The 61,259-nt window shown below is 40.0% G+C and overlaps 1 protein-coding gene across 3 annotated transcripts; it reads right to left on the bottom strand.

Annotated features, from left to right (window-relative positions):
* Positions 1-13,434: 13,434 nt before the first annotated feature.
* On the bottom strand, positions 13,435-44,713 carry fn1b (fibronectin 1b). 3 transcript variants are annotated; one of them, XM_042493028.2, is made up of 46 exons: positions 44,405-44,713; positions 43,985-44,110; positions 43,541-43,678; positions 42,559-42,690; positions 41,984-42,121; positions 41,759-41,905; positions 41,471-41,659; positions 40,862-41,044; positions 39,929-40,105; positions 38,051-38,206; positions 37,827-37,955; positions 37,564-37,707; positions 34,841-34,962; positions 33,084-33,252; positions 32,824-33,000; positions 31,653-31,781; positions 31,469-31,558; positions 31,183-31,377; positions 29,758-30,036; positions 29,396-29,659; positions 29,213-29,307; positions 28,281-28,449; positions 28,034-28,120; positions 27,141-27,332; positions 25,897-26,175; positions 25,482-25,673; positions 25,298-25,387; positions 23,084-23,350; positions 22,837-22,953; positions 21,703-21,864; positions 21,455-21,610; positions 21,238-21,354; positions 20,225-20,494; positions 19,353-19,540; positions 19,181-19,268; positions 18,905-19,084; positions 18,715-18,804; positions 17,742-17,930; positions 17,441-17,530; positions 16,564-17,012; positions 16,328-16,466; positions 15,939-16,100; positions 15,717-15,842; positions 15,521-15,627; positions 15,174-15,260; positions 13,435-14,909 (listed from the first exon to the last, which is right to left on the bottom strand). In XM_042493028.2, exons 1-46 carry the CDS (start codon positions 44,544-44,546, stop codon positions 14,832-14,834), a joined length of 7,392 nt encoding a protein of 2,463 aa, XP_042348962.2. In that variant the 5' UTR covers positions 44,547-44,713; the 3' UTR covers positions 13,435-14,831. The 3 variants fall into 3 exon arrangements, with proteins under 3 accessions (XP_042348962.2, XP_042348969.2, XP_042348978.2); XM_042493035.2 differs by lacking the exon at positions 43,985-44,110; XM_042493044.2 differs by lacking the exon at positions 25,897-26,175 and having other exon boundaries at positions 44,405-44,712.
* Positions 44,714-61,259: the final 16,546 nt, after the last annotated feature.

Genomic DNA, 61,259 nt, shown 5'->3' with positions numbered 1-61,259 from the left:
TTTCGACATGTCAAATGATGCTGTTTTTGGCTTTTTTTGCATCATTCTATTCTATGGCTTGTCTCGGCAGGCTCTTTAGTGTTGTTTTGAGCAGTTTTCAGCTGATTTTGGGATATGTCCTTTTTTGACATTTTTGCCATACTATAGCCTTGCTTTTTTTGGTCATTTTTTCGACATGTCAAATGATGCTGTTTTTGGCTTTTTTTGCACCATTCTATGCTATGGCCTGACTCAGCACGCTCTTTTATGTAGTTTTTAGTAGTTTTCAGCTGATTTTGGGATATGTCATTTTTTGACATTTTTGCCATACTATAGCCTTGCTTTTTTTGGTCATTTTTTCGACATGCCATATTAAGCTGTTTTTGGCTGTCTTTGCATCATTCTTTGCTATGGCTTGTCTAAACATACTCTTTTATGAAGTTTTTATCAGTTTTCAGCTGTTTTGGGGAAATGTCATTTTTTGACATTTTTGCCATACTATAGCCTTGCTTTTTTGGTCATTTTTTCGACATGCCATATTAAGCTGTTTTTGGCTGTTTTTGCATCATTCTATGCTATGGCATGTGCTTGGCACGCCGTTTGTTGTTGTCTTTAGCAGTTTTCAGCTAATTTTGAGAAATGTAAATTTTTGCCATACTATAGCCTTGCTTTTTTGGTCATTTTTTGTCATGCCATATTAAGCTGTTTTTGGCTATTGGTTTATAATTCTATGCTGTCACAAACGGAAGGAAAAAGGAAAAGGGAAGTTACACACACACAATCGTTGGAGGGAATTGTTAATTAAGGTGTATTTATTAAAAAAAAGGACGTGGATATTAAGTGCAAAACAGATAAGGTGCTGTCAAAACAATGAAATAAATCTAACATAAAGAGGACTCCTTAAAGCAAAACTGGAACTGACTAAAGATTACAGTGACAAATAACGCAAATATCTCTAAAACAAAACCTAACTAACTACTCTATTGACTCAGTGAAAAACAGAAAGACAAACGACCAGCACCCCTGAACCTAGTGAAACTAAACAGTGACAACACCTATGGTGAGTGCAGTACAAAATCAGTATTTCATTGTTACACTGGCCCAAATCTGGGACACGCACAGGAATCGAGTTTTCTTACACTTTACACAATTCACAAGCAAAAACTTAGCGACATGGAGATACAGGTGCTGTCTGCCGCCATCAGTAGAGCACACGGACTTAACGACATAACCGCCATCCCTCCTGGACTGGTGGAACCCCGCACCGACCAGCTGCAACAATCACAAGCCACAAGGAAGGACACGCCTTCTGGGGACAGCTGTAACTCAATTGGATAGTTAGACACACACACATACATGCATCCACATGCCACGAGAGTAGAGGGTTTAGAGCTCACGGATCAGGGCCATAACATATGCTATGGCGTGTCTCGGCACGCTATTTCATATAGTTTTTAATAGTTTTAAGCTATTTTTGGGAAACGTCAATTTTTGACATTTGTCATTTTTGTCATTTTTTCAATATGCGATATTAAGCTGTTTTTGGCTCTTTTTGCATCAGTCTATGCTATGGCCTGACTCGGCACGCTCTTTGTTGTTGTTTTTAGCAGTTTTCACCTGTTTTGGGGAAATGTCATTTTTTGACATTTTTGCCATACTATAGCCTTGCTTTTTTGGTCATTTTTTCGACATGCCATATTATGCTGTTTTTGGCTTTTTTTGCATGATTGTATGCTATGGCCTGATTCGACACGCTCTTTTATGTAGTTTTTAGTAGTTTTCAGCAGATTTTGGGAAATGTCATTTTTTGACATTTTTGCCATACTATAGCCTTGCTTTTTTGGTCATTTTTTCGACATGCCATATTAAGCTGTTTTTGGCTTTTTTTTCATCATTCTATGCTATGGCTTGTCTCAGCAGGCTCTTTCGTGTTGTTTTTAGCAGTTTTCAGCAATTTTTTGGAAATGTCATTTTTTGACATTTTTGCCATACTATAGCCTTGCTTTTTATGTCATTTTTTCTACATTGCCAAATTATGCTGTTTTTGGCTTTTTTTGCATCATTCTATGCTATGGCCTGACTCGGCACGCTCTTTTATGTAGTTTTTAGTAGTTTTCAGCAGATTTTGGGGGAATGTCGCCTTGCCTCAGGTCTCAGTGCCTAGCCATGTCTCTCTAGCCATGTCTCTTTAGTAACAATTGGTGTGTGTTGGTGTATGTGTGCGTGTGTGTGGGTGGTAAGGGGGTGTTGGTGCCTTTGCTTGAATATGTGTGGGAATATCTACATGAATGTGTGTGTTTTTGTTGCATTTATATGTGGGGGTGGGAGGGTCAGGCTGTCTGTATTTTTCTTGATTTTCTTTGATGTTTTTCATTTCTGTTATTTTTTTTAATCTCTGTTAGGCACTTTGTGTTACTCTTTGTATGAAAAGTGCCATACAAATAAAGATTTGATTGATTTGATTTGAATGTCATTTTTTGACATTTTTGCCATACTATAGCCTTGCTTTTTTGGTCATTTTTTCGACATTGCCAAATTATCCTGTTTTTGTCTTTTTTTTTCATCATTCTATGCTATGGCCTGACTCGGCACGCTCTTTTATGTAGTTTTTAGTAGTTTTCAGCAGATTTTGTGATATGTCCTTTTTTGACATTTTTGCCATACTATAGCCTTGCTTTTTTGGTCATTTTTTCAACATGCCATATTAAACTGTTTTTGGCTTTTTTTTTCATCATTCTATGCTATGGCCTGACTCGGCACGCTCTTTGTTGTTGTTTTAGTAGTTTTCAGCAGATTTTGTGATATGTCCTTTTTTGACATTTTTGCCATACTATAGCCTTGCTTTTTTGGTCATTTTTTCGACATGCCATATTAAGCTGTTTTTGGCTTTTTTTTGCATCATTCTTTGCTATGGCTTGTCTAAACATGCTCTTTTATGAAGTTTTTATCAGTTTTCAGCTGTTTTTAGGAAATGTCATTTTTTGACATTTTTGCCATACTATAGCCTTGCTTTTTTGGTCATTTTTTCGACATTGCCAAATTATGCTGTTTTTGGCTTTTTTTGCATGATTGTATGCTATGGCCTGACTCGACACGCTCTTTTATGTAGTTTTTAGTAGTTTTCAGCAGATTTTGGGAAATGTCATTTTTTGACATTTTTGCCATACTATAGCCTTGCTTTTTTGGTCATTTTTTCGACATGCCATATTAAGCTGTTTTTGGCTGTTTTTTTCATCATTCTATTCTATGGCTTGTCTCAGCAGGCTCTTTGTTGTTGTTTTTAGCAGTTTTCAGCAATTTTTTGGAAATGTCATTTTTTGACATTTTTGCCATACTATAGCCTTGCTTTTTTGGTCATTTTTTCGACATTGCCAAATTATGCTGTTTTTGGCTTTTTTTGCATCATTCTATGCTATGGCTTGTCTCGGCAGGCTCTTTGTTGTTGTTTTTAGCAGTTTTCAGCAATTTTTTGGAAATGTCATTTTTTGACATTTTTGCCATACTATAGCCTTGCTTTTTTGGTCATTTTTTCAACATGCCATATTAAGCTGTTTTTGGCTTTTTTTTGCATCATTCTTTGCTATGGCTTGTCTAAACATGCTCTTTTATGAAGTTTTTATCAATTTTCAGCTGTTTTTAGGAAATGTCATTTTTTGACATTTTTGCCATACTATAGCCTTGCTTTTTTGGTCATTTTTTCGACATTGCCAAATTATGCTGTTTTTGGCTTTTTTTGCATGATTGTATGCTATGGCCTGACTCGACACGCTCTTTTATGTAGTTTTTAGTAGTTTTCAGCAGATTTTGGGAAATGTCATTTTTTGACATTTTTGCCATACTATAGCCTTGCTTTTTTTGGTCATTTTTTCGACATTGCCAAATTATGCTTTTTTTGTCTTTTTTTGCATCATTCTATGCTATGGCCTGACTCAGCATGCTCTTTTATATAGTTTTTAGTAGTTTTCAGCAGATTTTGTGATATGTCCTTTTTTGACATTTTTGCCATACTATAGCCTTGCTTTTTTGGTCATTTTTTCAACATGCCATATTAAACTGTTTTTGGCTTTTTTTTGCATCATTCTATGCTATGGCCTGACTCGGCACACTCTTTTATGTAGTTTTTAGTAGTTTTCAGCAGATTTTGGGATATGTCCTTTTTTGACATTTTTGCCATACTATAGCCTTGCTTTTTTGGTCATTTTTTCAATATGCGACATTACGCTGTTTTTTACTTTTTTTTCATCATTCTATGCTATGGCCTGACTCGGCACGCTCTTTGTTGTTGTTTTTAGCAGTTTTCACCTGTTTTGGGGAAATGTCATTTTTTGACATTTTTGCCATACTATAGCCTTGCTTTTTTGGTCATTTTTTCGACATGCCATATTAAGCTGTTTTTGGCTTTTTTTTGCATCATTCTTTGCTATGGCTTGTCTAAACATGCTCTTTTATGAAGTTTTTATCAGTTTTCAGCTGTTTTTAGGAAATGTCATTTTTTGACATTTTTGCCATACTATAGCCTTGCTTTTTTGGTCATTTTTTCGACATGTCAAATTATGTTGTTTTTGGCTTTTTTTGCATTATTGTATGCGATGGCCTGACTCTGCACGCTCTTTTATATAGTTTTTAGCAGTTTTCAGCAGATTTTGGGACAAGTACTTTTTTGACATTTTTGCCATACTATAGCCTTGCTTTTGGGGCATTTTTTCGACATGCCATATTAAGCTGTTTTTGGCTGTTTTTTTCATCATTCTATTCTATGGCTTGTCTCAGCAGGCTCTTTGTTGTTGTTTTTAGCAGTTTTCAGCAATTTTTTGGAAATGTCATTTTTTGACATTTTTGCCATACTATAGCCTTGCTTTTTTGGTCATTTTTTCGACATTGCCAAATTATCCTGTTTTTGGCTTTTTTTGCATCATTCTCTGCTATGGCTTGTCTCGGCACGCTCTTTTCTGTGGTTTTTAGTAGTTTTCAGCAGATTTTGGGGGAATGTCGCCTCGCCTCAGGTCTCAGTGCCTAGCCATGTCTCTCTAGCCATGTCTCTTTAGTAACAATTGGTGTGTGTTGGTGTATGTGTGCGTGTGTGTGGGTGGTAAGGGGGGGTGTTCGGGTGCCTTTGCGAATATGTGTGGGAATATCTACATGAATGTGTGTGTTTTGTTGCGTACGTATATGTGGGGGTGGGAGGGTCAGGCTGTCTGTATTTTTCTTGATTTTCTTTGATGTTTTTCATTTCTGTTATTTTTTTTAATCTCTGTTAGGCACTTTGTGTTACTCTTTGTATGAAAAGTGCCATACAAATAAAGATTTGATTGATTTGATTTGAATGTCATTTTTTGACATTTTTGCCATACTATAGCCTTGCTTTTTCGGTCTTTTTTTCGACATTGCCAAATTATCCTGTTTTTGGCTTTTTTTTGCATCATTCTCTGCTATGGCTTGTCTCGGCACGCCCTTTGTTGTTGTTTTTAGCAGTTTTCAGCAATTTTTGGGAAATGTCATTTTTTGACATTTTTGCCATACTATAGCCTTGCTTTTTTGGTCATTTTTTCGACATTTCAAATTATGCTTTTTTTGTCTTTTTTTGCATCATTCTATGCTATGGCCTGACTCAGCACGCTCTTTTATATAGTTTTTAGTAGTTTTCAGCAGATTTTGGGACATGTCCTTTTTTGACATTTTTGCCATACTATAGCCTTGCTTTTTTGGTCATTTTTCAATGTCACGATATTAAGCTGTTTTTGGCTCTTTTTCCATCATTCTATGCTATGGCTTGTCTCGGCAGGCTCTTTAGTGTTGTTTTTAGCAGTTTTCAGCAATTTTTGGGAAATGCCATTTTTTGACATTTTTGCCATACTATAGCCTTGCGTTTTTGGTCATTTTTTCGACATGCCATATTAAGCTGTTTTTGGCTGTTTTTTTCGTCATTCTATGCTATGGCTTGTCTCAGCAGGCTCTTTAGTGTTGTTTTTAGCAGTTTTCAGCAATTTTTGGGAAATGCCATTTTTTGACATTTTTGCCATACTATAGCCTTGCTTCTTTGGTCATTTTTTTCAATATGCGATATTAAGCTGTTTTTGGCTCTTTTTCCATCATTCTATGCTATGGCTTGTCTCGGCAGGCTCTTTAGTGTTGTTTTTAGCAGTTTTCAGCAATTTTTGGGAAATGTCCTTTTTGACATTTTTGCCATACTATAGCCTTGCTTCTTTGGTCATTTTTTTCAATATGCGATATTAAGCTGTTTTTGGCTCTTTTTCCATCATTCTATGCTATGGCTTGTCTCGGCAGGCTCTTTAGTGTTGTTTTTAGCAGTTTTCAGCAATTTTTGGGAAATGCCATTTTTTGACATTTTTGCCATACTATAGCCTTGCGTTTTTGGTCAGTTTTTCGACATGCCATATTAAGCTGTTTTTGGCTGTTTTTTTCGTCATTCTATGCTATGGCTTGTCTCAGCAGGCTCTTTAGTGTTGTTTTTAGCAGTTTTCAGCAATTTTTGGGAAATGTCCTTTTTGACATTTTTGCCATACTATAGCCTTGCTTCTTTGGTCATTTTTTTCAATATGCGATATTAAGCTGTTTTTGGCTCTTTTTCCATCATTCTATGCTATGGCTTGTCTCGGCAGGCTCTTTAGTGTTGTTTTTAGCAGTTTTCAGCAATTTTTGGGAAATGCCATTTTTTGACATTTTTGCCATACTATAGCCTTGCGTTTTTGGTCAGTTTTTCGACATGCCATATTAAGCTGTTTTTGGCTGTTTTTTTCGTCATTCTATGCTATGGCTTGTCTCAGCAGGCTCTTTAGTGTTGTTTTTAGCAGTTTTCAGCAATTTTTGGGAAATGTCCTTTTTGACATTTTTGCCATACTATAGCCTTGCTTTTTTGGTCATTTTTTCAACATGCCATATTAAACTGTTTTTGGCTTTTTTTTTGCATCATTCTATGCTATGGCCTGACTCGGCATGCTCTTTTATATAGTTTTTAGTAGTTTTCAGCAGATTTTGGGATATGTCCTTTTTTGACATTTTTGCCATACTATAGCCTTGCGTTTTTGGTCATTTTTTTCGACATTGCCAAATTATCCTGTTTTTGGCTTTTTTTGCATCATTCTATGCTATGGCCTGACTCGGCATGCTCTTTTATATAGTTTTTAGTAGTTTTCAGCAGATTTTGGGATATGTCCTTTTTTGACATTTTTGCCATACTATAGCCTTGCTTTTTTGGTCATTTTTTCGACATTGCCAAATGATCCTGTTTTTGGCTTTTTTTCGCATCATTCTCTGCTATGGCTTGTCTCGGCACTCCCTTTGTTGTTGTTTTTAGCAGTTTTCAGCAATTTTTGGGAAATGTCATTTTTTGACATTTTTGCCATACTATAGCCTTGCGTTTTTGGTCATTTTTTCGACATGTCAAATGATGCTGTTTTTGGCTTTTTTTGCATCATTCTATGCTATGGCCTGACTCGGCACACTCTTTTATATAGTTTTTAGTAGTTTTCAGCAGATTTTGGGATATGTCCTTTTTTGACATTTTTGCCATACTATAGCCTTGCTTTTGGGGCATTTTTTTCGACATGCCATATTGAGCTTTTTTTGGCTTTTTTTGCATCATTCTATGCTATGGCATGTCTCGGCACTCTCTTTAATGAAGTTTTTAGTAGTTTTCAGCCGATTTTGAGATATGTCATTTTTTGACATTTTTGCCATACTATAGCCTTGCTTTTTTGGTCATTTTTTTCAATATGCAATATTAAGCTGTTTTTGGCTCTTTTTCCATCATTCTATGCTATGGCTTGTCTCGGCAGGCTCTTTAGTGTTGTTTTGAGCAGTTTTCAGCAATTTTTGGTAAATGTCATTTTTTGACATTTTTGCTATACTATAGCCTTGATTTTTTGGTCATTTTTTCGACATGTCAAATTATGCTGTTTTTGTCTTTTTTTGCATCATTCTATGCTATGGCCTGACTCGGCACGCTCTTTTCAGTGGTTTTTAGTAGTTTTCAGCTGATTTTGGGATATGTCATTTTTTGTCATTTTTGCCATGCTATAGCCTTGCTTTTTGGTCTTTTTTTCGACATGTGAAATTATGCTGTTTTTGGCTTTTTTCGCATTATTGTATGCTATGGCCTGACTCGGCACGCTCTTTTATATAGTTTTTAGTAGTTTTCAGCAGATTTTGGGATATGTCCTTTTTTGACATTTTTGCCATACTATAGCCTTGCTTTTTTGGTCATTTTTTCAACATGTCAAATTATGCTGTTTTTGTCTTTTTTTTCATCATTCTATGCTATGGCCTGACTCGGCACGCTCTTTTCTGTGGTTTTTAGTAGTTTTCAGCAGATTTTGGGATATGTCCTTTTTTGACATTTTTGCCATACTATAGCCTTGCTTTTTTGGTCATTTTTTTGACATTGCCAAATTATCCTGTTTTTGGCTTTTTTTTCCTCATCATTCTATGCTATGGCCTGACTCGGCACGCTCTTTTATGTAGTTTTTAGTAGTTTTCAGCAGATTTTGGGGAAATGTCCTTTTTTGACATTTTTGCCATACTATAGCCTTGCTTTTTTGGTCATTTTTTCAATATGCGATATTAAGCTGTTTTTGGCTCTTTTTCCATCATTCTATGCTATGGCTTGTTTCGGCAGGCTCTTTAGTGTTGTTTTTAGCAGTTTTCAGCAATTTCTGGGAAATGTCATTTTTTAACATTTTTGCCATACTATAGCCTTGCATTTTTGGTCATTTTTTCTACATGCCACATTAAGTTGTTTTTGGCTTTTTTTGCATCATTCTATGCTATGGCTTGTCTCGGCAGGCTCTTTCATGAAGTTTTTATGAGTTTTCACCTGTTTTGTGGAAATGTCATTTTTTGACATTTTTGCCATACTATAGCCTTGCATTTTTGGTCATTTTTTCGACATGTCAAATTATGCTGTTTTTGGCTCTTTTTTTGCGTCATTCTATGCTATGGCTTGTCTAAACATGCTCTTTTCTGAAGTTTTTATCAGTTTTCACCTGTTTTGGGGAAATGATATTTTTTGACATTTTTGCTATTCTATAGCCTTGCTTTTTATGTCATTTTTTCTACATGTCAAAGCTGTTTTTCACTGCTTCTGCAATATTCTATTCTATGTCTTGTCTCAGCACTATTTTCTGACGTTTTTAGCAGTTTTCAGCTGTTTTTGGGAAATGTCACTTTTTGACATTTTTGCCTACTATAGCCTTGCTTTTTGGGTCAATTTTTCAATATGCCATATTAATCTGTTTTTGGCTCTTTTTGCATCTTTCTATGCTATGGCTTGTCTCAACACGCTCTTTTATGACGTTTTTAGTAGTTTTCAGCTGTTTTTGAGAAATGTCATTTTTTGACATTTTTGCCATACTATACCCTTCTATGTTTGGTTTTTTTTTTTGGACATGCCAAATTAGTGTGTTTTGCATAATTTTTTTCCCCCAAAAAACAGCTGAAAACTACGAAAAACTACATAAAAGAGTGTGCTGAGACAAGCCAAAGCATAGAATGATGCAAAAACAGTGAAAACAGCTTAATATGGCATGTCAAAAAATGACCAAAAAAGCAAGGCTATGGTAATGCGAAAAAAGTCAAAAACTGACGTTTCCCAAAAACAGCTGAAAACTAACAAAAACTACATAAAAGAGTGTGCCAAGACACGCCATAGCATACAGTGATTCAAAAATAGCTTAATATAGCGTGTTGAAAAACTGACCAAAAAAGCAAGGCTATAGTATGGAAAAAATGTGACTAAACGACATTTCCCTAAAACAGCTGAATCTACTAAAAACTACATTAAAGAGCGTGTCGAGACACACCATAGCATAGAATGATGCAAAAACAGTCTAAAATAGCTTAATATAGCGTGTTGAAAAACTGACCAAAAAAGCAAGGCTATAGTATGGAAAAAATGTGACTAAACGACATTTCCCTAAAACAGCTGAATCTACTAAAAACTACATTAAAGAGCGTGTCGAGACACACCATAGCATAGAATGATGCAAAAACAGTCTAAAACAGTTTAATATCGTATGACAAAAAAATGTAGAGTGTAGAGGCCTGTTATAGTATACAGTGTTGAAAAAACACATAAAAACGACCCCAAAACCCATAAAATTGCACATTTAAAAAATGACCAAAACAGCAAGGCGAGGCATCCTAAAAACGTCTGAAAACCCCTCAGTATAGAATGTAGAAGCATGTTATGGTATACAATTTTGAAAAGACATCCACAAATGTCCCGAAAACCAGTAAAATAGCATGTTGATGAAATGACCAAAAAAGCAAGGTGGCAAAAATGTCAAAATTTGACATGTCCAAAAAAGAGCTGAAAACGACTTAGGATAGCATGTAGAGGCATGCTATAGTTTACAGTATTGAAAAAAACCCTTAAAACGGTCCAAAAACCCATAAATTATCATGTTGAAAAAATGACGAAAAAAGCAAGGCTATAGCATGGCAATGTCAAAATTTGTCATGTCCGAAAAACAGCTGAAACCCGATTAGTTTAGCATGTAGAGTCTTGTTTTAGTATACAGTGTTGACAAAACATCCCCAAACAGTCCAAAACCCAATAAAATAGTATGTTAAAAAGATCATCAAAAAAGCAAGGCTTTAGTATTGCGAAAATGTCAAAATAGGACATGTTCCAAAAACAGCTGAAAAGACCACAAAAAAGCCTCAAACAGCGTACCAAGCCACACCATAGCATAGTATGTTGCAATAAACACGAAAAACACCATGATATAGCATGTTGAAAAAATGACCGAAAAGGCAAGGCTATAGTATGGCATCCATCCATCCATCCATTTTCTACTGCTTATCTGGGGTCAGGTCATGGGGGCAGCAGCCTAAGCAGGGAAGCCCAGACTTCCCTCTCCCTGTACACTTCTTCCAGCTTCTTCTGGGGGATCCCAAGGCGTTCCCAGGCCAGCTTAGAGACATAGTCTCTCTAGCGTGTCCTGGGTCTTCCTCGGGGTCTCCTTACGGTGGGACGTGCCCTGAACACCTCACCAGAGAGGCATCAGGGAGAAATACTAACTTTGCCTTTCGGCTCAGCTCCCTCTTCACCACAACAAATCAGTGCAGAATCCCCATTACTGCAGACGCTACACCGATCTGCCTGACCCCGAGGTACTTAAACTCTTCCATTTGGGGCAGGTTCTCTGCCCCGATCTGGAGAGGGCACTCCACCCTTTTCCGGCTGAGAACCATGGCCTTGGATTTGGAGGTGCTGATTCTCATTCCAGCCGCTTCACACTCGGCTGCAAACTGATCCAGTGAGAGCTGAAGGTCACAGTCTGATGAAGCCAACAGCACCACATCATCTGCAAAATCAGCGACCCAATCCTGAGGTCACCAAACCAGACCCCCTCAAGGCCCTGGCTGCGCCTAGAAATTCTGTCCATAAAAGTTATGAACAGAATCGGTGACAAAGGGCAGCCCTGGAAGGACTCCCTGAGGGACACGGGCAAATGGCTTTGCCAAGTCCACAATGAACATGTGGACTGTTTGGGCAAACTCCCATGCACCCCAAAGGATCCTGCCAAGGGTCCAGAGCTGGTCCACAGTTCCAAGACGAGGACGAAAACTGCATTGCTCCTCCTGAATCCGAGGTTCGACTATCAGGCAGACCCTCCTCTCCAGTACCCCGAATAGACCTTACCAGGGAGGCTGAGGAGTGTGACCTATAGTTGGAACACACCCTCCGGCCCCTGGTCTGCCAGTCCAGAGGCAACATCCAGGGCCTTAAGGAACTCTGGGTGGATCTCATCCACCCCTGGGGCCCTGCCACCGAGGAGCTTTTTGACCACCTCAGCAACCTCAGCCCCAGAGATGGGAGAGCCTACTCCCGAGTCCCCAGGCCCTGCTTCCTCACTGGAAGGCGTGTCGGTGGGATTGAGGAGGTCTTCGAAGTATTTCTTCCAACGATCCACAACGTCCCAAGTCGAGGTCAGCAGTGCATCGTCCCCACCATACACAGTGTTGACAGAGCATTGCTTCCCCCTCCTGAGACACCGGATGGTGTTCCAGAACCTCTTTGAAGCCGTCCGGAAGTCGCTCTCCATGGCCTCACCAAACTCCTCCTACGCCCGGATTTTTGCCTCGGCGACCTCCGTAGCTGCACTCCGCTTGGCCTGCCGGTATCGGTCTGCTGCCTCCAGAGTCCCACAAGCCAAGAAGGTCCGATAGGACTCCCTGTTCAGCTTGATGGCATCCCTCACCGCTGGTGTCCATCAACGGGTTGGGGTGTTGCTGCCACGACCACTCACCACCAGATGGTGATCAGTTGACAGTTCCGCCCCTCTCTTCACCCGAGTGTCCAAGACATGCAGCCGCAAAACCAACGACACGACTACAAAGTCAATCATCGAACTGCGGCTAGGGTTACCTGATGCCAAGTGCGCATATGGACACCCTTATGTCTGAACATGGTGTTCGCTATGGGCAATCTATGGCAAGCACAGAAGTCCAATAACAGAACACCACTCGGGTTCAGATCGGGGGGGGGGCATTCCTCCCGATCACGCCCCTCCAGGTCTCACCTTTGTTGCCAACTTGAGCATTGAGTCCCCCAGCAGAGCGAGGGAATCCCCAGAAGAAGCTTAGAATCGGACCGCTTAAGTCCCCGCCTTTGGCTTCCGCCCAACTTGCATTGCACCCGACCCCTTTGGCCCCTCCTATGGGTGGTGAGCCCACAGGAAGGAGGTCCCACATTACCTCTTTCGGCCAGGCCCCATGGGTAAAGGCCCAGCCACCAGACGCTCGCCATCGTGGGGTGGTGGGGGGGTGGTGTAGGGGGTGATCTGCAGGAAACGTTGAACCATTTATGTAACTCATCACAAGGGGGCTGGTGCGCTACACTTTGTCTGGTCCCTCCCCTAGGATCTTTAGTATGAAAAACCAAACAAACCAACATGCCAAGACACGACATAGCATAATATGTTGCAAAAACGTCCAAAAACACCATGATATAGCTTGCTGAAAAATGACAGAAAACCAAGGCTTTAGTATGGCAAAAAAATGGCAAAATATAACATGTCCCAAAAATAGCTGAAAACATCTTGTGCCAAGATTTGCCATAGAATAGAATGACGGAAAATGCAATACTTGAATATTACATTTTCTTTTTTTTTCTTTGTCATTTTTCGACATGCCATATTATGGTATTTTTGGCCGTTTTTGCAACATTCTACGCTATGGCGTATCTCAGCATGCAATTTTATGCTGTTTTGAGGTGTTTTTTGGACATGTTATATTTCGACATTTTTGCCCATACTACAGTATTGCGTTTTTTCAACTCACTATATTATGATCTTGTTGGGCGTTATAATGTATTATTTTACTAACAAGTTATAGTATATTTTGAAGACCAGTCATGATTAAATGCATAGTTAAAAAAATCAAATAGTAAAAAGTCATAGTAAAGCATGTCGTCTAAAAGAGCAATACATATTTCTTTTTCTGTTCGGTTTCAGGATCTCTCCAGCTTTATTAAAATAAGGGACTTCTTTTTGTCAAAAGGTAGAAACAACTTTGGAATGGATAACAAAGTACAAAAATAGAACAGTTCAAATTCTCACATCCCAGTTCACACATTCACACTTTGATTGAAAGGGATAAATTAGTAACAAGACATTAGAAATCCGATTGTGTCAATCACACACAGTGCGACCCCTCAGTAATAGAAGAAGGGCTACAGAAAAGAAACACATTTTCATGGAAAATTCCAACATTGTTAATAGAGCCCGACCAATATATCAGTTTGCCAATATAATCAGCCAATATTAGCCTTTCAGGGAAATATCGGAGCATATCGGTAGGGACGTATATTTTTACCGATAAGCAGCGATAAGAAAACCTTGGGTGGTTTAGAAATGGTTTCATTATACAGTTAGTTAATAGTTATATAGGCTCCATTGTTTACACTTTTCTTGGCACTCTGAAGGTTGAGAAGCAGATAGTTTTCACAGAAAGCCACATTAAAATATAACTGTTAAGTTAATTAACAATGGCCCCGTCATTTTGCAAATGAATAAAATTATCTATGGTCCCAGGGTGACGAAAGGAGAGGACTACTAACGTGCTGACTTTATCGCTATTTAGTGGCTTTTTGTACCCTCTCTGTGGTGTTATATTTAGAGAACAGTTTTATTTTCATTTATTCTTTTTTTTTTTGTTTGTATGTAATGTTCAATGTGTAAATTGTTAAACAAAAGTTGTTTATTCAAGAAAGCAGCCTTCTTAGTACTCTTGCATATCGGTGCACAATGAGTGCACAGTTGACATAAAAATGATCTATTTTCATTCCAGCTTAAAAATTCACTATATCGGTTGACATATTGGTAATCGCTGGATTTTTCCACCATGAAATTGGTATCGGTCTCAAAAATCCTATATCGGCCGGGCTCTAATTGTTAATAACTGCATTTGCTTTCTTTAACACAGTGCTTACTTTCTGACAGTTTCTGTTCCATGAAGGAAATACTTTCATAATCTAACTGGAAAACAAATGCCAATTTGAGAAGTATATAAATCTGACCGGTTCCAAGACCCAAATTACTTCCACTGAGGCAAACACACAAGCATGTGGAGGGGAACATCATTGAAAAAAGAAAATGGCAGGAGTCTTCATTTTCCAATAGAAAGTGAATTTAAAGACTCGTCACTCGACAGTGAAAAGACTGGCTTTAGAGGAGGATCACTTTGATCAGGCAGCAGTGTAACATCTTTGGCTAAACGTGTGTCAGAAAGTGATAAGAAAGTTAGTTCAGTTGCAGACAGCATGGCTTAACATGGTGAGACAGTGCAGCGTTTGGACGATGACGGAGCAAAGCAGACGTCCCATCTTTTTACTCCCGAGGATTTTGAGGAGCAATTTGATCTGCCAGCAGGTCTGGTCGGAGGCACTCAATGGGGCAATGAATATTCTAAAGGAAGAGATGAAGAGATGAAGAGGTAAGGTCACAAACAATCCTGTGTTTTCATCAGAATCCAGAACACTGTTCATTGGTTTCCTAAAAGGAGGTCAGTTGATATGCAAGTAACACTTACTAATTGATATTGAAAAGAAAAAAATAATACGTGTGGAAAGTAATTTTTGTATTATCGTATAGCAAATAAATTCAATTTATAGTACACATGGGCTGAAAAACAACATTATGTCCACATTATTTTATATAAATCGGACTCACGCGCAGTGTGTTTCCATATCTAACAGGCTGGAGCAGACTGGCATCAACATCACCACCCGGCCGGCGGCAGTTCTCACAGCGCCAACCCTGATGACACCAAATGTACATCATGGCACATTTAAAGTTTAGCCAACAACTTTAGTTTACTATGTCGTTCAAAATATTACAAAAACATCATTGTATATTATGTCGTCCAAAATGGCAGAAAAAGTCATATGATAGCATGTCCTCCAAAATACCATAAAAAAGACATACTACATTACAACATGTCGTCAAAAATAGCATAAAAAAGTCATACTACTGGTAAATTTACACTAAAGACCCAAAGTGAGGCTGATGTGTCGTACCTGCTGTCCTCCAAAGCATGTGCAGGTGCAAATGGCGCCCATGTACTCCTTCTGCCACTGGTTTCCCACCTGGTAAGTTCTTCCATCATCGTAGCACACGGAGTCATCTGTTTGGGCATATATACACATTGAAATTCATAATGCAACTCGTTCCCACTATTTGTAGAACATATTTTGGGATATTAAGAGGCCTTACGTGGTTCACACTTGAACTCTCCTTTGCCATTTCCTAAGCAAGTGCAGCTCATCAAGTGTCCATTGTCTGCACGGCGATCCCACTTCTCTCCAATGCGATAGTTGTTGCCATTGTCATGGCACCACTCTAATGACGGACACAATAAAAATAGTTAGAGAAACAATGTGAAATATAACCAAATTCCATCTATATTCCAAGGGGAAAAAAACCCAAAAAACTTACTGGATGAATCACATCTGAAGTGGCCACTTCCCAGCCCCAAGCACTTGCACCACAGCTTGAATCCTGTCTCAGACATGCGCTCCCACTCACCACCAACATCATGGTAAGTTGCAGTAAAAGCATCATAACACTGATCCTTTGTGGAGGGCACTCCCTCTGGAACTGGTGGAAGATGTGTGGAGAAAATATGATAAAAATGTGCACCACTAAGTTGTTTGAAGATTGATTAGTCAGAGTAACTGCTGCTCCCTTTTGAATGAACTTCCTTTGGAAAAAAAAGGCCACTGGGGTAATAAAAGTTGTTCATTAATTAGTAGGAGTTGATTTACACTAAATTTTAGACTTTTTCAGCCTGGTTTTTTACACAGCAGTTGCTGTTGGATGCTTACTTGTGTTCCCAGCCGTGACGACCTGCTCCAGTATCTTGTGTTTGAGCGCCCCCATCAGAGCCTCCACGATCACATTGTAGTTGGCTCCGGGGGAGAGTCCTATCAGGGTGGCAGTGGTGGCTGTGCCTGGCAGCCTGATCTGGACAAGGGGAGAGAGACAATGTTTGTACATGACATTTTATCTAATATGGCTGATAGATAACATTCTTTATGATGGGCTGGGATTGAAAACTTACCTGGAACATCTTCTCGTTTAAGTGTGTGAGAGGATGGCAGGACACCAGGTAGGCGTTGCTCTGCTTGTAAGGCTTCCAGGAGATGGTGGTCTGAGTTTGGGCCTCCTGCGGCACTCCCGTCTCATTAACAAACAAGGAGCCGACTGGCACGTTAAGCCTCAGGATGGGCAGCCTGCGGCCCTCTGCATCAGGAAGGGGCACAAAGACCAGGGGCTCACGAACTTGCCCATAGGGAGACTGTGGGTTGCCACTGTTCCCATTATATCTGTAGTTGTCTCCGTTGTTGTTGTATTCTGTGTACTCCACATTCTGGCTCTGACCACTATGCCCATCCTGGTTATTGTTGCCCACTACCTGGACTGTGTTGTCCAAGTCAGTTTCAGGCACATCCAGCACATCAACACCTCCAGGGCGGTGGGGCAGAGGCAGCGGAAGCAAGGACTCTGGTTCTGGGCGGGAGAGACGGGGTTAGGGAAGCAAGCAGGTTAGATGAGGGAGGGGGTAAAGCAGAGCTGCAGTAATGCATCTCAGCCAACAGGAGGCGACAGATCGCTGGGGGATTACTTCATGGCAAAGTGTGTCTCAATGCAGCATTACAAACACACAAATATTTTGAATGACATTTTTGCGGCATTCAAAATAAAACGGGGTATTATTGTTTTAGGAGCCTATCGCTCATGACTGCACAGTTTATCTCTGAGCTGCCAAACATTTTTTTTTCAGCACAGCAGATTGAAGCTGCCACTCAAATAATTACCTTTTATAGGATGTTTACCCGAAACAAGTTTGAATTTAGGCACTTTATCACATCATTTGAATGCATCACCTTTACCATCACATTTGTCACTGGACAGAGTGGAAGTCACAAAACACTCACGAGTCCTGATCCTGCCCTCCAGAGGTGTGCTCCTCTTTGTGTTGTGGATGGCGATGATCTTGATAATGTACTCTGTGGCTGGTCTCAAGCCTGAGGAGAGGAATAATTATCATGTGGTGGAACAAGTGGGTTGACTCGTGATTACACGTAAGAGAATTATATAACCTGTGTTAAGCTTCGCATACATATAATACTGTTTTTTAAACCAGAATGGAAATGAAGATAAAACACGCTGAAGCTAAATTAAATAATCTGACAAATGTTATATTAGTGTAAATATGCATGTATGACAAGTGCATACCAGATATGGTGGCGTAGTTCTGGCCGTGGTGGGGTCGTGGGATGAGCTCTCGTGGTGCTCCTCCTGACTCCTCGTAGGTGACGTAGTATCCTGTGATGTGTGTGGCAGGTGGCTGCCAGGTGAAGGAGATGGATGTGGGGGTCAGAGATGTGAACTGCAGGTTGGTGGGAGCCTGGACCACTGGTTCAGCTGTGAAGAAAAAAATGATGTTAGGTCGTCGGTTTGCTTGTTGTTGCTGTGTGTGCACTGTTGGCTTACAGTTGTGATTTATGTCAAATGCTACAGCTGCATTTTTCATTTTTGATCTGATTTAAAGAGTACTCTATCAGTTTGGGAGTGCTCTACTAAAACATTGCGGCATTTTTTATTACTTGCTGTGCGAATGTGGTGACCCACATTTTAGAGACGTTAAAGAGACATTCATCAAAGACTGCTGCTCCTATAAGAAGCAGAGTTCAGAGTTGAGAGAAAGGGATTCTGGGGTATTGAGTTTGGAACGTATTGTGGTTAGGCAGTTAGCTTTTGCCAACTTGTTAGCTGGGAGCTTGATCGGAATGGGATTTTTGTTTTAAACAAACTCGACTCAGCTTGTCTCAGTGTCTTCGTCTTATCTTTCCTGCACAATGACTTTGTATTGCAATTTTTAATGGCGGTATAATACTAGGACATTTTATGGTATTTGTTATTGCATACTATACTATAACTTAATGGCACTTTCCTGTCATACTGTACTATGACATTTTGTTGCATTTTTTTAAATGACATACTATACTTTGACTTTTTTAATTTGGCTTTCAGTAAAAAGGAATCTTAAGCGGGAGTAAGTTTCAGCTGGTTGCAATATGCAATCCTCAACACCTGATGTTACTAAATCCTCCTAACCTACCTAAATCTTTTACACTTTTTCCTCTGAGTCCTCATTATGAAGCCTAAAATGTATTCACAGTGAAGCAAATATAGATTACCATAGTACCTGTTTGAATGATGAGAGTAAATGGAGCACTCCTGGTGTTGCCATTCAGAGTATACAGGTTAACGGAGTACGTGGTGCCAGGCTGCAGACCTTAAAAAAAAAACAGTAAAGTCACACTTTCAAAACTTACATCTGTAAACTGATTCCACCTTTTTATTACAGGTGAGTTCAGCAGGAGGGTGTGTTGTACCTGTGAGAGTGTAGGTGGCTGCCTGTCCTGGGATGGTCCTGCTGATGGTGGGTTGTGATCCACCAAGGGGTGTGGCTTCAATAAGGAAACCAGTGATGGTTTCCACCTTGGAGCGCCAGGTCAGTGTGAAAGAAGTATCCTTCACATCAGAAATGCGCACACGCCGGGGAGGACTTACATCTGTATTGAGGAGGAGAGAAAACAAACATTAAACAGAGCAGTGAAGACTAACATGCAGTGACTGGAAATGTGTTCATTTATTATGCAGCCAGTTACCTTCCAGTGTCGACGTCTCTCCTTCCAGAGGTCTGCTGGTGACGGGGTTCTTCAGCGCGTAGACGTGTATCTGGTATGTGGTTGCCACCTATGATACGCAGACATACATTTGATATTTACTTACTGACAGTGAATCCATGTAAATAAATACTGAGATAAGAACTCTTGTTACCATGAGTCCTGGTACGACAACACGTGTGGTGTCTGGAGCGACGTTCAACTCTTTAGTCGGGCCGTTAACGTTCTTGGGGTTGACGACCACACGGTAGCCTGACAGGCGTGCATTGGGGGCTCGCCACGACACAGTGAAGGTAGAGGGACCGATGTCTGAGATCAACAAGTTGGTAGGGGCGGGGATCACTGAGATAGCAAAAACACATTTAGAATTGGAGTTAGGTAATGAACAGCTTAGGTTCACACAGTCATCGACCAAAATTTCACAACTTTTCCATGACTTGCTTTCCATACTTGCCTTGCGTTTTTCAAACTCTATTCATACAAAATTTCAGCATCCCAGATGATGTGTTCAAGGGCCATTGGAAATGTGAATATCCAACAGTAATTTCTGTTTTTACAGTTTCTGGTTATGGTAAATGGTGTCAATTTGGCATTTTTTAAAGAATACATGCATTTCAAAAATTTTACATTTTTTTTAAAGTTTTAGAAATAAAATTGGCAAAGACTTCTTTTTAAAAAGGCAAAAATTTTACAAAACAAAACAAAATCACAGAGGAGAAGACGTCATTTAAACCTCTTAATAAGACAAAAAATTAACAAAAAAACGCTGTTACACGTCAATGCATATTATAGCTATGTTACGTCGTCAGCTGCAGAAAATAAATTCCATAATGTTACATTAATGTAATGTAATTCATTAGACACAATAAATTTCAATGATTTTTCCAAAATTTTCAATGATTTTTACTAGTTCGGTGACTTTTCCCGGCCTGTTAAATGACTTTTTCAGATTTTCCACAACCGTGTGAACCCTGTGGGTCATGAATGTGTTGTTGAGTGTGTGTGATGTTTTCTATGTATTTTTACCTGTGGCCTGGGTTCCCACCAAGGGTTTGCTGGGTGTGCGGTCATGGAGGGCGATGACTTTAACAGTGTACTCTGTCCCAGGGCGAAGGTTTCTCAGCACCACAGTGTCCTGGTCACGTTTGGGTGCCGGATGCAGCTCCCTCTCGCTCTCTTCTGGGCTGGAGTACAGGACGCGGTATGATGTCACCGTGCCGTCTGGACTGTCCCAAGTGATTCGCATGGAGGTGGAGTCGATGTCAGAGAAGGTCAGGTCCTTGGGATGATCCATAGCTGCAGGAGAGGAAGAAGACAGGGGGAATCGATTTCAGCTCTGAGCAGTGAAGCACCTCTAATGCTATAAAAGATCTTAAAAAAAACTGAACATTGACTTGTGGTGTTGGTGGCTGAGTGGATAAAGCAGGTGCTCCATAAATAAAAGCAGTGTCACTGCTGCAGCAGCCTTGGGTTCAACTCCTGCTTGAGGCCCTTTGCTGCATGTTATCCCCACTCTTTCTCCCCCTGTCATACTACTGATCTGTCCCATCTAATAAAGGCTAAAATGCCAAAAAAAATCTTTAAAAAAAAGTATTTTGACTTAATTGTGCAGAAGTGTGTAGAATGTGTGTAGAATGTGTGGAAGTGCTTGTTGTTAGTGCGACATCATGTCATAATTTGCATTGCTATGCAACATCCTGTTAACTGCTGTCATTCACATATACTACAAAATATTCCAAGAGGAAATACATACGGACCTATTTAAAATGTTTATGCTGTCGAGTTTAAAATGTTCTGTTAAAAACCTGGTTCCTCCGAGAGAAATCCAGCTGGGAAAATGAATTTCCCTCACCCTGACTGTGGAAAACAGGTTTTTTGTTAAGATGACGTAAAGATATCACAAAGAACTAAAGGTGATTCCAGTCAACCAGTTACTTTAATGCACTGAAAAATGCTGACAGAGAGTAACACTTTAGGCAAAACAATCCCCAGCTGCAGTCTTCCTTTGATCGTTTTTCACTGAATTGAGTCAAACTTACCAGTGATAGCATTTTCCACCACAGGGGAAGACGGTTGTCCATCATTTCCCAGGGCGTAGACACTCACAACATACTCCACAGTGGGCATCAGACCTGTGAACGTCATCTGAGTCTGATCTGTAACAGAGGAGCAGGAAAGGAGTCAATGAGAAGAGGGAACTATGTCGGAAAAAATCTAAAATACAGTTTACGTTTTTTTTTCTTCAGTCTGTCTTACCAGGGGCCACAACCTCAGAGTAGGAGGGTCCCAGTCCATTCTTGGGAACACTAGTGATTCTGTAGCCTTTGATTGGCCCCTGAGCAGGAGACCAGCGCACTGTGATGGCGTTGTCACTCACATCGGTCAGACGCATGTCAGTGGGGGGCTCGGTATCTACAGAAGAGACAGACATAAAACACGGTTTCATTTTAGGACCTCAACTTTTTTTTTTTTTTTCAGGATAATTTTTGTTCACATTGCTGTACCAGTTCTGTGTGTGATGTAGACCGCGGTGTTGGAGGAAGGGCTGTCTCCTCTTCCTGTAACAGCATAGACCGTGATGGTGTAGTCGGTACCGGGATTCAGACCGGTGATGGTGGCGGTGGTTTGAGTGCCTGGGATTGTGAACTCTTGAGGAGTCTCGCCACCTAGAAGGACAATGAAGAAGGGCAGAGGGTCATGCTCCGAATATGACTGAGGTTCAGAGGAAAACATGACATTAGGGATGTCCCGATCAGACCGGAAGGATGGGTTCTGGCCTGATCAACGCATTTTTAATTGATCCAGATCGGTTATTTTGAGCATGCACAAGGCAGAGCATGATTTGCAGCAGATTTTACGTTTTTATTGTAATGCCGCTAATTTTTGTGGTCCCTTTTTAGTGAACTTTCTTTTTTTATTTGTTGTGACTGTGAATGTTAAAATTCAACTGTAACACTACTTTAAGGTAAAATTGTGATTATGTAACTCATTTATAGTCTTCTGAACTTTTAAAGATAATTTTTTTGGCATTTTAGCCTTTTATTAAACAGGGCAGATCAACAGTGTGACAGGCAGAGAGAGAGAGTGGGGAAAACACGCAGCAAAAAGCCTTGCATGGGATTTGAACCCAAGACTGCTGCAGCAAGGACACTGCCTTTATTCACAGAGCACCTGCTTTATCCACTCAGCCACGGACACCCTGTGTACTGAACTCGTATTACAATGCTAGACTTAGTTGGTTTGAAAGCTATTTCTGAAGAAATATCTTAGTTCATTTACACTAAGTGGAATTGTAATAAGTATTAAAAAAAATAAAATAATATATAAATATGTTATAGTCTGTTGACTTTGTTATTTTGAAAAAATAAAATTAACAAAAAAAACCTTCAGGAACTGTTTGGATGCAGACTTTTTTTTTCTTGTATTGCATTGCAGAGCCAGTAAACTGTCAAGCACATACAATGGATTGAATTTAATATCTTTAAAGTACTTGAAGTGTGCATTGTGTAGTTGTATTATCCAGGTAAATGCAAATGTCAGATTGGGACACGGTACCGGCAGATACTTTTTCAAATGACTCAGATCGGGAGCAAAAAAACTTGATCGGGACATCCCTTTATGACATAAAATATACAGACTTGTGCTGCCATAGGTGATCCTGTAGTTCTTCACTGTGACAGAGGGGGCGTCCCAGCGAATGGTGATACTGGTGGGGGTAGATGATGTTACCTCCAGGTCAGTGGGAGCATCAGAGACTGGAGAAGAAAAGAAGAGGGTGTAAAATTACTAAAAAAAACAAAGAATTATTGTGATCAGGATTCAGCTGATGAGCATCACTTAGAGGAGGAAAGGAAAGGTGAAGGCAGAAACCAGTAGTGAACTCACTGGTGGCCTGTGTGCCAGTAAGAGGCTGACTCTCCTGATTGTGGCTGACAGCGTACACATAGATCAGATACTCGGTCTCTGGTGTCAGTCCGGTCAACGTGAAGTAGTTCCTAGTTGGGGGCAGCCTCTCATCCTTGGCCCGCCCGCCGCTTGTCTTCTGATAGCGGATGCGGTAGCCGGTGATGACAGCAGTCGGAGCAAGCCAGTGAACGGTGAAGGAGTTGGTGCGAATGTCAGAGAAGTCCAAACCAGTGGGAGAGTCCAGAGCTGCAAGAAAACATTTTATATTACATGCAGTGATGATGGAAATTAAAAAAAAAGAAGGCAAAACAAATTATCCATTTTTAGCAATTTGCTGGTTGTTGACTCAGACCGTTTCTGTACTGGTGTCATAATCCAGTGCCTTCCAAACCTTAATTAACAATGGCACCACTTCAGAGCAATGGTATTTCATGTCACCACCCCATACCCACCCACAAAATATGCACAATACATGCAAACCCAGCTTAAGACTGACAACCTGAATGATTTTTTTCTGCTTTTATTTTGGTTCTGTTCTAAAGCAGAGCCCACAAATCTTTTCTGCCAGTTGCATAATTAATAAGTTTTTGAAATGCAGTGATTTGCTGATTTTTATGTTAAATGCTTCTGTCTTCTGTTTTGATACGTTTGTAAACATCTTTACTGAGAAAATACTGGGCCTCATGCTGGAAGCCATATATAAACAAATGCTCTCTTATTTTGTTTCTATTTGTTCTGATTTTGTTAATATCCATTCATACAGAGCACACGCGCCATCCCGCTTCACCTGTCAATGAACCTCGGTGGTTTATAACATCATCCGTGGCCCGATCTCTGCCCTCCGTGCTAAGTTTCTCTACCGACTCCCGTACTGGATATTCCTCTACCCATTCACCGCTGCGGGCTCCTGTTGAAGCCCGGGCGTGTAAGGCATCTCCCTGGGTTATTCTGTCCGCTCCCCAGCCTCGGTGTCGCCCGGCTTTTCCACCACCTACCGTCCTCCGCTTTGCTGGCTCTGGTTTTCCCTCTTTTTCAGCTCACTGGCATGCTGCTGTTTATCCGGTGGATACTCCTGAGCTTCACGGTGTTGCTCCTTTTGAACTCCGCGCCTGGTGATCCAGCCACTAGCTCCAAGCTCAAGCTAGTCCCCTCCGCCCCGCTCCCCAGCCGGATCCCACAGCCGCCATATTCCATCATGCCTCCGCTTTTTACTTCAACCACCGATCCACAACCACGCAGACCTCCACCCCCGTCCTCACAGATGCTCTGCTCGTTTATTTAACCACAATTTCTATGGAGCTACTCTCGTCCCGAAACTTCATTCCGACTCCCGCCTGTTTGGTCCTGCCGCTTCCGCAACTTTCCCAAAACGTCATCACAGCAAACAGCACGTGATATAATCCAACCCAATCCCCGTCCAGTTCCGCATCATCCACAACCAATCAGAAAGCAGACTCACCTAAAACTCGCCCTCTTTAACACCCGTTCCCTCCACAATAAAAGTCTCGTTTTAAACGAACTCATCACAGACAATAACTTACATTTTATCCGTCTTACTGAAACCTGGCATAAACCACTGGACTATTTTATATTTAACCAAACCACTCCCAAAGGATACTCGTATATGGAAAAATCACGTTCTTTTACAGTTTTACAGTTCAGAAATTGTTTCCATTGCAAGAAAACATAAGTTTTAGATTCAAAGAATATTTTTTTTAAAGCATGAATATCATATAATCAAATTTAGTTTATTATATGTTTTAAGTAATGACTGGATTGTTAAATTAGGGCTACAGAAATACTACTTAATTTGGTCCATTGACTCAGATTACAGCAGATTTATTAACTGTTCATCCCTCTCCTAAATTCTGACATGGCATTTATAGCATCACAAATGTATTTCTATTACTGTTTGTTTTTTTTAATCCTGTAACGCCAATCTATTTAGAGATCGTTCTCTATGCTAAAAAGTAATTTATGATTGAGTTATCATTCAGCACAAGAATGTTCAAGTTGACTTTCCATATTTTTTCTCTTCACTAAAAATTAAGAGAAAATATAAGAGAAATTTATGAAAATTTTGCTGCATAAGGTCCAATGTTTTGTTTCTATGTAATAAAGCACTATTAAAAATGTATAATACAAAAACTGACATTAACAAGTCTCTCGGCACCCACTTTGGGTCATACTCACTTGTCCTCTGAGTCCCTGTGGCTGGTTCACTCACTCGCTCACCGTACACACACAAAACACTGATATGGTATTCAGTGTTGGGCAGCAGATCTATGGAAGTGGAGCGATTAGTATACAGTTAAAAATACAAATCCAGCTTTCTTTCAGACACTTTTAAACAGTAACAATCTAAAAGGCGTCTTACTCTCCAGCACGAAGGTATTGGTGCCTCCGCCAACATTAACCTCCTTGATGTCATCGTCTGTAGCTACAGGGTGGTAACGGATAACAAATCGGGAGATGTCGCTTGGATTGGCAACATGGGGGACTGTCCATGTCACCCTAATGTGGTCAGGACCCACCCCGTTAAACTGCAGGTTGGTGGGAGCAGGAATGGCTGGAAAAGTGAGGGGTTAAAAGTTATAGCTAACACAAGAAAAAAACAAAAGGAACATTAAAATGCTGATTTGAAATGTGATTCAAAATAAAGGAAATTTCTGAAATGTAGTGATGTACTGTAGTGTTTGAGTTAATAATGTGCGTTGTTCATGAGCCTTCATCTATTCTCTCAGATCAAAACCCAAACCCTTCCCACGGATGGAGTGAAAGAGTTAAATCACCAGCTTGTGTTTGCTTTGTTTGTGTGGTCGACTCGCTTTCCCCCTCCTCTGTTACAGTGAAGATACTGATGTCATAGTCCACGCCTGGCTCCAAACCACGAATCGTGTAATACCCATCAGATGCATCCACCATGTCTTGAAAAATTGGCAAGCTCTCGCCTGATGTTACCACTGTTATCCGGTAAGCAGTAATGGTTGAATAGTTCAGAGGGATCCAGCGCAGGCCGATGGTGGTGTCAGTAATGTCGACAAAGTCAATGTGACTTGGTGTGGGGATTTCTGGAAGGGTTAGGCCAGTTGCAAAGCGCAAGCAAGAGAGACAGAAAGACCCAGTAGCCATAATAATTACATTAGTTATATCAAAAACATTCATTTCATTCCCAATAAAGCAGTCAGAAATCCAGCGCATAACAGAAGCCATGCTAGATAGAGATAATTACAAATTACTAAAGCTCACAATTCACATTCACAGTTTACTTTGTAATTAAGGCAGATTGATACTGCTGATCTGGGCATGCTAAAAAAAAAAAAGAAAAAAAAAAAGAATTCACCATCACCCAATTAATAAACATGACTTCCATGCATGTGCCAATGATCATGTTAGTAGTAGGTTATGATAATTAAAGCTGCATTAAACAGTGTGTTTTTACAAAGGGGATGTTCATTGTTAAAAACAAACAGAGAATCAGCCCCCAACTCTGCAGCTGCAAGGAGATTTAAGCCTCTTTTTTACATCTCACTAAAGACCAACACATTTTTGATGGAGCTGGCGGACAAACAAAGCTTTGAATACAATTCTTATGATGTTGCTCTGTTCCAGCTGATTGTGTGTGTGTGTGGGCATTTTTCTGCTAACCTCTCAGTCATAATAGCTTTGACAGCTTCTTTTTTTTTTTAGAAATAAGGTCCCATGGTGGTCCAGCGGAACAGGGTGGGAGTTTGCCTCTCTATTTAAGCTTCTTTCTTTTTTTCATTTTTTTTTAAACTGCGCCTATTTCCAGAACAATGCATTTGTAGGGAAAAGGTGCCAGAGCATGAAAAGGAACACACTGTAAGGGCGGGAATAATGAAAATATTATTGCAATGACAGGAAGTGAAACACTGGCTCCAGTTTGACTTCGACCCAGCCTTTTGTGGCAAATTCATCTCTTGTTTTTTCCTCCTCTCTCTCACAGACACTCAGGTTTTTTCTGTTATGTGTTTGATGCCTATTATTGTATGAATGCTTTCCTGGTGGTTCATACCTGGCGTGACAATCGTGGACACAGGCACACTTTCCAAATGGCCCTTGGTAGTGAAGACACTGATGTTGTACTCCGCCCCTGGATTCAGGCTCTCTAGCATGACCGAGGTCTGATCAGCTCGGGCAAACTCTTCCAGGGTGTTTCCTCGCTGGCCGTTGGTGGGCGTGCTTGTCACCCTGTAGCCTGTGATGCCTGCAGAGGGGGGAACATATAGACTGTATAAGAATATTGGACGTACTCAACTTGACGTCACCCATTGGTTTGTAGACTCCTGTTTTGAAGCTCAAGAGTGCCATCTTGGATTTTTGAAGCTAGAAGTCACCATATTTGGATGAGAGGGTGGTGCTGCAGAGGAGACAGGGGTGGATCTAACTCATAGACTGTAGTGACACCCCTCACACAGCCTGTCACTCAAATTGGCCCACCCATAAATATGCATAACTTTAAGCCTTAATGAAATTTGAATGGGTGAGTTACATAAAGATTCACCCCCTGTACAGTTGTTGTGTTGAAATTAGCAAAAGAGATCAAAAACGTTTTTTGTTTCAGGCTGTAAGCGTGTTAATTTCTGCTGTAAAGTTGGGCATTTTAACATGGGGGGCTATGGGGAGTGGCTCACTTTTGGAGCTTGCCTCAAGAGGCCTTCAGAGTAACTGCAGTTTTTGGCACTGGCTTAATTTTTTAGCCCCACACGTGCCGGTTGGGGAAACATTACAAATGTGAAGCAGAGAGAACATAATGTGAAGAGGTTTTTGCAGGTGAGGAGTCAGAAAGAAATACCGGGAAGAGACATTTGTCCTTGTGAAAAAAAGAGATACCATTCGAAGGCCAAGGTCTAGACTTGACTTGATCCAATGTGCTGGCAGTGCGTGGGAAGCACAGTCAATATTTACCTGGTGTTTTGGAAGCTACCCAGTGGACAGTGAGATCTCCTGTGACAGGGCTGGACTCCACTCTGAGGTCAGTGGGAGGAGACAGGGCTGCAAGGACAGGAAAGCACATCATGACACATGCATGAGAAACTTGATTTGATGCAGCAGTTGCTTCTTAAACAAACTTATGCCAAATTGTTGGAACAGTGCTGCGTGGGCATACAAGGTATTTTATAGTCACTTTTTTTACGGTAAATTGGATACGTACAAGTGACAACACTGCGCGTGACAGGGCTTCCACGGTTGCGTCCGTTGAACATGGGCTGAACGCTGTAGGTATACTTAGTTCCAGGGATCAGATCAGGAATATAAATGCGTCCAGAGCCAGAGGTCTGTTCTCTGGGAGACTCGCCTTCCTGGCTTGGGAGCACAGACAGCTGGGGAGAGGGAGGAGGACAAGCAGAGATCAGAAACCTAGAAAATATTCCTCAAGCATACTGCAGCAAAGACGTAAAATCCACATTTTTTGGCCACCAAGGGGCAGTGCAACAAACTTTTAACACAATAACTGACATATTATCACTAGGGCTGTCAAATTGTATTTTTTTTTTTTAACCACGATTAATTGCTGAATTATAATAGTTGATCGCAATTTATCACATATATTTATCATGTTTTCAGTTCCATAATTTTGCATTACAAAACAAACAGTTTTGAAGTCCATATTGGCAATTTTTACCATACTGTTTTAATCAAGAATCAAATGACAGTAAAAAATTGCATGGGAGGAGCATAAAGTAGGCAGGTCTGTAAAGGAGATACTCATGGGTACCCACTGAACCAAGTTTAATTGAGATATCTGGAGGTCAGAGATCAACAGACCCCTGTGAGGTGGCCATGCCGTTTTTCCATCACCAAAATTTAGCCTAAATTTGGACTGTTACTCTGCCTCCTTACCAAGAAGCTAGCATGACATGGTTGGTAAGGCTGGATTCTTAATGTTTTCAAGTTTCTCTTTGACTTAAAAACACAGCCCGGTCCAGCTTCTCTGAGACAGAAATTATTGCTGGCTATTAACACGTTTAAAACAAATAATGTCTTATGTACAGACCTCAATCACATCGTGATTAACGCATTAATGCTGGCAGCTCTGATCGTTTTATTTGTTTGTTGATATGGTGAGAGAGGTCAGGTGTCTACCTTGTAGCTGAACCTGGGGACAGGTATCCAGGTAATGATGATAGAGGTGTCAGTGACTTCAGTGCTGAAAACAGGAGCATTTCCCATCTTGGGAGCTGGGAGGTAGACAGAATTGGGTAAATAAATTCAAATGTATTGCAACAATGTATTTTACTCTCTGCAGATGTTTCTCATAATACTGACTGGTGGTAAAATATTTGGTGACGCCCTCGCTGAGCTCGTTGTTCAGCTCAGAGTGCAGGGTGGCAGTGTACTGGGTGTCTGGACGTAAATTCCTCAAAGGGTACTGGGTCACCCTGCCAGGGATCCTCTTCTCAATTGGGTTAGAGCCCTCAATGCTCAGGAAGAGACGATAGCCACTGATGATGGCACGGGGAGCCTCCCAGATGACCACTGCACTGTCAGGGCCGACGTCAGTAAAACGCACATCAGTGGGTGAATCAGGTTCTGGAGGGGTTAGAAAAAACAAATGTAAGGCAGAAAATCTTTTATATTGTCATCCCTTTGCGTCCAACTCTGGCTCCCTTGTCCATGGTTACACTTACTCGTAGACTTTTCTCCAACCAGCGGCTTGCTTTCCACTCCGCCATTGATGGCATAGATGTAGAAGCGGTATGGTGTACCCGGCTGCAAGTGGGTGATATCAGCATATGCATTGGGCGAGATGGGCCACTGCAGCAGCCTTGTCTCAGTGCCATCAGGAGCAACAGGAGTGAAGTGCACCTTGTAACCAGTCACCTCGCTGGGTGGACCAGTCCAGGTGATGGTGATCTTCGTGTCTGTAACCTCATAGAACTGCAGGTCTGTGGGTGCCGGGACCTCCTCTGTGGACAGGAAATGATAGAATGATTGACAAGGGGTTAGAGGCAAATTCGCATTTCCTAAGTGCAAAGCATGACGTGCCTTACTTACTTAAGAATGTCAGGGTAAGCAAATAAGAGGCAGGGTAAAGCAGAGTAAGGAGGGTCACCCCTTCGCTTTCCTCAGAAACGCAAATTTGCATACTGAAACAGAGCTGGGCTTTAAAGCCAAGTTGAAACAGTGGCCAACCAATGTAACTTCATGCGCCACTGAGCAACTTCACTAAGCCTCCAACACTGTATCCAGTTCTTTGTATATATCAATGACCACTAGTAATGCTAGGGCGCAATGTTTTATGAGTTAGTCCTTATTTTTGGTGGGCAAATACTGAACGTAAACATAATTTTATACAAAAAACCCCAACATAAAAAGCTTATTACAACAGTCTAAAAGCCTGTAGCCTGTTGCTGCAATTTTGTAAATATCCTCAACATGAAACATCGGTGCTATAAAAGGCTTTAACAGGTCACAGATCACAACAATGAAAGGCTCATATAAAGCAGAAAACATGAGAAATGCTAAACCAGACTAAACTCGGAGCTGTTCTCTATAGCATCTGGTTTTGATTTTGGAGCTTCATAAAATGGTACATTTTGCTGTGCCAGGCACAAGGAGAGTCAGAAATCCAATGTAAGATGTACAGAGGATTTATGGAGTGTGTGTGTGTGTGTGTGTGTGTGTGGGCTGTACACGCATGCTTGCTTTTCATATATGTCTGAACAGGTGTCTGTTTCTGAGCTCACCATGATTAAAGAGAGGTCATTCAGAGGCCACAGCAGACTAAGATGAAGATAAGAAGATACTACGATAGCATAGCTGTAAGAGTATATTTTGACAAAGCAATGTTTTGACAAGCTAAATCTTTCCCAAATACTGGAGAGCTCCTCCTAAAGCTCTATGACCCTATAAGGAGTCTAGTGCAAGTATAAACTTAATCTGCTCAGATTTCACTGATAGCCAAAAGATAAAGAATGATATAAAAAGTATTAAGGAAAAATAGAATAGCATATCGTTAATGTTTTATTCAAATAAAAACCTGACATTGGAGTAAGTTATGAAGCAGTTTTCATTCATTTCAGCTTGTGTATTTACTGTTTAAATGTGTGTACCTGGTAGAGGAGATCCAGCGGTGTTGACTTGTACAAAAACAGGCTCACTCTCCTGCTCCTCCTTCACAGCGTAGATGCTGATGTTGTAAAGGAGACCGGGGTGAAGGTCAACAAGGGTCACTGAGGTCTCTGAGTCCGGCAGGTTCAGCTCAGTGCTGCTGCCTTCCACTGAAGGCGTGTACACCACACGGTAACCTGGCAGGCACAGTTACACACAGCCAAAATGTCATGGATCTCTACATAGAACTAAATCACACATAACCACACATGCAGACATGATCTATACCAGTAATAGGAGCCTGGGGCCTGGACCAGCTGATTCGGATGGAGCTCTCTCCAACATCATCAACTGCATGTTGAGCAGGGGTGTCCGGAGCTGGGGAAAGGAAAAGAATGAAAATCATTCATGTTGTATTTTGTGTAAAAACTGACTTGATTCATGACAAAGAGAAGAGGAGGGATTCTCCCACCTGTAGTCTGAGAGGTAGTCAGAATGAGGTTTGGTTGTCCCTGATCTGGGAGCTCGTAGACGTTGACGTTGTATCTGCGTCCTGGCAGGAGGTCCCCAATAGTGACAGAGGTGGCTGTGCGAGGAACATCTGGAGAAGCAAACAAAATGTTTATGATGACACATAACAGTATATCCATTGTAATTATTTGTAATGTCTTTTAGTATGATTTTGCTGTGCATTTATACCATGATACCTATGTTATCAGTATTTCTGGATGATAGAAACCATTTTGGGCAGCGCTGTTGGATTTTTATATGATTTTTGCATCAGTGTAATTATGTATCTAAGTACCTACCTTAGCCAAAACAGACAGAACTCTTTGACTTTTTTTCCAGAAAATATATTACATGATTATTTTTGTCTATACATTGATATAAAATGACAGAAACGATACGATATGATACAATATGATACGAAATGATACAATATAATACGGTGAGGAACAATACGATATGATATGTTGTGGTAAGGTAAGGGAAGGAACGATACAATATGATACGATACTAATTTGTAATACATTATGGTAAGGTGGTGTAAAGTAAGGTAAGGTAGAATATGATTTGATACAATTTGATCCAACATGATACTGTATGGTAAGGTAGGTTAAGGCAAGGTAAGGTAAGATAACAAATGATATGATAAGATATGGTAAGGTATATTATGGTATAAAGTAAGGTAAGGTGGGTTAAATTTGATACGATAGGATACAGCATAGTAAGGTAAGGTAAGGGAGAGTAAGTTAAGATAAGGTTTAGTAAGGTCAGGAACGATACATTTCCATATGGTACATTAAAGGTAAGCTAAGGTAAGGTACAATACAATATAATACGATATGATGCAATATGAGGTGATGCGATGCCATAAGATAAGATAAGATAAGATAAGATAAGATAAGATAAGATAAGATAAGATAAGATAAGATATAATACAATACAACAGAGGATTTTACCCATATTGTCCACTTATAATAGAGCTGGTGTCACAGGGCGTAATACAACAATTCCTTTGATCACATTTAACCTGAGATACATCAGTCAGAACTTCAGCAGTAAAAGTACCGATAAATCAATCAATTTTTGGTATGTGACATTATGAAGGCATTATGGAGGAATCAGTGAAAGGCTCTTACTCAGGATTTTAGGCTTGGCTCCATCCTCACTGAGCTCATACTCCACCCTGAAGCCAGAGATGGTACTTGACGCTGATGTCCAGGACACAACGAAGCTGTTTGAGGTGATTTCTGTCACCGACTCCGAAGTGTCCACCACTGGAGGCGGTGGGGTCGTCTCTCCCTCTGATGTTTCCACTGGAGAGATAAAAGAAATATAATGTTCCTGTGAACAGTGTCTTCAGAGTTGTGGTGTGAGAGGATGTTGCTGCTCTACTCACAGGAACCGTGCGTGGTGGTAAAATCGAAGCGTGTGACTTCGCGGCGTCCGTAGCTCAGGATGCTGATCAGCTGACCCTCATAGGTGACACCTGGACGCAGCCCGCTGATGGTGTAGGAGTTGAGGTGGCCGGGGACGGTGACTTCCTTCCAGGGATAACGGCTATTTTTCTACCAGAAGGAGTCAAGAGATAAAAAGTCAGTAGGTTACAAATTGTAACTACATAAAACATACAATGAAGATCATGTATTGTGATCAAAAGCCCGTTCTCAGCTGTTGTTTCCGAGCTCAAGAGGAAACTGCGAGCTTCAACTTTTAAGCGAACATGAACAAGAATACTTTAAAGCACTGATTCTCAAAGTGAGGGCCCTAAGCGGTCTATGGCACTCTGTCAGGGGGTCCGTGTAAGGATTTCAGAGTTAAATGAATAATATTTCAATTTTGAATCATACATTACATTCTTAACAAATAAATTGCATATTATATAAATATTTAGAATTCACATTTTCTTTAGCTTATTTATGCACTTAGAGTGAAAATGTATCATATATATAATATGTATGTTCTGAAATGTTCTTCAAATGAGCCTCTTTCTCTTGATTTACCTTTGACATGTTGTTTAGGTGCATTGTTATTTGCAGCTAGTTGAACTGATGTCATTTGTTTTATGGGCTGGGTTAAGATGGTGCAAATATTTTTAACACGTCTTATATCTTCCTAATACATTTTTCTAATGTTACACTTTTCTTCTCAGTTGTATATTTATACAACTAAGAGTACAGAAGTGCAAAAACATGACTATGTCATGTTATTAAAGGGGACATGCATAATTGGGTCCCCCGTATACTCTCTATCTTGTAAGGAGTTGTTGGCTGGAGAAAGACAGAGAAGAACTGCTTTAAAGTGCTCAGAAAAATTGGTCTGTTTGAACAGTTTGAAAATCTGCAACAAAATTAAAACTAGGTAACTCCATCTGCTGATGTAGAGCATGTTATGTGACTGAAAGCGCAAGAACAGCGACTCAATTGACGTTGCGGTGAGATTGTTTTCTCAGCTGGATAATACGATTTCTAAAGTCTTTATGGCCTGTGTAAATCTTTACACTAATGAACAATTTTGACAGCACAGATGTGAGGGAACATTTTAAGAGAATTCACAGCCATCACTTATTGATTAAAAAAAGAAAAAAAATTAAGACCTCAAATAGTAGACTGTGTATTTTGGAGTGGACTCTGCCTCAGACTCGTTTTCTGCCACATCCTGCTCAAGGAGTATTTGGGCTGGCTTTGCGCTCTGTTGGAAAATTGCAAACTTTCTCAGCAGGAGAGCCAGATGAGGGCTTTGAGTGACTTTTCCATCCAAAATACACAAACCCCGTCAGAGGAAATCTATTTGACTTCAATTAAGCTTCAGTAAGATTTTAGCCAGTCTGTCAGTCTTTGAGGTCTTCAAAGAGAAAAAGATGTGCGAGAAAAACAATCACAGGGAGGGGGATATTTTCATTGGAGGCTGCTGGAAAACAGAGTGTTTGCATGTGCAGACTGTAAAGGGGAGTTCATGTACCCTGTAATCACCTTGTTTGTCCATGTCCAAACTTCAGTCAACATTACCAAAAGCACTTGACTGTTTGCTCACCCTTACTAATGCTACCGGTCAGCAAATTTAAAACTACCTTTAAAACAACCTTTTAAGGGAAAAAAGAGAGCTAAGTTGCATTTACAAAGGCAACTTCTAAGCTGAACAAAAAACGTGACTCACGATTCTCCATTTGAGGATGTACTGAGTGATTTGAACAGATGAAGGGGGGTTCCACTGGATGGGGTGGGAGTCTGGCTGCTTTCCGGCCTCTGTGATGATCACCTGGACGGGTCTGTGGCCGCCTGAAGAGATTTAAGGGAAGACATTAGGAGAAGAGGGAGGACAAATCTGCCATTAGCCATGAGAAAAAGACTCACACATTGTCAAAGACATAATATAACAGTGTTACCTCTTAGAGAGAGTGGGTGAAAGCTGGCTACTTTTTGGTGAGGTTCTGCCAGCGGGATTCATCATTTTGGGACAGAACCAAACCACCAGACGGTGCTAAACCAGCTCAAACACCCACCGACATCTTACAATTCGATATAACACCAGAGCACCATATTCATCACAGTTTATCTACCCTCTGTACCTCCAACACAAACACACGCACACACACACACACACACACACACACACACACACACACACACACACACACACACACACACACACACACATAGCTTCACACTCCTGCTCTGCACTCACACACTGATAATGTTCACATCAATGGTCAATTCAGTGGTGGAGGAAGTATTCAGGTCCTTTACTGAAGTAAAAGGACTAATACCACCTATGGAAATATTCTGTTACAGGTAAAAGTCCAGCATTGGAAATTGTATTTAATTAAAACTAAGTAAGTATAATCAGGTAAATATACTTATAGTATTAAAAGTAAAAGTATGCAATGCAGAAAAAAACAACTAAAAAATATCTTTAAAATGAAAGAAACACACCCAAACACTCAATATTACTTATAAATAGAAAAAACATCCCCAAACTCAAAATTATTTAAGAAGAAAAAAACTCACCCATCCAAAAAACTCAAAATTATGAAAAAAAAATTAAAATTTTTAAAAGATGATTAAATGATTATTAAACTAATTGTTGAAGCTGTACTTGTAACAAAGCATCATATTTTATAAATGCTTCTTTTGCTTTTTTTGTGCAAAAATGTTACTTTTTTCAGTAACTAAAGCTGTCAGCTACATGTAGTGACTAAAAAGTGCAATATTTCCTTCTGAAATATAGAAGAGTAAAAGTGCAAAGTACCATGAAAAGAAACTACTCAAGTAAAATACAAGTATCTCAAATTCATACTTAACTACAGTACTTGAGTAAATGTACTTAGTTACATTCCACCCCTGCATAAATGTTGGAAGTTTTTTGGTCAGTGTTTGAATCAGGACACACAATGTGCTGCAGTACAAAAATAAAACGTTAAACATTTTTCCAAGCAAGAGGGAGGTATTGGAGGCAGGCGGAAGTGTGTATGAGGATACACCCCCTCCCCAACCCAGCATCCCTTTCCCCTCAGCAGGTCAGCACAACAACACCAGGTGGGGGAAGAAAAACCTCTCAGACTACAAAGACTACAAGGAGGACAGGGGTGATGTGATTGGCAAGCACTTCTCCATTTGGCAGACTTCAAAGTCAAGAAAAACACCAAACCCCCGCTTTCCTCCACTAACCTGGCAAGTGAACTTTTCATTTCAGTGACATGTGATCGGAGGTTAGGGGTAGGTGAGAGGCAGGACGTCAATAATGTAGGAGGGTTGAATAAGTTCAGCAAACACAAATTAAGCACTAACAGCTCTCGGCTTCAGTGAAAAAGCTACAGGAAAGGATTACATTGGAGACATTAATATCTCCTAATTAAATAATATTTAAAGGAATACTTCACCCCCCAAATAACCATTTGTATATTAATTGCTCAGCCTGTTTTACACTGAATTTGTGAATAAAACCTTGGTTTTCTTGCATGCCTCAAGTGAAAAAAGATCCAAAAACTAAGAAAAGGCTTGATGAACTTACTTAAAGGTAGGCTGTGTTTAACAGAAGTAAAACTATCTACATCATATGTACATGATCTACATCATACAAATATCCATTTACAAACTCTCACACAACTTGTGCAGTATAATCCAAGTCTAATTTATCCAGTTGTGTTCAGCATTTCCAAACAGACAGCCCTTTCAGACGGGAAACTGAATCAAAAGTCAAACTTATGTACGCTCTCTTTAAACACCAGACCCCATTGAAAAAGCAATAATTTTAGCTCACTGACCAAATGAGCTGTTTGTCTACCACTGCCTCAATCAGTTAGAAAGTGTGTCCTATTGTGTGACTTTTCTTAATCTGAACAAACCCTTAAAAACATCAAAATTATACAATAACACAAACATACCACCGATCAAGGCAGTGACAGACCAGCAGTTCCTGTGTTCGGTGAGATAAAATGAACGTTTTTGTCAGAAGAGAGCATCATTTCACTTTCGGTTCAGAGGGGCTGTCAGATTGAAGAGTACTGAACATGTAACTAGATAAATGAGACTTGAATTAAAGTGCATAAATTCATCAAGAAGTTTCTGTTTTAATTGTTAACCATAGAGGCATGACAAAAAAATAACGTATCTTTCTCAAATTTAACATACTTACTAATATTTCAAAGTTAATAATATGTATATTATCTTGCAATCTGGAGGAATTTAGGATTTGATTCTCTCACCCGATGATTACTTGGGCCCGAAACATCACACATGTAGAGATAATAAATGTTCATGGGTGCATTGTCTCGTGTGCAGACTCTATTTGTATTTTTGCAGATATTTAAATATGGGCCATGTGGACTCTATACAAACAGATCTGTGATAATGTTGGGAAGATTAGATTAGTTTTCATACTTTGGAAGGTCTGCTGAGGTTCACATCTCATCTCTCCAATCCCGTTGCCATAGCAATAACAGCGGTAGTGGATGTTATGGATGACTTTGTCCCAAGTTTCCCCAATCTGATGGAAGGCCCTGGTTTGTGGCTCCTGACACTGATCTATTCGTGGAAAACAGAAGAAAACAAAAAAGATCAGCTGGGACAAAAAGGGTGGGTTTGTATTTGTCAGCTGAAAGGTGCATAAGCATTTTAATTCCCCTGTTGAGCCATTAACGCACCGATAGCGTCACACTTCCAGCGCCCACGTCCTTGTCCGTAGCAGGTGCAGTTCATCATGTAGCCCTCGTCGTGGCGCTTGGAGAATTCCTGGTTTACCTCATAGTACAGGCCGTCAACAATACACTGATCTGCAAATGTTAAAAAAAAGGATTTAAGTCAACACAAAACCTTTATGCTTCAAGACAACTAATGTTTCAAATGTGAATGGAGTTAGCTCTCTGACCTCGCAGCTGTGAGTGAGCAACACAGCTCCACTCCCCGCGGCCGTTACCCAGGCATGTGCACTCCATCATGTGACCCATGACATCATGGCGTTTGTCCCACTTGTCGCCCACACGGTGCATCGCTCCATCGTTGGTGGTACAAACCTCCTCGTGGGCTACATAAGGAAAGACAGGGAAAAATAAATGAAAGACCAACAGTACTGTGTGTGTTTGGAAAAGGGATTCTCCGCGGTCCTGTTACTCCAGTGTCTCTGTACGTAATCGAATGCTGTAAATGTGAGAGCCATGAGAGTGTCGTTACTCTCCCATGACCATAAACCTTCTCTTCTTTAAAGTTATTTGATCCTAAATTGTTAACAAATGAACCATGCAACCAAACAGTCATTAACATCTATGTTAAGATGAGATAAAATCAAAGCATTTACTGTAATTGCATCCTCTATCAAAAAAAAAAGCAATAATAGCTTAGAATTTGAATATTTTTGAGTTGAGCCATATGACCAAAGAGGATAAATTTTGCTGTCTTGTTTAGTAACTTCAGAAAGGCAGATTGTTTTTCCTTTGAAAAGAGCCATGTTAGCTGTTTCCCTGTTTCCAGTCTTTATGCTGAGTAAAGCTAACCGCCTGGTGGTTAAGTGGTGATTCTGCTTTTAGACATTACGCTCTAAAATGCTAGAACAGCCTGCTGGAGGAGACAGAAGAGCTGAAAATATTGATCTTTTAAGTCAGGCTTTTATGTAGTGTCTTACTATCAATATTTTATGGTTTATACTTATTGTTTTTCTTAATACGCTTTTTACAACTTCCAATGTTGTTTTTGTTTCTGTTTCTTCAATCCAACTGTAAAGAACTTTGAATTGCTTTCGATTTTTTTAAAGGGTGCTATGTAAATAAAATTTTGTTGATTGATATTACTTCATATTTAGCATACAGATATGAGCGTGGTTTTGATCTTCTCATCTAACTCAGCAGGAAAGTGAATGCATGCATTTCCTAAAATGTCAAACTAGTCCTTTAATCACATCTGTACATATGCCATGTAATCATGAGCTGGTAATTTGTGCATAAGACACTTATTTGAGAAGGCTGCAAATACACAACCAATGCACACTGCAGGAGTAAAAAAGAAAGTGGTCCTGAGCAATCCAGTTAGGTCAGGTTGGGGTAGTGGATGAGTAACAAAACACAAGACTTTTCATTGTGGACTTTTTCCAGTGGACCAGTGTTTGGAACCATGTTAACCTGAAGAGAACTACATCATCACCATGTTTCTTTTCCTAAACAACCTCTGTAACTTTACATTAATAACTACATGATTTTGCATTATGTATGTAACACCATTCACAGTTCTAGTTTGGAGGATATAATCCTCATACAAAACATTGTATGAGCAGTGTTGGGAAAGTTACTTTTAAAATGTATAAAGTTACAGATTGCTAGTTACCCCATCAAAAATGTATGCCAAAAGAAGGACTTCCTACATGCCATTTAGATGTAAAGTAACAGAATGAATGTTTAATCAACATATGAACTTTATAATGAAAATATATTTTTTCCATATCTAACTTCTTTGTAATCTACAACATTTTTGATTAGAAACAGTAATTTAATTACATATTTTTCTCAGTAACTCTAACTGATTACAATTACACTTAATTTGTAACTTAATCACCTCAACTAGTTATCTGTAACTAGTACTCCCAAACACTGTGCATGAGGATACACTATGTGTCTATATTGTGAATATAACTTGGAAACCTTTATGTTTATGTAGAAGTAAAACTATGTAGAAGTAAAACGATGCTCAATTACTTCATTTTATTAAACATTTTGTTTTCTGCATAGTGTGTGACAAACAAAATCCGACACACACTTACCAGCCATTGGGCAGAATCCAAAGCGCTGCTCTGTGTCATAGTCGTGGGTGGTGCCACACCACCTCATGCCATCACGTCGTCCATCAGACGTGCAGTCGGTGTAGTTGCGGCCACTGTAGAGGAAGGGGAAGTGGCACAGGCCGCCGTTGGAGTTTCCGCCTCGTGTTGCCACAATGGCTGCAGCGGAGAGGGATACGCAACAGTTACTCTCTTATCCTATCTTTCTTTTCGAGTTTGGAGACTGTGGTGATTTTTGAAAGATTTGCCCCAATATTCAGTATTTTTTCATTTTTCATTATGAAGGAATGTCATTTACTGTTTGGAAACACGCTTGCCAGTGAAAATTAAAGTGAAAGTGAAAATGTGTCCCTTGGATACCTTCTGATTACAGTCTGGCACCTGGTGATTTTAAAAAGGCCCTGACCTCATCAGGGCACTGTGAGGGGACATGGCCCTAAATCTCCCAAACACAGAAAATAAGAAAATACAGGCAGAGTGCAGAGTCTCAAAAGTACAGAAAAGTACACTGCCACACACCTCTAGCAGGACATAAGTGATGATTGAGAGGGATTATGTATGTGTGAGTAGACTTAAATCCTGCATAATCTTCCTTTAAATGTGATAGCTTCTGTACCAAAAAAAAGCTGATTTCCATGTATCCCAGAGAGGGAACTCTGATACATTAAGACTTCAGTGCAAAATTAAATTTCATCAAAACAAAAACGAACAAGCAAATTGATAATTTGATGATAAATAAAACCCCACTGCAGGTTTCACAGACTTTTTAAAGGTAAGATATTGAATGGAAATCTTAAATAAATTGGTAGCAAATAATATTACCAGAAAAAAAGCTATGATTTTATTAAAGGCCAACATCAGCCCAATATATCAACAAACACAATAAAATGGTCGCTCCCTGTTCGTGAGTCTCACCATTCTTCTCAGTGCAGAAAGAGTACTTCTGGTCTCTCTCATAGTCTGAGGTTGTTGAGCACCAGAGCTGCCCGTCTGTGCGTCCGTCTGAGGTGCAGGAGTAGTAGGTCTTGCCCATGAAGACAAATGGGAACTCACATGGCTGACCGTCAGAGTTGCCACCATATGTTTGCTTCCTGGCCTCTGCACAGGGAGGAGAGAGAAGAGCGAGACAGCTGAAGAAATATCCTACAAATTGCAAGAAATTAGTAAAAGGTGACGAGAAAATTACCTTAAAAAAAAGTTCTAAAAGAAAGTTATCCAAAAAAATGGGGGAAAATGTTCTGTTTATACTTATAAAAAAATCATATTTAATTATGTTACAGAAAAATATATTATATTATGAAATATATAAAATAAATACTTTATTTCAGCACTTTTTCTGTCATTTGTGTGGGGTTTTTTGTTGTTGTTCTTTTGATAATTTTTGGGCTTCGTTTTCTCAAGATGCTCGTTACTTTCTCCCCACGATTTTGGAATAAATTAAACCAATTTGCTTAGGCTTTAAATGGTTAATGTCAATGAGACCCCATTCCTCTTCTCTTCAGTGAGACCCCTGTTTTTACTCACCCCACTCCTGACAGCTGACTCCATTGCCCAGACAGGTACAGAGCATCTGCTTGTTGCCCTGGCTTCTGAACCAACGCTGTCCGTCATAGTAGTACGCTCCAGAGTCTGTGCGGCACGCCCCCTCGATGGGAGGCTCGGGCAGCTCCAGAGTTTGGGTGTGGGCGGGGGTCAACACGACGGTACCTGTGTCTGTACCACCAAGACAGATTGAAAGAATAATGAATCTCAGAGAAGACCAGAGTTAAATTTTCAGCAAAATGAAGCAAGAAATTAGATTTTGAGTCTCACTTCGGCCTGCGTTGTGTCTCTCGCACTTCCATTCTCCACGGCCATTTCCTAAACACAGACACTGCAGGATGTTTCCACTAGTGTCGGTCTTTGTCCATGTGTTCCCAATACGATAGGACCTTCTGGTGTCCTGGTCATTGCAACGGTCTGGTGGGAGAACAAACAGCGATCAGCAGAAGAATGGAAAAGTGTGTGTTCACGTGTGAGTGTTTACACTCTTCTTACTTCTTGAGGTGCACGTGATGCGTCCATTTCCCTCTCCCAGACAGGTGCAGTCCAGCATCATCCAGCCTTGGTATGGTTTCTCCCAGGTCTCCCCCACAACGTACGATGATGCAGCGTTGTTATCGTAGCAGCGCTCAGCTGCTCAGAAAACACAAGAGATTTACTGAATCTGCAGTTTGTCACAGCAAACATTAAGAGGTGGTTTGGAATTGTGGTGTTTAAATCAGCACAGGCATTTCCAAGAGAAATAAACCAAGTGGAAATCAATAGCTGTGGCGTAAGATGGGCACACAGGAGAGGCGTGCTGACTGCACATTTACCTTGTTTGTCTTGACTGTTGTCAAATATTTACAATGCTATCAAACACAGTCATGCTTCTGAGAAATTGCCCTGTCTGTAACTGTGTGTGTGCGTGTGTGTGTGTGTGTGTGTGTGTGTGTGTGTGTGGTGGCTGATATACAAGCTTGCATATTTAACTTGCAATATTTCACATCTGCATTTCAGGGTTCATATGGAAAGTGTTGACGTCCTGGTTTCCCTGCAGTTTTTATATTTATGGAGGGAGAACTACTCACCCACGGGTTTGCAGGTCCATTCTCCTTTGCCATTTCCAAGACACACACACTCCAGCATGTAGTCAGCAGTGTCATGAGGCCTCTGCCAAGTGTCCCCAATTTTATAAGACCTCCCACCTTCATGGCAACGATCTGTGACAGACAAAATGTACTAAGCTGCATTGGCTTAAAAAGATCCTTAATATGCACTGTAACACATATCCACCATTCGGCTTTTGTGTGTTTATGTATAAACATGCACGCCTAACTCGTGACTTACCAAGCGTTTTTAAGTCTTCCTCAGTCATTCACTAATATTCCACAAGACACTCTAAGGATTTTTATCTTCTGCATTGTCACGCTTCCCTTTAACAATAGTGACTGAAATACAGATGACTATCTTTTTGGAACAACAATCATCAATCTTCCACTTCAACAGCTACACTATTGTTATTCAAAAAACATCTAAAAGGAGCTCTAACTTGCAAAGACTCTTCACTTGTTCATTTGTAATGCATTTCTGTTTGTAAATACAAGACTTTTTGCAATTTGTATATTTCTATCGATTACTCAACCTTTGTTTTTATCTTTTTATTTTTATGTTTTAGTATTGTTGTTTAATTAGGGAGATATTTCTGTAAGCCATTTTGGCTTTCACCCTCTCCCGCACAATGTTTAAACTTTTTCTTTTCTGTCTTTCCTATAGACATATACGCAAAACAATAAACTGGACTTTATATTCAATCAATACACTTAAAGTAAAACATAAAACATCCTAAGGTGGTGCTGTTTTTCCAAAGCATGAAAGAAGAACTTCTGTAAATCCTGTAAAGTTCATATCAAGACAAATATACTTTGTTAATAAAGTATATAGGTAATATACTCTGTGCATACTAAGAAAAAAATGAATTAAAAATCACTAAAATGCTTTATCTTAGACATACATTACCATGATTTATATTGATTTTTCAGCTGCAGGTAGTTAAATATTCTCCTCACTCACTTGCAATGGTGCAGCTGATCTTGCCACGACCGGAGCCAATACAGGTGCAGTCCCACATCATCCCGTCCTTCGGTCTCTCATAAGTCTCACCGACCCGATATGTCCGTTCATTGTACTTATCATAACAGGACTCTTCCACTGAGAGAAAAACAGAGAAAGCACTGAAGGGTTAAGAGGCTATTACTGTTGAGGATGTTTCTCTTGCTGCGTAAGAGTTGTTTGTTTGTTTGTTTGTTTTAATTATTGTTTGTTGTTTTTTGTAATTAACTCAGGTCTGGTGATTCAGCCATGGTGGGATTTACTTTTTTTTAATTGCTGATACTGACACAAGTGTTCTGAATCATGTGATATTGGGAGAGGCAAATCAAAAGTTTTCACTTGTCTCAGGATGTGCCTGAGCCTGCAAAGACATTTCTATATCAAACCGGTTGGTCTCGCACTGACCTTCAGGTTTAGTTTTACATTTGATGCCTGCTGCTCCATTGCACGTGCACACCAGTGTACTACCAAGGTAGGGTTTCTCCCACTGCTCGCTCGGTCTGAATGAGCGACCATTTTCCTCACAGCCGACTAGAAATCATATCACAGGAGTATTTGTCACATAATGATTGTTAAACATTTTTGGACGTTTAAAGTTTAGGGTGATCTGATTGTTCTCAAACGAAATATTAGATCAAATTAATGCAAGGTAAAATAACAAAAATAACTGAAGGGTGATTATATTATTGATACAACAAATCACTTTCTGATGCAGAAAGAAAATGATTTTTTTTTTTTTTTTTTTGATTGGTTGGTTTACTTTTTTAAGATTTACAAGAATTAAACTCAGTAACACTTCATGTTTATGACAGTCATGGTACCAACCTGTAGAAACGGCCGCTGCGTCATGGAGCTCAGGATACACCTGATACTGGCCTGTTTGTCTTTTGCTCTTCTTTGGTAAGCCGTGGACTGCGCTGCTTACGCACAGCGCAACCAGTAACCCTGTCAGTGGGCTACCAGTCATTTTGTGAAAGACAAAAAAAATCAAGGTAAAGTAGAAAAAGTTAACAAAGCACGTTTTACCAAAAAAGAAGAATAAGAAGAAGCGAGTACAGAAGTAAGGTTTAGCTTAGAGAGATCTGATTTCTGTGACTAAGCTTCCCGCTGCAGCCTCGCAGCCGGTGCACCAGACTGAGGAGAGGGGCGCGCGCAGGTTTTATACCCGGATGCACCGCTGCAGCCTGCTGAGGGGGAGGGCTTTAACTGGAGGTCTGGATGACCCGCCCGAGTGTGAGTAATACTGACTCTCGACACTTTCAAGAAGCAACAAGACAAGAAAATATGAAGTTGTTATAAAGATGTGATGCCTGTTCGCTTCAGAGATCAAATCAGAGCTCAGTTCAGATGAGACGGTGCCCTGCGACCCGAAAAAAAGATATTAACAGAAAATATCAGAATGACAAACCATCATATTAAATACAAAATAGCTTGCTGGAAACATTAATTCAGTACAAGACACAGCTCTTAATCCATAACAAACACTGATGTTATCAGAGCACAGTTTTTTCAGCACAAGCACTATTTAAGGTGAATTTTCAGTTTTCAAGCTAATTTATTTTGCAAAGTGAACATGCTCAAAGCAATAATGTAATGCACTCCATGACTATTAAAATTATTACTTTAAATCTGACATTTTGAAATTCACATACAGTGCCATGAATATGCGAATTTACTTGTTTTAAACAGATCAAATTTGCTATAGCACTCACAACTTCCAAAACATAGTAGCTTTCTCATAAGTTCCCCCTGCATCTGCATTAACAAAGGCTACATTAAAATAAACGTGCAAACACGTTTATTCTTTCTTCACTGATATTCACAGGGAATGAAGATATTCACACTTATTCCAGAAATAGAAATTAAACAACTCAACTTATTTTTAGTGGGTTTTTTTTATCCAGACAAAATCATCAATTATCCCATCTTTAATTTGGTAGCTCTGAGCAGCAGGCTTAACAATATGTGAACCTTATTTCTGCACGCCAAATATTTCTGCATCCTAAAAAAAGCAAAAACATCCAGGAGCTGAACACAGCAGCTTGTTGGTGAAGGAGGAAGAGTAAAACTCCAGACTGTCTGAGTATATGCACTTCTCTCCATGTTGAGAAATCAAAGACAATCATCATTTTTCTTCAGAGTCTGTTGAGTCACAGTTTTCTATTATTTCCTTCCTGTTAATGTATACCAATAATTGAAGTTAAGGTGTTAATAGAATGTGTTGGCAATCAGCCAAATCAGCCAGTCCTACATCAATACTTTCCACCATATACACACACACACACACACACACACACACACACACACACACACACACACACAGTGTCCCTCCCCACCCTGCTCTACATCAATCAGTGTTTCCTTTACTTATTTGTCATGTCTGGTTTAGTCAAGTAAGTGACCGAGAAAAACAAGTCTGTGCTTTTACATTCAGACAGTCGGCACAAATTTCAGTGCAAAAACATGATCTTATGTTTTATGTTGGACAGTACAATGGGCAATTTAAAGCAGAGTATCCACCATTCTTAATTAAAAAAATAAACAAACATACATTATAAGTTACATTATGTGTATCTGGGGTAATATCTGGGGATATATATCAGCATTTGAAGACAGAATCAATTGTGTTTTGAAGAATTTTGCATAAAAATCATTCCTTGATTTTCAAACATACTGTGTTTTTGATGAAAAGCTACCCCTAAATGATTAGGATACTTGAATTCAGATGTTTCCAATATTCTTCTAAATCTCTGCTTAAATGACGTCAGATTAGATAATGCATTTTTTAAAAGTGATCACACATCACATATAAAGCTCAGTCTGCTCCAGTGGTTAACATCTGAAGCTTTATAGCAGCAAAACCAGTGAAATATTCACAATCAGGATGGCATTTGCATCGCTGCACCTTTGTATTTAATGGATTTATCTACTCATAACATGTTTGATGTTGGTTGGTCTTAAGTATGTGCCCACCAAAGGTCTGTGAGTTAATTTTTTGGGAAGTTTATTCCTGTGCCAAGACACAAAATGCTTTCAAAAACAATGTGCAAAAAGGGGTAAAAATAAGTGTTATGGTGCAGGAGCTGCTGGTTTCACTAAACTTACTCACGGTTCTGGTTTAGAGAGCAGCTACTGTGTGTGAGACGACAATGTAATTATTCCTGTCACAGGACTTTTGTGGAGCGGGTTGTAACCGAGGGCTAAAAAGTAAAACAGATGGTTTTGGGGAAATAGAGGAAGAAAACAGGAAAAAAAGCCACTGTCCATGTTTTTAAAGTACAACTGAGTCACCAATTTCTCCTGTGTGGAAAAATCCTCCACACACTTTCCACTTGTGAAACAGCGCCAAACTGTGGAGGATCAAAACACAGTTTCAATCTGCAGGATCTTTAAAAAATGTAATGTCCATATTCACTAATGTTATACAACATATTTTCCCTGAAATGTGCACTTATGCAGCATCCGGGAGGAACTGGCGTTAAAGATTGTGTAAATATTTGTGAACAAAAGAGACATTCAGTTCCTACCAGAATGGTGTATTTGGGGTATGACTTAATTTCCTGGGCTGTTTGGTCTCACTGTGAGATTTATGAGCCGTCTCTGTTGAAGCCTCTGGAAAGCTGCCTGGCTTCTATCAAAATGATTCACCTCTTCTCTTCTTTTCTATCTGTCTCTGCTTTCCATACATTCATATTTCACCCGAGATTTATCTCCACTCTGGTTGTTTTCACAGTGAGTTTGTTGACCCTCAGAGTGAGTGATGTGTATTTTGGGGGGACTTAGTGGAGTGAAGACCTGATCTGATAATCTAAGACTGGCCTCACTGCAAAAAAGTATGATGTAATATTTTAGATCTGGTTTTCAGCTGCTCATCGTTTTTCATTAACTTCAAAACAACAATGGAAAGGACTTGTTTTAGACAGTTCACTGCAATTAACACAAAATGTGTATCTATTGCAGTCAAAGCTGCATTACATTTGCATGGGGATAAAGTTGTAAGCTGGTTTACAGTCCATTATCGAGCAACAACAATGTAGCTTTGCCAAAAACAAAAGCATAGATTACTTAATCAAACTGTTTCTGTAAGTTGATTTTATTGCTATTACAGAAATTAATGTGAAAACTATGGCATGCATTAAATTATGAGCTGTAATATAAAGCATTTGTCATTTTAAAATGCAATGTTTGTTGGTAAATACACTTATTTGCTTTCTTGTAGAGAGTTAGATGATGCAGTTGATGCCACACTGTGTGCTATATAGCCAGCTAGCCTGGCTGCGTCTGAAGGTAATAGAGTCCAACTCCTGCAGCCAATCAAATCTGTGCTATCTGATATACATTGTGACTTGAGTCAGTAAGTGAGATATACATGCAGGACAGCTAAGACAAGAGACAACAATCAGAGAAATGCATTAGTCAGAGAAAGTAATTTGACAAGGTGTGCTCTAAAGGAAGAAAACAGACGCATGGACAGACTCTTACATGTCAATTCTTCCCACGAGCAGTTTAAAACCAGTGTGTCTCATATAGTAGGCAATTTTGTGGGAGGGTGGTGATTGAAATGAACCAGGTCCATCCTCCACTGTTAAAAATTACCCAATTACCCACTGCCTATAACACTGTCAAAGTCATGACAGACAGTTAAAAAAACTACAGTAACAGCTGCAGAGTCCTCAAGGATTTCCAAATCTGAAAAAGCTCTTCTAATATGTGCCAAGCTTTAACACATGTTGAGCCTTGGGAGCACTTGTTTTTAAAGTGTGGTTCTCCACCCTGGCTTCACCAAACCTTGGACGGGCCGCTTAAAGAGTGAGAGCCAGATGTCCACAGCTGGACGGAATAGTTAAGAGAAAGAGAGAGAGAGAGTGGAGGATTGTGGGAATGTGTAAAGAGAGAGAAAGGTGGAGAGACAGAAAGTCTGGAGGGTTTAGAAGAGAGTTAGAAAGTTGGAGGTGTTTGTTTTTTATGCACCAGGAAGGTGGAGGACAAGATGAGCAGTAATGGGACCATGTTTGTCTGTCCATCTGTCCAACTGTCTGTTCTCCTGCTTCCAGCTCCCTGCCTAGAGAAGTAAAAGTGGAACTATTTGTTAATTTGTCGCTTAAAATATGAAGAGAAGAATTTGATGTCATGACGAAGTTACGCAGAAGTTATGCAGAAGTTATGCAGAAGTTCAAACTCCACATGGCAAAAAAAACGGTTGAGCAATCTAATTTGAGGTTGTCAGCATTCTCACTGCTCCGCGTCATCACTCAGGTCTGAATCAGTCTGAATTTTCTGCACAGGATGTGAAGAGAAGCTGCTGGTCTGCTGGCGACAAATGCTAGAGGTCGCAGAGAGCAGGCGGTCCATGCAGAGACGAAACACTGACGAAGCACTTCCCAAGATTCCACAACATGGTGCTACAATACAGAGTTACCGTGGAAACCACATTGGGTTGGGCTGCTTGAAGAGTGACAGCGAGGGTTTGACTTGACAAGTGAGGGGCACTGATGGCGGTGCTTCATCAACCCAATTACATGTTGAGTCACACGAGACGTTCACACACCCTTAAGATGAAGTAATGTCAGCATCAAGAGCCTAGAGGAGCAGCAGAGGGACCAGACAAAACATATTATCTTTGGTCCTGCTGTGTAATCCACAGTGATTTGTGGGGCTGTTTTGGGTCTTTTCGGAAAAGTCCGAATAAAGTTTCAAGACTTAACAAAGCAAGTCTGAAGTGTCATGTCCCAACTTTTTATCAATACAACTGCAAGTCAAGCTGCAAGTCTTTTAAGTTTCGGGATGCTAAACTTGATTAACTTAATTAATAGCGTTTTAAGGAGTCCCTTAATGCATAGCACCAATAACTAAAGGTGTGCAGGACCATGCCTGTCACTGTTAATTATTATTGTTGTTGTTCATAAGAAGAAGACAAAGAAGAAGAAGAATTTTATTCTACCTTAACTCTTCTCTGTCTGGCCTTTGTTTGGTAATATTCTGTGGCTTCTTTTATTATATTGCCCATGTGTGAGCATGTTTACTAACAGCATTCGACAGTCCTGGATTGTAAACCTTTAAGTCAAAAAGACATTGAAAAGAACTTGAATGGTGGCTGATGTGAATGTCTTTGCTTTCAAGTCTCAAGTCTTAATTTTGTAACCTAAACCGACAATAAAAATCAGGGGCAGTAGAAATGAACACAACACTAATATTATCACCTTGTTAGTAAACAGCTGCATTTATCCAACAGATAAGAAGAAGCAATCCCTTTTCCTCTCTCTCTGTTTTGGTCTCCACCAACTCCTGAGGGAAAACTTCTGGCTCTTTAGCTGCCAAATGCTCAGTTTTTTTCTCCCATTCAGTGCTGGGCAGGTCATAGGTTTTTAAAACATTTTTTGTTTAAAACAGCTGCTGGGTGAACCAAAATATTTGTGGAAATTAAAACCAAACACAATAGCGTTGGTGGTATAACGAAACAACAAAGACTTAATGATCCGTAGAGCTGAGGGGACTGTAGCGTGGGCTGATATCTCTCTGCGGGTTTTTCACCCGTGACGACAACTTTCAGACACAAGTAATCATGCTGTGCTTTGGATGTAGCTTTCAAGAACACGTTGTTCACTTGTGCAGTATGACTAAGTCTCCCACCTGTCCCCCCTCTCCAACCCTGGTTCCATCCTGACACAAGGACAACACTCCCACTGAAAAGTTTTGTCCCTACACGCCCTCCACCTCTGCAGACAGCTGTGTGTGCACACATCAGTCACAGTTTATATCTCCTCCAGTCAAACCTGATGTTATGACACTTCTTCATCAGTCAGGGATGTGGAAACCTTTGTTTTCACACCATGGCGTCAGGTGTAAATAAGCATGACCCCAACAGAGTAACACGTGTTTTTCCATTTCTGCAGAGTGGTTTTGTGTGAGAGAAAAAGAAGCGAGAGAAAAGGAAAAGTGGTCTTAGAGGGAGTGTACGCTGTTTGCTATGAGTGCGCTCCTGTTACCTGCGCTCACGCACACAGTCCACAGTTTGGCCATTGTGAATTCACTAAATGTGAATATGAGGAACGTCTCCTGTGGGGTTAATTTACCAGACTGTCCCGGTGGTTTTAACGAGACCAATAGGAAAAATAGTGAAAAACAAGTCTGCATCTTGTTTACCCGCCTGAATGAAAAAATACTTTGTTAGTGTTGCAAAATGAGTTTCGCAGACGTGCACAGAATTTGGGACCCATATGAAAACGTCTGTGCCTTTTCCTGTTGTCACGCCAACTAAAACTGATTGTCTCATGAAAAAGGGGCCACAGTTAATCACATTAATGAATTCATGATTAGGCCGGCAGTAGAAAGGTGATGATATTCACACGGAGAGGGCACATTTCCAAAGGACTTACAGTAAGCTCCAAAGGCTGCGAGGTCGAGTGTTACTCAGACTGACCTTGGTCCGTCTTGTTGCTCACAGTTTTGGCATGTGTCTGCGACGTGCGTTTGTACACTGCCAGCCTCCGACAACTTGCCTGGTCATCCCTCACTGAGCAGGTAGTCCAAAAAAGATCCTGGAGGAAGGAGACAAAGAGGAGCTTTCAGTGGCCAGAACTTTTGCCAGTGGCCGAATACAATTAAGTACATTTACTCAAGTGCTGTACTTAAGTACAAATATGAGGTTCTTCTATTTAACTTGAGAATTAGGGTTCCCACACATTTTTACCGATGAATTTTCAAAACCTTTCCATAACTTTTCCATAACATTTCCACACTTCTATTTAAGCATGTACTTTGCAGGCATTTGCTGATAAGCAAACTCCTAGCTCTTGTTGTCTTTACTCGTAAGTTTTACATTTATGCTGCCAACAAGATACATATGCCATTAGACCAGAAAGGAGCATACGTTGCATGTCAAGCCGCGCCTCTTTTGGGAAACTGACTGGAATGTTTAGCATTTTTTTCATTTAAACAAAAGCCAAAAAAAATTATTCAAAACTTTTCCAAAAGTTTTTTATCAATTCCAAACAAATTCCAGTTTTTTTTTTGTTTTCTTTTTCTTTTTCAGGATTTTCATGACTGTGGGAACCATGTGAGCATTTCCATCTTGTGCCACTTTATACTTATACTCGACTACATCACAGAGGATAATTTTGTATGTTTTACTTCACTAAATTTACTTGAAGGTTTAAGTTACTAGTTACTTTTCATATTAAGAAATTTGTTTGTTGTTTTTGATTCAAATACCCAGTTTTGTCACCAGAAGAACGCCTACATCCGCACATATTGTTAAAAAATACCTGGTTTCGTCATCCAAAAAGATCTACTAAATGTCCTGACATCTCAAATACACAACAAACTGACAAAATACCTGGTTTTATTTTCAGAAAACTCTGGCTAGATGTCCCAAAGTACTTTTACTTTCCATATTTTAAGTGTATTTTGCTAATTATACTTGCTTGCTTTCACTTAAGTAATAAGTATTTGAGTGAAGAACTTTTGCTTACAACAGAGTATTTTTACAGTCAGGTCAGACTATTAGTGCTTTTACTCAAGTAAGGGATCTGACTATTTCCTCCATGTCTGACTTTAGCTGATGTGAAACAGACCAGTGAAGATGAAATAAGCCAGCCAACTGTCAGACAAAACATATTTGGGAAAACACAAAGATGTTGTTGTTGGTGAGTAAATACTCGAATTCCCTTCTGCAGTAAAACATGTTTTTGGCCGAAATGCTGAGCCAATTTGGATCCACATCCTAGCTGTTTTACTTGTGGCATTTCCTCGTCTTTAAAAACATTTGCCTTAATGAGTAAGCAGTTTCCATTATGTTCTGTTTCACTATGCCTCATTAGACAATAGTTCCTTCTCTCTAGATTATGGTAGGCAGACATGCAAACAGCTCAGAGCAGGAGTAGGTTATATTCCAGCTTTCGTGCCTGCCTCCTAAAACTTCCTAATGACACTACAGACGTAAAGCAGTCTTTCTCAGCGGCAACCCTGCAGGGAAGCAGAATAAAAGTTTATGAGACACTAGCAAGTAAAATAATATAATCCGGAGTCTCGCCATCTCTCTGTCGTGTGTTTTTCTCATTGTCGCTACTTTCCCTCTCTTTCTGCCAATGTACTTTAAAGGCCTGAAGGCAAAACTATTTCCCAACCAATGCAGCAATCCTTTGTCCAAACTCACCAACTCTGTGTACCACAAACACATGCAAACATGCGATTATCGTCACCAAATATTTTCTGCAACTGAGCCCAGATGATGCAGGCACACTTTCCAAACCATTTAGGGGGAAATGTCATTAACTGTGTACTTTGCTGTAAGCATCACCATTACTCACTTGTTCCCGTCTAGACGACACACGCATGCCAACTCACCTGGGGCTGTATGGAGGATGAGGCCCACCTGCCTCATCCCAGGTGAGGTCAGCCTGTTTGGGAAACGCATGACAAGTTCAACAGATTTTATTAACATTGTATGGAAGGGTTCAGTGGGAATTCACCCCTTGAAACTTGAACAAATTGGCTTAATTTCTTTCAAAGACATGAAATTTATTTTCCCCAGCTGTTTCCTTAGCTTCTAAAAAATATATTTCTAGATCGATTAATTTCTTGTAATTTGTGTAACATTTATAACTTGGTTGTTCATCGCCTTTTCCTCGTATTTTTGAAATCCATCACACCAATTTGATCAGGGCTCAAAGCTTTAAATACTAAATACTACTCTGACAGAAGCACAAGGAAAGTGATTTCGCTCCAGATTTTAAAGGGTTAAAGATCAACAGAAATGAAACAACCTCTATCATTTGAAATGCATGCATAGGAATCACTGTGTGGCTCATTCCTGGACTAGAAAAGGTCTCCTGTGTGGAGGTGTAACGGAAGCACTCATGTACGGACCACCACATTCCCCTCAACACACACACATAGTCAGACACCTCCACAAATATACACAGCCACAGAAATACACAGACACCTCAGCAAACACAGTCTGCAAAGTATGCCGACATGCATGTGTTGCATGTGGTCACGTAAGAATCTTGTAAATGAAACAAGAAATGAAGAATAATTCCTCTCATGGCAAAATCTTGCCTCCCTGTCTTTGGTTTTGCAGACACACCTGTGTTAGGATTCTGTTTTGACACCACTACTAGAAATTATACACTGACCTTCCTATCAGCCGTGCCAACATGAGCACAGAGGAGCTGGAGAGGTTTGATTCGGAGGGGGGAGTGCCTGAGGAAGGACAGCTGTGGATGAGCAGTCTGCTGAGTGAGGCTTGGGTCACAGTTCACACCCTGACATTGATTCTAGCAGTGGCTAACAGGAGAGGTATAATAGCATTTCTCCAGCACTGGAGGGGTGATGATCTCGCCTGTAAAGACAGACAAGCACTGACATTACAATCCTATTGCCAGACAAGAACGCTGATATCACACAACTCTGCATAACCTTGGATTTTGTTCGCTTTGACCTTTCTTTGACATTTATGTTTTTACATTCTTTTTCTTGGTTGAAAATGAGGGAAAGACTGTGGTTTTGGAACATGAACTCATGGTTTAGGTATGGTAAAACACTTGGTTGAAGATAGGGAGAGACTGTAGTTACATTTAATGAAAAGGCGACAGTTAATTGTAAGTCTGTAACAGGACACAAACTCCAGCCTCCCACGCACCTCTATCCCCTCCCGAATCATCCAATATGAGCACAGTTCTAAGGGATATGGGGCTGAGTAGTAGTATGTATATTCATTTAATGGGAACCACCCTTTCTTTACATTACTGTGATAACAACACCTCATTTATAGTTTGTCAAGACTTTTAGGTAGCCATTAATTTCAGTTCTTTTCAGTGAAGTTAAAAATTAGATCCTTGGTTCTTGGTAATTTATTCTTTATATTTCGACATGACATGATGTGTGAGAAGAAGGAGTTCCCCATGGCTCAATCCTTGGGCCTCTTTTATTTAAGTTTCACACTTGACTTGCAGCGGTATACCGCGAAACTAATACCGTGGTATAAAAATTGACGGTTATCATACTGTGTACATTACCTTGTGAATAGTGTTGAAAATAAAATGCAATTGGATGGAGAATCTCACTTGTGCTTGACATTATTTCATTTTCTCCTCAAGTGCTTGCCCTACTGTTTAATCATGCTTCCATTTGACAAATGGTTTAAAGTTTCAATTTAAAGTATAGTTCGACCAATAAAGATGTTTTTATTCTTTTAAGGGTCATTGTAATAATAATAATCAAAAATAATAATAACAATAATAGCTTTATTTATATAGAAGTGTAATATAGTATAGTGTAATACTATATACTGTAAAACTGGGATTTTCTTTAGAGAGAATTGTCGTTTCATGAAAATCTCACACTGTTGCAACCCTAGTTCCCACACATTGAAACCTTTATGGGTTGTTCACACACTAATGCCAAATAACATCGACACCAGGCTGCGAGTCTTTATAGACTCATTTTCTTTTGATATATTTCATTACTGAAATTAAATAATCTTACTAGCTAGCTGGATGCTAGAAAGGGAATCTAAGCACCTATGGTAGGGTTGGAAAAAAAGCATCAATGTAGAATAACTGTGATTTGTAGTTAAATTGCTCATACAAGTAAAACCACTGGAATGGTATTTCAAGCTCATATATTATGATACAAATAGTGTTCACACAAAGGGAAAGTAGAGGCAGTCATCACAGCTGTATCATCAAAAAATAATTTCATGTGGGGGAGGATATCATATCACCTTGTATTGTTTTTTTTTTAACAGTGCACCATCCCCCACACTCTTCTTTCCTCTGCACTACCTTTTTTGGTCTCAGTCTGAACGCCTCTCTCCATTTGGCTGAGACTGACTGCAGCCCTCCTCACACCATTTGCCACAGTGCTGTTTTCTGAGGGAAATGTTTTACAGACTCTGCCACAGAGCGCCAAATACTATAACCACAACGCTTTAACCCTAGAGTCTCTTTGCCACTTAAATGTGACTATGAACAGTTTACTGAAGTGCATCCCTGACCTCTCAGAATGGCATTTGACAAACTTACTGTAATAATAAACTCCAGGGCTCATTTATTGCTCTAACAATAGTCCAGGTTGGCTCTGAGTCACATGTATGGCAATGCAGCTCAAAAAAAAAAATCATCACCAAGCTGTGAGAAAATGACTCAGTCTGTGGACGGGCACACTGACAGACCTTATTACATTATTTCCCAGCAGAATACTTTCTGCATGGAGAAAAAGTTTAGAATGAACTGAGAGGAGTTTCCCAAAACCTTTTTCCCGTTAAATTGAAAGTGGGCACTAATAGTTCACCATTTTTAGTGAAGTTACAAGCTTATTAAAAACACCCTTGCACTCTTGAAGACAAGATTATCTTGCAAGAAAGCCAAAACAGTTTTGTGTATGACTTGTTACTTCATTACTCAGTTGTGCCGGTAACACAAATTTCTGATTTATGCTGTGCTTACGAGAAAAAGTAACAAGTGAGAGGGCAATGAAACTGCAAAAATCACTAAGAACAAAAACTCAATCAGACGTTCTTAAAAAAAACATTGTCCCGCTGCCTAACATGCACCTTAGCTGACTTTGTAGTTATTTTTCAGACAATATGTCAACTTGGGGTTATCTGTCACGTCCTGCAGCTTTGAAGACTTTAATATGATATCAGTGTATATGTGTGTATGTGCATGCATGTGTTATTGTGCACACTCATGCGTCTGATGTCTCTCCATTTCTAACCCCCTATAATTTCCAACTCATCCTGCCCTGAAGGAGATGACATCAGAAACCACAAGCCTGTTACTTATTTAATAAGGTGAAAACACGGGAACATCTTCACATGTTCACACAGTATAGAGACTTGTGTGACCTGCCGTACATGTGACTCACTGGAGACTTTGACGTAACAGGAGGTGTGAAGTTCACATAATGTAGAGGAAGTGACATATCAGGGATTAAGCACCTTTCAATACCTGGCTGTATGGAAAACAAACATTTCTCCTGATATTTACTGTATATCAGTTTGAACTACAGTTGAACTAAACATTGCAGAACTGGATTACCTCTAGACACGGAAGTACGCGAATCATATACAGTACAATCAAAATATATCTTCTGCTGTTGAGCAAATGTGACAATGACATGGAGAGGAATTGTGAAAGTTTGTGTTTGTTGTGGAGATGGCCTGGTCAGTGGTTAGTGTCTTAGAATAAAAGAGGAAGTCTGGAGATTTCTGGTGTGGTCACAGAGGGGAGGTCACATTGCCTAATAACTTAGCAGGGAAAATAGGAAGTAAAACATTTTCATTTTCAATCATTTTCCTCAGCCACAGTTTTTAAGTGGAAAAATATAAAAATTTACAGTTGTGCAAAATGTCACATACCCCAATGTGGTCTGATCTGAAATTATGAATTTCTCATCAATCTTTGGACTTTCTCATTTCATTTTCTCAATAAATATTTTGTACAACATAATCTAGTAAGCATGTTCATAGTCATACTTCAAATGTTTCATTAGTAACATATTAGCCTGAGGCTGCAACCCCCAGGCTAAAAAAATGAGGCCAATGAGGAAGTGCCAAAAAACCAGAAGACTTTCATTTAAATGACCACTTGAGGCTGGATCCAAAACAGAATTAATCCCCATCTTAAAATGTTCAACTTAACAGCAGAAATAAACATGTTTGTAGCCTGGAGCAAAAAACGGTTCTGATTTATTTTGCTAATTTCCCAGTTCATGACAACTTTCCAGGGGTGAACTTTTACAACACTTACTCATTTAAATGTTATCAAGGCCTAATGTTACACCAAGCAGCAGACAGACACAGAACACAGTTAAAGACCAACAAAAGTGTGTGTTTTTATGTTGTGCATAAGTAAGACCGTAGCCACACTTTGGGTGATGTCTTCACGGCGTCACAACAGTCTGTGATACAAATGCAACCCTTGCTTCTCCATAGCGCCACCCTCTCGTCCATATATGGCTAAATGCAAACTCGAGGCTTCAAAACGCGAAACCAAAAACCAGTGAATGACGTCATGGTGGCTTCATCCAGTATTTTTATACAGTCTATGGGTTTGGTTTAAAATACCTGGCTTGGTCGATACAAACACAGCTGGAAATGTCCTGAACTCTCGTAATAAAAACACACACTTTTGCTGGTCTTAAACTGTGGTCTGCTGCTTGGCAGCTGACAGGTGTCACACAGTTCACCATGAGAAACTCAGCTCATATACATGTAATCTGAACTACATCTCCTTAGAAATGTTGATCTGTTACATATTAATTTTACAAATGCACAAGGTTTACAGAAATATACAATACCAACATTTTATTCTGGCGACTGAGCAGAAAGAGTAGATAAAATATGCGGATCTATCGCTGCTTAATGGTATTTTGGAAAAGACAGGATGTCCTACATAACTCCAATGACTCTGCCAAATGACAAATTCTGACATCACTTGAAAGTCTGTTTCAGGATGTCTGTTTGGCATTTCATCCACAGAAGCAGAAATTTGTCTAATTGATACGATTTCAGAGTTGTTTAGTTTTTTCTTATTTATTTTTTTCTTCTTAAAATGAGAGTTTTCTGCTGCAAATTGCTCTCAGAGCAGATCAGATTGCATTTTGTCATCATCAAACTTGTTAGCCAGTGAGTCAGACTCAACAACATCATTTGGCAGAAATATTAGGCTGATAAAACATCCTGTTCGGACATTTCAGATTCACTTGGTGCTGTTTTCCAACTGTCTGCATTACAGGAAAGAAGCTGAGACATATGACTCCACTTCCCACCAATATTTTTCCAAGTGGTTCAGGCTTCCCCAAAGTAGAAGAAGTATTTACATCCTTTATGTAGAAAATGCACTAATACTACACTGAACATGCTCCACTACAGGTTAACTTAATTATGGAATAATACCAAGGACTTTGTGCATGTAATTTGCTGCGTCAGTCTTTCCATTTCCCAAAAGCCACTGTTCATATCTCATTACAGCCATCCTCAGAGGACAAATCTGTTATGTAACCATAAATTAAAGGAGGAAGAGTAAATATACAGTGAAATGGAGAGCTACTTACTGTCTAAAGTGAGTGTGTGTGTGTGTGTGTGTGTGTGTGTGTGTGTGTGTGTGTGTGCGCGCGCATGTACAGGAGTTCATTACTGACTGAAATAACACTGACCCAGACGGTGAGTCCCTGAACCCCAGACCAATGAAAACAGCACCTCTCCTCTGTGGTTCTGTTCAGCACAGGCCCTCTCCCCTGTGCAAACGCAGCCGGTCTGTCTGTCTGACTGTACGTCACAAACTCACACCCACACACACCCACACACACACAAACACACACATACACACCCACTCACTTCATCTCCGCAGGCCCTCTGCTGTGGTGGAAACTCTGCGGACAGTGACATCATCATTCCGAGACCACTGAGTAACATTAAAGAGAAGAGAGTGGAAATGTAGTCCCGGGCAACAAGTAACATCACAACATCACAGCACCTTGATACTGTCATTACTGTACCACAATTACGGAAGCAAAGGCCGTGCAGCGAAACAATCGCGGATGCCCACACACAGACACACACACACACACACACACACACACTGAAACACACACACACAAAGCACAGATGAGCAACAACATCTGTCTGGGGTGACAAAGTAAGCTCATTTGTTCTCTAAGACCTCTGCTTTCCAGGAAAGAAGTCTTTCTTCATGATAAAAACGTTTCTGAAATAGATCATCACTGATGCTTTAATTACATGTTCTGGACTGCTCCTGACAGCCTTTGTGTACTCGTTCACTCTCACATCCTTGTGAGAGGGGGATCAGGCTATTCCCTGATATGTTTATCTGTGCTGTGAAAGATAAGAGGTTCTGGTAAATTCTTGTGCTTATTTGCTCTTGACTCTCTCCCCTGCGGATTGGAAGCATATGGCTTCATTGCATAACACAGACAAAGAGGGCAAACATGGAGGAGAGATGACTTCACATAATTATAAGAAATGGTAGGTCGGTAGACTCCCCTGTGGGCCTACAGCTTTGAATGCTGGCCACTGGCCGTCCCTGCGGACCCTGAGCTCCTTAGCACATGCCTGAAAACAAATGGAGTGTTAGTCAGTGTTTCCTTTTCCCAGGAATCAGCAGTTTGACACAACCAGAGGACAAAGAGTTCCCCGTCCACACTGTTGCATTAATAAACAAACATCTGTAGAGTACGGTTCACTGCAGATCACTTCAAATTAATTTTGCCTTCAAGGTATGAAAAGTCTGCAAACTGCAGCACAGACATAAAGAGTGGAAGAAAATGAGGGATCTGAAAAATTTTCCAGCGACACAATAATTATAACAACTGAGTTCACAAAAATAATAATGACTTATGGAATCTAAATTTGTCTCTCTTTACTCAAACATACCTGGCTTGAATGAACCACAGACTCAACCTTTGTATCGGCTTATTGAGAATCCACTGTTAATTTCATTGTGCAAGCAAAACATTTCCTTTCTAAAAAAAAAGGCAACTTCCTGTTTGTCCCTGTCTTGATGACTATGAAGTGTTAACCAGAAAAACCAATGAAACCTTAACCTCAACCCTAAACAAGTTAACAGAGAGGCTGCCCGTTTTTGTGGCATTTCTATTCAAACAATAAACTTTTACAACTGTTTCATTGATGTAACTCCAGCTAAGGGCTTATCCCAATCTTAAACATGACAAGCACATGCCTAATCTTAATTTACACAAACTTTAAAGATGCAACCGTGATTCTAATATACGCTAATATCTTAAAGGATGATGCCACCACTAAAAGTTCAAACACAGAACCCAGCTATGAGTTACAAACTGATTGAGAGGTACTTCAATGCATGGACTCACTACAGACAACAACAAGAGGAGTAACTCAAGCCCATCAATAAATGAAATAACTCTAACTGGCAGTACAGCTCAGTGCACGAGAGAAAAGAAATGCAAGTGATGAAAGCATACTAAGTCATGAGCATGTGAGACCGAAACAAAGTTGTTATACAAGGTAATACTATTTTTTTGTTTTTTTGCAGTTGAGCTATTTAAAAAAATGGATCGTGACTGTGTAGTTGTTTGCTAGCACACAGTAAATATCCTTTGTTATTTTAACATTGGGTTGTGTTGTTAATGTGCTAACTGGACATCTAGCTAATAGCTGTCCTGTTGGTCTTCTGGTTTCCCATATTGAATGACGAATTAGGTATTAGGATTTAGTTTGAACTGCAAATGCAGAACCATTGACTTATATAGTTATCGCCACTAGGTCTTTGATGTCAGTTTGGTGTGTCTGGGCCTTAAGTTGTTAATATTTTCTGATCTGGAGGTTAAACTCTTTAATTGTGTGTCAGGTGCACCTCAAATGTACATGGCTAAAAAAGTATGAGAGTTCTCTAATCTATTTCCAAAAAAGAATCTCACACTTAATGCAGCTGCAGAGCAACCAAATTGAGGACTTAAACATGCTGTCCCCAATTCACAGACTTAGGTCCAAAATTAGTCTATCCTCAAATGAAGCATGGTATTGTTCAGATGCACAAACAGATGATCAAAATGAACAATTAAGCACTGTGTGGGGTTTTTTGTGCACTCTGACAGAACGGTTTCCTTAACAGCACAGGGGCAGCACCAGTGAACAAATTACATTTATGAATCATTTCCGTTCAGACGGGTGAGG

The sequence above is a fragment of the Plectropomus leopardus genome, chromosome 1 (assembly GCF_026936395.1).
Source record: "Plectropomus leopardus strain MGB_pleo_1.0 chromosome 1, ASM2693639v1, whole genome shotgun sequence".
In the NCBI taxonomy this organism is placed as follows: Eukaryota; Metazoa; Chordata; class Actinopteri; order Perciformes; family Serranidae; genus Plectropomus; species Plectropomus leopardus.
This window is presented reverse-complemented; position numbering and strand designations above follow the sequence as displayed.

Bases quoted from the DNA above. Each gene is read 5' to 3' on its own strand.
- fn1b (XM_042493028.2), bottom strand. From the start codon at position 44,546: ATGACTGGTAGCCCACTGACAGGGTTACTGGTTGCGCTGTGCGTAAGC. The intron at 40,106-40,861 runs GTGAGACTCACG...TCTCCGCTGCAG, and splicing joins TTTCTGCACTGAGAAGAATG to CCATTGTGGCAACACGAGGC. The intron at 29,660-29,757 runs GTAAGTGTAACC...TAACCCCTCCAG, and splicing joins GGTTGGAGAAAAGTCTACGA to AACCTGATTCACCCACTGAT.